The sequence below is a fragment of the Silurus meridionalis genome, chromosome 9 (assembly GCF_014805685.1).
Source record: "Silurus meridionalis isolate SWU-2019-XX chromosome 9, ASM1480568v1, whole genome shotgun sequence".
NCBI classification, from domain to species: Eukaryota; Metazoa; Chordata; class Actinopteri; order Siluriformes; family Siluridae; genus Silurus; species Silurus meridionalis.
This window is the reverse complement of record NC_060892.1, coordinates 15993864-16065952: the sequence shown is the minus strand read 5'-3', so window position 1 is coordinate 16065952 and position 72089 is coordinate 15993864. Positions and strand designations below refer to the sequence as shown.

General features: G+C 37.2%; 2 protein-coding genes across 3 annotated transcripts in view; one reads left to right on the top strand and one right to left on the bottom strand.

The window, feature by feature from the left end:
* crispld2 (cysteine-rich secretory protein LCCL domain containing 2) overlaps nucleotides 1–94 on the top strand; it is an 18842-nt gene extending 18748 nt beyond the window's left edge. The window contains exon 15 of the mRNA XM_046858376.1: nucleotides 1–94. This exon is cut by the window's left edge and continues 1961 nt beyond it. The gene's annotated coding sequence lies outside the window, so the exon portion shown is untranslated.
* A 42382-nt stretch (nucleotides 95–42476) lies between these two features.
* Nucleotides 42477–53546, bottom strand: hnf4b (hepatic nuclear factor 4, beta). 2 transcript variants are annotated; one of them, XM_046856765.1, is made up of 11 exons: nucleotides 53477–53546; nucleotides 52982–53284; nucleotides 50613–50790; nucleotides 50011–50105; nucleotides 47964–48067; nucleotides 47336–47488; nucleotides 46920–47007; nucleotides 46690–46842; nucleotides 44764–45000; nucleotides 44448–44567; nucleotides 42477–43904 (listed from the first exon to the last, which is right to left on the bottom strand). In XM_046856765.1, the coding sequence occupies exons 2-11, from the start codon at nucleotides 53094–53096 to the stop codon at nucleotides 43777–43779; spliced, it is 1371 nt and encodes a 456-aa protein (XP_046712721.1). In that variant the 5' UTR covers nucleotides 53097–53284; nucleotides 53477–53546; the 3' UTR covers nucleotides 42477–43776. The 2 variants fall into 2 exon arrangements, with proteins under 2 accessions (XP_046712721.1, XP_046712720.1); XM_046856764.1 differs by lacking the exon at nucleotides 53477–53546 and having other exon boundaries at nucleotides 52982–53322.
* Nucleotides 53547–72089: the final 18543 nt, after the last annotated feature.

The following is a 72089-nucleotide window of genomic DNA, read 5'->3' as shown; positions in this document are numbered from 1 at the left end:
CTCCAGATTATTTTTTTTCACTTGGCATCACTTGCCGCAAATAGTGAAAGCTATTTTTGCACAAAATAATAAAAAAAAATACAATAAAGTTTAACGATAGTCTTGGTCGATTTTTTTGCAACAACACCATGCCACAATGAAACTCACAACAAGCTTGTTCAAATTCAGATTTTATCGGTCACATACATAATTACACAGAGTACACAGCTCTGTTACATAAAATAATATGTAACCAAATTTTATATGGCAAAAATTAAACGTTAGAGAATAAAACATGAAGAATAAATAAAGAATAAAAATAAAATATAGAGCAGAAGAATTTTCTATACATTACGCAATATAACAACTGAACCTTTTTCGGAAGAACGACGGGTCTACATCGCCCCTGTGGCAGCCATTTAAAACATAGATAACTCCTCTTTCAAATGGTCACTGACTCATATCATGACGATGTATTAAAGCAGACAAATAATACTATATGCAGGATTGGGGTATCCTAAACCCAAGTATGGAAAACACTGTACATTCAGGACCACCCAAGCAAAGATGGCTAACCTTGAACACCACTCATAATCCAAGAATACACTTTTTTTCTTGCTGTGGATATAGCATGGAACAGTGCATATTAAAACAAATGTCCACATTGGCCTGAGTCACAACAGCAGTACTGCAATAAAAATGAGGCCTCTTAACAACAGAATTCTGAATGAAAAGACATGTGAACGGAGTACAGTAATGGTTTTGATATCAAATTTATTTAAAAAAAATAATAATGTGAGATTAGTGCTGCAAAATAATTACTACACTCTTCAGAGTTATTCAAAAACTACCGTGTTTCCACATATCTGTAATCAAGAGCAAAGTGATATTAACTTGGCTGAGTGGATATTTCATTTGGCATTAAAGATGTAGATTTTACAGAGACAGCACGTGTTTGCAATCTTAAAAATTAATGTCTGTAGATAAGAATTCAACAGAATAATTACTGAAATGTCAGTATAAAAGTATCACTTGCAAGATATTACAGACTGATGATCTGCAAAAAAAACCCTAAAATACATTTTTCAAAATCCAGTCTGGATCTTTGGAGGAATTTTGCTGATTTACTGACTGTCCCAGGAAACTATTATATTATAATATTCCAATGCAAAATATACGGTCTGTCTTGGAAAATTTTAATAAACAAACATGTTGGATGAAAGAACTTTGGAGCCAAAGAAATTGCAATAAATTTAAAAAGAAATGGTTAGATGTAAAAAGTGCAATCTACCAGAGTTCTAGAAACCAAATGTTCCAAAGGCATTTAGGTCACATTAATAAAATGTTTAGGTTATGGAAATTTTTTATCTATGTATGGCCCATTGACGCAGCTCTTGTTCCCTCAGGAAACTAGTGATGTTCCCTTTCAGGAACTTGAGCTGCGTCGAAAACGCTTTGGGAACATGTGTCTAATCACTCCATACTGAGCAGTACCTGCCTAATATGTCTGAGCAAAAGCTCCTGATAATGAATGCATACTTTCAGAAAATCCCATAACAAAAAGTTCTGATCCAGCTGCAATTGCACCCTAAAAATCTTTGAAAGCACATAAAAAAATTCCATTCTACATCAAGAAATGGAGCAAAAAATTTAATTATGTGACAAATCAGCATCTACTGAATTACATTTTTCACAAAGAGGTGAGGCATTCTGTAAAATTCTAAAAACTGTAGTTTCTTTATAGAATATTGTAGTCTGTGGATGACTTTAAACTGAATGAGGCAGCGATTAATATTCTTTAAACTTGTCTACCAAATCTCCTCATACATTGCCACTCCTAGTTCTTTCTCCTATTCTTCCTTAAGAAAACTTGTTGAAGGAGAAGCAAAGGATTGTAGCAGATCATAGATTATAAGTACTACTTCCTTTACACAGATCAAGACACTTATCAATAATTGAAAGTGATATATTATCCAATGAAGGTGTATGAGCAAGTACATAATCAAATAATCTGAAAACAGTTGACTCTAGAGGAATTAAAAAAAGTGTTTATTTTTTTAATCTGTTTTCAGCTTTAAAGTATATTTTGAATTATGATACTGTTATTGAAGTTAGAATGATGCAGTGTTACAGGGAACAGAATCACTGCTCCCAAATTGTATGGATAACACTGGTCACAGACTATTTGGAGAGAAATTGGTGGATTATCCTGATCATGCAACCACACTAAAATTAGAATTATGTAAGACGCCCAGTAATAAAGACATAAATCTGGAAGTGTAAAGCCTCCCTCCTGTTTAGGTTTACAAAGATGTGCCTTTTTGATACTGTGATTTTTATATCCTCACAAGAACGTGAGAATTATCTAATCTAATTGTTAAAATAAGGATTCAGGTAGAAAGATTGTAACTTTATTGAATACATACAATATCTGAGGTAAGAATATCATTTGAATTGCATTCATTCAATTTAAACAGAGAAATTGGGAGTGCTCTCCAAAATTGTATATTAGCATGCAATTTTGTAATTAGGTTTTGATTTAGAATTAGTTGGCCTCTAAGAGCAAAGAATATTTACTGGTAACTACAGTTCGATATGCACCTTTTAAAGGATAAAAAAATTAGGTTGTTTTCAATTTGAAGATAGAATGCTCTAGGATATCAGCCATGTTATGAAGTTCAACAAGAAAAGTGGCAAGGGATAACTGGCTAAATATAGATAGGTGAGCCCATTTGTAACAGCAACTGAAGGATCTGGTATCAGAAGGTATTAGAAATGTTAATAGTTTGTCTGATCACATGGCATAAGTCTTTCTTAGTATCAGCTACGAACTCGTTTTTCTATGTTTTAATAAAAACTGTTTAGGTTCTTGAAGGTCATTCTGGATGAGGTGGATTGACAACTAATTAAAACCGGCATGTTTACCATTTTTATTTCACTCCCAGACAGTATTTGCTAATTGTCAAGGTATGTAGTGTTCAAGATGAACACTACATACCTTGATGATTTAACCTGTGCTGTCCTGACAGCAGTTTGTACATGACAAGATGTTATAGACAATTTCACAATGCAAGTGATAAATGTGAGAAGACCTTGAGAGTTAGTTGAGAGGTTTGAGACTATCTACAAAGATAGTCTAAAATGTTGTAGAAAGGATTTAGGGGACAAAAGAAGGGGTGTGGGTGCTGAGATTGCTGAATGAAGGTAGTTGCACAATCATTTATGGATAAAAACATGGTTTTCTTGTTAATCTCTCAAAAATCTTCAGCCTTTAGGGAGGAAAAGATGACAGGGGTGTGCTAAAAAATAAAGCTTTTTCACCATAAGGCACTTTATGTTAGATTGTTATTAATTAACGTGTATCCATGCTGTTAGTAATTTACAGAGCACACTGTTGGCTTGTTATATGATGAAGTTGACAGTGAAAATCAAAGCCCCTCTGGGCATGTTAGCTGTCATGCCAGCATTATGTCCATGAGTTAATGAGGCCACACTGCTGTGAACACTTCATAAAACAAATTCTCACGTGTGTGTTTGTCTTCAGAATGGAAGAACTGCTGTGACATTTGCTCATCCGGCTCAAACATGAAAACATGCAGCTGTGTTTACATCAGCCGAAATAAATTCATTTCCATAGCAGATTAGAAAATGGTTCTTTACAAGAGCCCCCATATACCTCAAATTATTGAAAATCTCAGTTTTAATTAAAATCTCAGTTAGTTTCAAAAAGGAACACATTACCATAACCACAGCAGTTGTGTTATTTATGCCTTAGCATTACAAGTAGCTAACATTACATCATGCACACTGCAGGATAATGCACACCAAATGTCTTTATTGGGAAGGAGAAGTACATTTACATTTACATTTGCGGTATTTAGCAGAAGTACAAGTGCTTTGAGTCTCTAGCAATGAATACATCTACACTGGTATGCTAGATTACAAACTTAAGATAACTAAAACTCTTGATTTTTACAAAGCAAACTTGGAAAATGCTAATTTAATTGTTTCAGGAAGAGGTAGGTCTTCAACCGTCTTTTAAAGACAGACAGGGACTCTGTTGTTCGGACTTCTAGGGGAAGTTCATTCCACCACCTTGGTGCCAGAACAGAGAAGAGCCTTGAAGGATACGTACATCTTCCCCTGAGAGAAGGCGGTAACAGTCGAGCAGTGCTGGAGGATTTTAGACAGCGTGGTGCAGTGCGAGGTGTGTCACTGAAGGTAAGATGGTGTTGGTCCATTTTTCACCTTGTAAGCAAGCATCAGTGTTTGAATTTGATTTGTGCAGCTACTGGAAGCCAGTGAAGGGAGTGCAGCAGTGAGGTGGTGTTGGAGAACTTGGGCAGAATGAACACAAGTCATGAAGCTGCATTTTGGATTATTTGCAGTGGACAAATAGCGGTCAGAGGAAGACCGGCCAGCAGTAAAATGACAAGAGACTGAACAAGCACCAGGGCAGCCTGTGTGGACAGATATGGTCAAATCCTTCAGATATTGTAGAGAAGAATTCGACAAGAATAGTTACCCCAAGGTTGCAAGCAGTGACTGAAGGGGAGAGCAGAAAGTCATGAAGAGTTAAGAAAACCCATTTGAGGCTATAACTTTAACAATAGAGTGGTTATAGAGGGAGAAAAGGAGGGGACCAAGTACCGAGCCTTGTGGGACACAAGTGGTGAGTCTCCGTGGGGCAGATATAGACCCCCTCCATGTTACCTGGTGTAAGCAACCTTCCAGGTGAAAAGGAAACCATTCCCATGCTGTTCCGCAGATACTGAGGCTCTTAAGAGAGTCTTGTGGTTGACTGTGTTGAATGCTGCTAAAAGATAAAAAAGGATGAGGACAGATGACAGCTTGGCTGATCGAGCAGCATGCAGTTCCTCGGAAACAGTCAAAAGGGCCGTTTCTGTGAAATGTGCTGCTTTGAAGCCAGACTGGTTTCGATCACGGAGGTTGTTTTTTGAGAGGTAGACAGACAGGTGGTTAAAAACAGTGCGTTCCAGAGATTTAGAAAGAAAGGAGAGAAGTGATACCGGTCTGTAGTTGTGGATGTCTGATGGACCAGAGCAGGTTTATTCAAGATGGTAATGACCCTTGCTTGCTTGAAGGTAGTTGGCACATAGCCAGATGTAAGGAACCCATTGATAATTGTGGAGATGAAGGGCAGGAGATCTTGTGAGATGATCTGAAGCATAATTAAAGGGATTGGATCAAGAGGGCAGGTGGTGGGATTGCAGAAATGGATGAGTTGCAGTATCTCATTTCCTGTTATGGTTTGGAAGATTGACAATGAAGGAGTAGAGGATTACTGGCTGTGTTGTGTAGTCATTGTTGGGGAGGAAGTGAAGGTCTGGCAGATTTCCTTAATCTCATATCATCGAAGGAGGCAAAGTCATCAGCAGTCAGGGAGGATGGAGCAGGTGGAGTAGGGGGGTTGAGTAATGAAGAGAAGATGTTGTGGAGTTTACGAGGATCTAGTGCAGAGGCCTTGAGATTTTCCTAGAAGGCAGTCTTAGCTGAAGTCACATCCAAAGAAAATGTGGTCAGGAGTGCACGGTACGATTGTCTGCATCAAGTTGTGAATTTTTCCACTTCCTCTCTGCTGATCTGACTTATAGCCGATTTCTGACAGCCAGGGTGTGGGACAAGAAGTCTTCTTGGGTTTTGTAGTCATGGGGCAGAGGAGGTCCATGGTTGAGGAAAGAAAGGAGAGGAAGGAGTTAGTGGCAAAGTCCAAGAGTAGAGAGGAAAAAAAGTCAGTGTCGGGAGAGATGAAAGAGTACTTTTTTGTAGAGAATATTTGCAAATAGTTTACACATAACTCTATTAGAGATTCATGAATAAAGCCTTATCTAATAAATAGTACTGCATCATAATGAAATTGCTCATTGTAGTGTTACACATATTTTCTTCAAATCCTTACAATGTTATGAAATATAGTATTCTTGGGAATGGTGGCCCAGTGATTTAATACTTCAGTGTACTGAACAGAAAGGGAAACGTGTAATCCCACCAGCACTAAGCTGCCTTGTCTGTGTTACTGAGCAAGATTATTAACCCTCACGGAGGTATACTCTCAATAATAAGCCTCCTTGTATTAAAAACATCAGCCAAATGAACAAAATGTATGCACAATACGATTAAGCAGACATATATTTCACATACCAATAACAAACCAGGTATTCTGCAAATGCAAATTTGTCATTTACAAGTATTGGCAGGCAATGCATTTCACACCTAGGCCCTCAGTTGTTTCTTACCTGAATCAATCCTGACAATAGCAACATTATGACACTATAGCTATGGAAACCATCGATATTACACTGAAACAAGTATGACAGTGCTCAGGGTTGAGCAAAGATACATCAAAATGTATATTAAAATAAAATAATAAATACCTTAACTTTATGTGTATCAAAATAAACTACAAAAAACAGCAGCCACACCATGTATCAAAATAAACTACCGTATTTTTCGGACTATAAGCAATGAAGCGGCTTATTTGTGGATTTTTCCTGGGTTTTTCCCGGTTTCACAAACTTCAACCAAAAAAACTGAGCGACATAACATTAGACCAATTAAATTTCCGAACAGAAACGAAAAAACGCACCTCACCTGTGTTCTGAGCTGCACAGCTTCAGGAGAAAAAACTTCCACACGCGCACGACGATGACAAAAGATAAACTCCCCAGAGAAATACAGTGGTACCTTGACCTACGAGTTTAATTCGTTCCGTAAACGAGCTCGTATCTCAATTTGCTCGCACATCAAATAAGTTTTCCATATTGGAAATACTTAAAATGGCATTAACCCATTCCAACCCTCAAAATGACACCCCGATTTTGTCTTATGTTATTAAATTGGAAAATTCATTTCTAAATAACAAATCTTGTATAAAAAACATAATAGAAAAAGTACGTAAAGATATAATAAGGTTTTATCCAGTGTATTTTCCTTGGAGATAAGATGACTTGAGCTAACGAAAACGCCAGTGGGGTGTGTGTGTGTGTGTGTGTGGAGCATGGGTAGAGGGGATAAGCAGAGGCGGAGGGAAGACTAGTTTTTTACTATCACTCCTGTACACTACGTATCCCTAAACTTTACAATTTAAAATTTTTTTTCTTTGCTTATCTTAATTTTCGTCACAGTCTTCGCTTTCTGGCTTTGCTTCGCCATCTAGCAGCGGCGTCTCGAGCTCGTACCTCAATTCTTTGCTTGTGTAACAAAGCAAAAAAATCGACAGAGTGACCGCTCGTACCTCGGAAAACTCGTACATTAATGTACACGTAGGTCAAGGTACCAATGTATTTGTGAAAGGAAGGAGGAAGACAGTGAACAATGACTTACTTGGTTGGTTACTGTTTGGATACAAGCCGTTGTAGCGCGTTGAGTCTGGCTGAAGGGAGAGCTCGGTAACTCCAGTTGCAACAGAAATCATATAAGCACAGACAGGTTTCCAAAACTCGTGCTTTTTTATTTTTCTTGGCAACAGCGTTATGGGTTAGTCAAAGAAACTTAGAAATGAGCATCAGAAAATAATAAGGACATAATCCTCAGTCTTGAACACACGCAGTAATACTGGAAGAATGCAGTGGCATGCTATTCCCAAAATACCGCTATGCTCCTAATAGAAGCGCAACATATTGCATTTAGTGTCTTTCGTTAAAGCCTGTGTAAAGTTCATTAGTTTTAGTGTAGACACCTGCGGCTTACAGACAGGTGTGGCTTATTTATGTTAAAAATAAAAATCTTTGTCAAATTCAGTGGGTGCGGCTTATATATGGGTGTGCTTTATAGTCCGGAAATTACGGTACTGTATTTTTCTATTTTTAAAATGCTAAAAATACTTTTTACATGGGAGCATGAAATCATTTCTATCAACTGGCCTATTTGATCTATCCTTCACCCTTACACTGACTAATTTAACAAAATGCTCTCTATATAAATTCAGTTGAATTGACAAAATTTGACAAGAACAATATATTTTAAAACATTATCGTTTATGAATAGGGTTTTGTTCTTAAACTAATAATCTGTTACAAGACCCAATAGTTTTATTTGATGACCCCTTATTTCAATCCAACCCTCAAACCTAATCCAAACACAATCTGTTTCTTCATTTTGGACCACGCTCAGTAAATCTAAATCCATGACACTCAATGAGGAAAAAAAAATGACTCATTCATTGTATCATATAGTGGAAAAAAGGTTTGCTCTCTACCATCATTTCTGTCTTAACCTCAAAACCATTTTTTTGCAAAAGAAACCAGACAAACATTTTTTGGCTTGAAATATTATTTCATAACTGTGTTATACAGGAAAATGGATATCGTTCAAGATAAAACTGTTGTGAAACAGAAGCCAATATCCTGAACTGTAAAGAAGAACAAAGCCACACGTGTGTTGTGTTGTGCAGAAGACATTTAGTGAGTTATGTTTGGATTTTCTTCTGGGAGGGAGTTCGTATTTTGTATGCATTTTGGCTGAACATGTGTTGGGAAGGTAAAACCATAATGCTAATACAAAAATAAAATCCAGGATGCAGTAATAAATTTAGATGATGAATTAACATAAGGCCATTTGAATTTTGAGTTATTTAGTGAGCAGGATTTGCTGTGGATAAACTGTGTGTATGAAGGAACTAAAAGAGAAAAGTTTGTAGGAGGCCATAGAAAGGTTGAGTGAAATAGTGTGAGGGTTAATAAAAGATCAGATCCTCCTCCACTCTTCTTTAAAAAGAATAAAATGAGTCAGAGAACTACATGGGAACCTTCAGGACCATCCAGATATCGTTCAATGTATCCTTGAACTTTCCTTGAAATCAGATGCAGATTCTGGATTGATAAATGGATAGATGGGCAGAAAGATGAATAGATAAAATAATAGATAGATAGATAGATAGATAGATAGATAGATAGATAGATAGATAGATAGATAGATAGATCGATCGATCGATCGATCGATCCAGATAGGTCTGTGGCCTGGGTGTTGGGAACCACTGTTCATCAACATAGCTATGGACAAATATGGATGCTTTATGCAAATGTATGTTTATTAGTGAAACCAATCTCAACATAGAGCTCTTTTATATTTATTCATTTATATTTTTAATAAAAATGGTAAGACAGAAATACGCGTCGCCTTAATCATACGTTCATAAAATTTGTGCCGTTAAAATTAATTTGTGTTAATGAGTTATTAACAAATTAGATTTGACACCCCTAATTACTATATATAAATTACATTAGAGATTGAATATGTTGTATTTTTAAACTTTATTACTCACCAACAGGGAGCAAAAAGGCTAACAATGTTCTTCCTCTTAAACACCTAAAAAACTTACATAATTTCAAAGTTTTTATGGTATGCCACATCTCAGTGTAACACATGCAGAAATCCTGCCCTCTTCAGCATTAGCTTACAGACACAGAGTGTACGATTGACAAGCAAAAGTGATTAATTCCATTAATTCTACTTTAGGAACATGGCCAGTTTTGCTCTTCAGACTCCCACATACTGATGCGTCACCATCAGGATTCAAACTTGTGATCATCTGGAAATCAGGTAAGACTCAGATACAGACATCCCATGATGACACACACCCCGGGCAGATAGGACATTAGATGGCTCCGGTAAGACCAAAAGGCGGTGGATTTTACTCACTCAAACTTAAAGGCAATGCTCCCAAAATTTAATCAGCACGTTTCATGTCACACCAGAGGGAACAAAACATTAGACCATGTATACCCAAACATGGCTGGAGCTTACATTGCGACCCCCCTCCCCCACCTGGGACAGTCAGGTCACCTTTCTTTGTTTCTCACCCCAAATATGCACCCCTCATCAATCAGGTGAATCCATCAGTAAGAACCATCAAGGTGTGGCCCGCAGAGGCAGATTTCACACTTCAGGAAAGGTTTTTACACACAGACTGGAGTACATTTGCTTCTCAGGCCACCAGTGACACTCACACAGACATCGACTGCTACACCTCCTCTGTACTGGATTACATCAGTTCCACCATAGACAGTGTTACTACTGAGAAACAGATCAGCACATACCCAAATCAGAAGCCATGGATGAACAAGGAGGTGCACCTCCTGCTGAAGGCACGCACTACTGCCTTCAGGTCAGGTGACGCTCAGGCCTACAGCACATCCAGAGCTAACCTGAAGAGGGGCATCAAAGAGGCCAAGCACTGCTACAAGCAAAAGATAGAGGAGCATTTTTCCAACTCTGACCCTCGACGCATGTGGCAAGGCATCCAGGCCACCAGTGATTACAAATCCTCTCACTCCATCTGCCACTGATGTCCTCTTCTTGAATGAGCTTAATGACTTTTATGCTCGCTTTGAGAGAGACAACAAAGAAACTGCCACCAAGCTTAAACTCTCAGCTGATCACTCTCCAATCACACTCTCCTCCACAGATGTCTGCAATGCACTGAGCGCACACAAAGCCGCTGGACCAGACAACATCCCTGGACGCGTACTCAGGGCATGTGCTGAGCAGCTCGCTGGGGTCTTTACTGACATCTTCAACCTGTCTCTTGCCCAAGCAGCTGTTCCCACTTGCTTTAAATGCACCTCTATTGTGCCAGTGCCAAAACACTCCAACCCAACGTGCCTGAACGGCTACCGCCCTGTAGCACTGACACCCATTGTCATGAAGTGCTTTGAGTGGCTGGTCCACATTAGACTCTCACCAATTTGCCTACCACAGCAAAAGGAGAACAGAAGATGCAGTTTCCATGGCACTGCACTCTGTGCTCACACACTTGGACAATAAGAATACTTATGTACGTATGCTGTTTGTTGACTTCAGGCCTGTGAATGGATCTAACTCCATTATCAAGTTTGCAGATGACACTACCGTGATCGGTCTCATCACCAACAATGACGAGACTGCCTACAGGGAGGAGATCCAGCACCTAGCCACATGGTGCAATAACAATAACCTGCTCCTTAACACCTCCAAGACAAAGGAGCTCATTGTGGACTTCAGGTAGGAGACAAGAGGCACACATGACACCACCCACATCAATGGGATGGCTGTTGAGCGCGTCTCCAGTTTCAAGTTCCTGGGGATCCACATCTCGGTGGACCTGTCCTGGGGTATCAACACCTCCAGCCTGGTCAAGAAGGCTCACCAGGGCCTCTTTTTCCTGAGGACACTTAAGAAAAATCAGCTCTCCTCGGATATCCTGGTGAACTTCTACCGCTGTGCAATAGAAAGCATCCTGACCAGCTGTGTCACAGTCTGGTATGGAAGCTGCTCTGTTGCAGAGCGCAAGGCACTGCAGCGGGTGGTGAAAACTGCACAGCGCATCACAGGGACTCCACTCCCAGCCATGGAGGACATCCAAAAGAAACACTGTCTGTGTCGACCTCGCAGCATTCTTAAGGACTCCTCTCATCCTGCCCATAGACTGTTCTCTCTGCTGCCCTCCGACAGGCGTTTCAGATGCCTCCGGACCAGGACCAGCCGACTAAAGAACAGCTTTTTTCCTAGAGCTGTCTCTTTACTGAACTCTGCCCCTCGCTGATACACTAACACATTTCCCCCCACACCTCACACTTCGTTATATTGCTAATGTCTGTCTACACAAAAACTTATGCTCACTTGGACACTTGCTTAATTCTCACCTCTCACTTTGTTATTGGACGGACTGTTTACACAAAATTATGCTCATTTGCACACTGCTCCTCTGTGTATTGCTGCTCACCATTACCTAACTACCATTATATATATACCCATTTTCTGTTTATAGTAATAGCAATATATTATGTTCACCGTTCACATCCTTCTGTAAATCTCTGTGTATAGTAATAGGCATCTGTATATCATGTTCACAGTACATATATATTCATCTGTATATTATTGTTCATAGTACATATATATTCATCTGTATATTATTGTTCATAGTACATATATATTCATCTTTCTTTCGGCTTCTCCCATCGTGGTCGCCACAGCGGATCATCTGCAAGTTTGATTTGGCACATGTTTTTACGCTGGATGCCCTTCCTAACGCAACCCTCCCCATTTATCCGGGCTTGGGACCGACACTAAGAGTGGCTGGGGTTGGTGTACATATATATTCATATTCATCTGTAAATTATATTCACAGTACATATATATTCATCTGTAATTATATTCATAGTACATATATATTCATCTGTATATTATGTTCATAATACATATATATTCATCTGTATACTATATTCATAGTACATATACATTTGTAAATTACTGTTTATAGTCCTATATTACCATTCTATTTAACTTATGTAAATCATGTAAAAACTGTATATCCTGCACTTGCTGATATTGCACTCTGGTTAGACCCAAACTGCATTTCGTTGCCTTTTACTTGTGTAATGACAATAAAGTTGAATCTAATCTAATCTAATCTAATCTAATCTAATCTAATCTAATCTAACATGTTTTAGAGTTTTTACTAGCAGTTAGAATGACATGGCTTGCTTCTCATAGTATCCCACAGTACAGAAAGCAGAAGTTAAAATCCTGTAAAGGAGTTGCATAAGTTCCTTTTAGCACAGTAATTAATGTATAGAGAGTGATCATTTCCCCTTGTGTTGAGCAGTTAAACGTAGTTAAACTTAGTTTTTTTCATCCTTGGTGACACACTTTCTTGCTTAGAACAAATTGGAGATGACATGAGAATAGAGACCCTTAACAGTGGACATACTCTGATTCAGAACTTGACTTTCTTTTCAGGGGCTTGGAATTTTGTTTGCCTTAAAGGCATCATGTTAAAAAAGAAAAAAAAAGATTTTATTGCCTTTTGGTAGTCAGCCAGCGATGATAGTGATGATAGTGACTATGTATAGCTATTTGGAGGATTACAAAAAAAACTTGAAGGATGTGAAGTACTGTAGCATCATACATAAATATGGGCATAAAAAATTGCCAAACCCACAAACTTAGGCAATATAAGAAAGAATTAAACAAATAGATATATTAATTAGTATCAGATATATTTTTTTTCAGATATTTTTTTTTCTTTTTTTTTCTTTATATATTTAAGGTTTTAAATAAACTTTTAAACAGCTTTTTTACAGAAAGAACATTCGACATTCATCGTTCTGTTTAACATGGATGGCTTTAAATGGTTGATGAGTCAATGAAAAATGCTTCCTGGTTAGTTTGTGTTTTATGTAACGCTAAATATTCTACAATGTGCATTTGTTTCATTCTTGCTCATTTTGTGACTAGTGATTTGCTGTTAAGCTTAGTATTTTGCACATTTGGGCTATCCATTGTTTCAAACCCTTGTTTACAATCTGTACAACTGATTTAACTAATATCGTCCAGGTGAACTTCAGATACAGATGAGAGCCTTATTCTCTTTGTAGAAATAAAAAGTAGTTTTAAACCACCTGTTTAATACTCTGTAGGATCACCTTGTGTGAGCAAAACAGCTCACATTGTGATGGACTCCACAAGACATCTGATGGTATGCTCTGGTATCTGGCACCAAAACATTAGCAATAGATCATTTAAATATATTCAGTTTGAGGTGGAAATGCTTGATTGGATTAGGATGTTCCTAAAACCATTCTTGATAAATGTTTTGTTTTATGGATGTGCATGCTGCAGTATCCTGTTGAAAGCAGCCACTGTCATTAATGAATAATGTTGCTATGAAGGGGTGTACTTGGTCTGCAACAGTGTTTAGATAGGGAGTATGTATCAGAGTAACATCCACATAAATGCAAGGATACCAGCAGTTTCCCAGCAGAACATTGAGATTGCCAAAGTTGCTTAGATCCTTACACTACACTGGCCTAGCATTCCTATTTCCAACACATCAACTTTATCAGTCAGTGATTTTTAAATTATGGTGGAACTCTGTACATATTTAAACTTTAGGAACTCGAGCTGCGTTGGGAACAATTTGGGAACGCAACTGCGTTGTCCATGCTCTGAATATGGCTCTCGAGAGCCGATTGCCATATGTGGCTGCTTTGCTCCCGGGGGGCGCTCTTTGAGGAGGGCGCCCAACTCCTTTCAGTTCCGGTCCCACTCTCGCTGAGGCAGAGCGGTGCTCCAGTTCCTGGTGTTTGCTCATGGATCTCGCAGAAGGTTCGGAGATGGGCTTCCCCCTTTCTCCTTCCTCCTTTGCTTGGTCCAGCTCTTGTTCGGCTTCACAGGCATGGCTCTCGGCGATGTCTTTTCCCCCGATCATAAAAAATGAGCTGGATATAGCTTGGCCAGCCGGTAAGCATAAAGCCCCTCCCTAAAAAAAACAAAAACGGGAAAGCTTAATGAGCCTCTTTTGTTCTTGGCATCACAGCCTGCGTGTCGGGGCTTGCCATTTTTGTCCGGTTTATTCCAACAACCTGGGGCTTAGGGATCATGGCTATGGTGTCATGCCACGGGTTTAAGAGATGCTATCTCTCCCTGGGTATGGCATCCTCCCTTAAACCCCCGACATTACCCACCAAGCCTCTGCGCACTACCTCAGCGCTGGTGGGTAAGTTTTACACCTCAGCAGGTTAGGCCGCTTGATGTCTGCACACCATGTCGGTGCTACAGGCATACCAAGCCGACCTGCTGCGGGAGCTGGATACGGGAGACCCTTTGGTAGTCGATTTGGTAGTCGACAAGTTCCAGGAGTCCAAGAGACAAGCGGTATCTTCCACGCCACTCTCATGCCAGCACTTTGCACCGCCAAGTGCAGAGACGGTGCATCGCAAAACGCTCTCCCCCTATGCGGGATCCCGCGCCTCGCCCTGGTTCAAAGCCCCATGAGGTGACAGATCTGGAGACTGTCATCTCCAGGAAGAGGGCTTTGGCCAAAAGGTCCTGACCTGACCTGTGGAGTAATGACCGGAGAGCGTTCTTTCGGTATTAGTTTCCCTCCGGCCCCTTTAGTTACCTGGTTTGTTAACTTTGCTACAAAATGTTTTTCAGGGCACAGCCAGCTCCAACAAGCTCCCTCCTTGGGTTCCACTTGGCATCGGTGCGGACCAGGAGGTCACTTTTCTAGAGCCACATCTGGACACTGCCCAGACTCTAGACACACTGGAGGTCAGTCTCAAGAGACTGATACCCTTAAGGGAAAACCTGGCAGCCTGGATGGCTTTGCCAGACGTGTCTCAGTGGGTCCTGCACATGCGATTTAGTTCGGGTCTCACCCGCTCCGGTTCAATGGGCTCTCCCCCACTCTGGTGAGAAGTGAGCAGGCTCTGGTCCTGGAACGAGAAGTAGACACTCTCCTGAGGAAGAAGGCCACCGAGGTGGTCCCTCAGTCAGACAGAGAGTCTGGGTTCTACAGCTGGTACTTCATAGTTCCCAAAAAGGACGGTAGGTTGCGTCCTATCCAAGAGCTATGTCAGCTTAACCGCTCTTTGATGAGGCTCCGGTTCAAAATGCTGAGCCTCAAGCAGGTTGTGTCTCAGATCAGATCTGTGGATTGGTTTGTTACGGTAGATCTAAAGGATGGGTACTTTCAAGTACCCATCCTCCCTTCTCACAGGAAGTTCCTGAGGTTTGCCTTTGGGGTCAAAGTGTACCAATATCGGGTCCTTCTGTTCGGCCTTGCCTTGTCACCCCGCACCTTAATGTAGTGTGTCGATGTGGCTCTGGCTCCCCTGAGACTTTAGGGCATCTGTATCCTCAATTATATTGACAATTGGTTAATATTAGCTCGAGCAGAGCAGTTAGTGGTCCAGCATCAAGTTGTTGTTCTCCCTCACAGGAAGGAGCTGGGGTTTCGGCTGAATGCTGGGAAGAGTGTGCTTTCTCCATCACGGAGAACCACCTATCCCGGCGTCATGTGGGATTCGATGACTATGTGCGTGCAGCTTTCTTCTGCCCGCATTGCGTCCATCCTTCAGGATGTCAGAGAAGGGCAGTCAATCACTGTCAGGCAGTTCCAGAGACTGCTCGGGCTCAAGGCAGCAGCGTCCAATGTCATTCCACTTGGCCTCCTGTACATGAGACCCCTTCAGTGGTGGCTGAGGGCACCGGGGTTCTCTCTGAAGGGCAATCCCCTCCGCACGATCAAGGTTACATGGCGATGTCTACTTGCCTTAGATGCGTGGGGAGATCCCGGGATTCTACCCCAAGCTATTCTTGCTGGCTATCTGCTCTCTGAGGATAGTAGGTGATTTACAGACCCTTTCTGTGGAGTTTACTCCAGACATGACCATTGCCTTTCTGCACCCTAGAGCGGGTTACGTCCCCAAGGTGCCCTCGGACTCCAGGCATACAATCCTCCTCCATTCCAGACCCCAGACCAGGAGAGATTGAACCGGCTGTGCCTGGTCTGAGCACTGGATTGCTATGTCTGCTGGATTAGTCCCTGGAGGAAGTCGGAACAATTGTTTATCTGCTACGGCCCTCTGAGGAGAGGCCTTCCTGCTCATAAGCAGATGGACTATTTACGCTATAGCATCTTTTTATGGACCCGGAGTGTGGCAGCCTCCAAGGCTTGGTCCTCCGGAGTGTCCCTCCAAGACCTTTTTACAACTTTGACCTCTGTGCCACTCCTGGAACCTCTGTCCTTCGACCTAGCTGTACTCATTCACACAAGTCAGGGACTGGTCGGTGAGATGTTTTTGGACTCTCGTTCCCAAAGTGTTCCGACACAGCTCGAGTTCCTGTAAGGGAATGTCTCTAGGTACGTATGTAACCCTAGTTCCCTAAGGGAATGAGATGCTGTGTTTCTATGACACACCTCCGTCCTCCCTTCAGCACTTCCTTCTCGGTTACAAAAGCTGAAGCTTGGCCATTTATACTTCCTGGTTGTGACGTCACCCTGCCAGTGACAGCCTGCCTTCAATTCTGACTGATTAGACTCATGGATAACGCAGTCGCGTACCCAAAACGTTCCGACACAGCGTCTCGTTCCCTCAGGGAACTAGGATTAACCTAGAGACGTTTTCATTGTCATTTTGTAATCAAGCAATATCATTTCACTAATCAAACTTCTTTAAATATCTCTAGTCTCTGATTTTAAGTAATTCATTTACATAAATGAAGTGGTTTGCAACCTTTTTGTAACCAGTAAGCCCTTTAACTGTGAACATCCGAGTTGACTTTGGTGCTTGGTCCCCTAAATATAGAAACTCTGATCATGTTGGTTAAAATTTTTCAACACTGCAACATTTTAAAATTTTTTATCACAGACCCCTGGCCAAACTCCATAGCATGCGTAGCACAACAATTCTTAAACTCTAAAATGCATAAATAAAAAGCAATGCAAAAATTACCATTGACAGAAAAATGTTATAACATAATAACTATGTCATTGAGCCAGGACTAACCCTGTAAAGTACAGCAGATTAAACATGGAAAAATAAAAGAGAATATGTGAAATGAGAAATGAGAATATTGAAGAGAAATCCGGGTCTCCGATGCAGGCCAGACCATCTGCATCTATGAAAATGTTGGTTCATGATGACTCATTAATCACATTTGCATTTGGGTGACTGCATAAACGGTCATCAGATCATAATTCAAAATTCTGGTATTTTCCACATCTGTAAAGTTGTTTTGCTTCTTGCAAAGGTTTTTAGAAAGTGCTTTATCACAATCATGCCCATTACACTTTGCTGTTTTTCTGCACTCCTTTTTTAAATGTTTATGCATTACACATTCAGCAAATAAACTGACCTAGCTTGAGAAACTTCACTGTTAAAGAAATTACGTTTCATGAACCCGGTGACTCATGGGAAATGTCTTACTTTATCACAGGAAGGTTCTCACTGCTTTTATGGCTGATGAAGATCATCAAAGTACGAAATGTCTAACACTCATTTCCCATATTACTCAGCTTTTGTAAAGTTGCCTCAAAGTTGTCGTCACTCAGAACCTTCACGAACACACACGTCAGTCAGTGTGTAATATTTTCATATATTCTCTGATGTGAATGATGGTTTGTGTGCAGCCCTGATTAGTCCTGCTTGGGTGGTGCGGTGTGTCCTCATAGTGCTGCCCTGGGAAAGCTTTCGTTCCCAGACCACTGAGCTCAGAGAGAGAAAAAGTTTTTTGAGTCCCATAACTGGGAGTACAGTCTAGTCCAGAAATTTTGGCACCTTTTCAAGAGAAAGGGAATGTGTATTGAAATCTTCCACAACACCAAATCTAAACTTTTTCATTCTCTCAAGCACAAGCTGTATTTATTTAAAATGAAAAGAGAAGTAGGGATGTTTTCACAGAGAACTTTAAAGATGCACTATGTTGTGAGGTGCCCAATCTGCATACTGATGGATTAACTGGAACCCCAACTGCATTCCAGCCCTTCACACCTGACATCAATGCTTAACCTAACTAATACTTTTGTACCTTAATAAATAGAAATCCACACAGCCACACAACAAAATCTAGTGGAAAGTTTTCCCTGAAGTGTACAGGTCATTATAACATTAAAGAGGGGACTTAAACTGGAATCGGACGTTCAACATGCACTTACACAGCAGGTGTGACAGTCAAGCATCCACAAATATTTGACTATATACTACATAATGTGCAATGAAAATAAAAGGCAGAAGAAAAAGACACAGGACATAAGGAATATAATGCTTTAAAATGAACAGTGAAAGGTCAAAAAGTTTGGTAGTGAATAAACTGAAAAAAAACACAATAAATATTTTTTTTAAAAACATTTTAGATCTACAAAACAATTTAGTTCTAAAAGCAGCTCCTAAACATGGGGTAGTCCATTTGAGTCCTATGTCAATTAATCCAGTTTCACTAAAGTCCCTTGCATTAAGTATTGATGCTGACTTCTTATGCATCCTTATTCAAGTTTTTCAGATTTTTAAAAATATGTTTGCATGTAGTTTTTATTTTTCTTGTGTAGCATTGCTTTAAATAGAACAACATCCTCTAAACAATGGATTTTCCTGCTTGGAAAAAAATCCTCCCCATATCACTCCCTGCTTGTGTTGTTGAATTAAAATGTTATTTTCACAAAGGCTGATAGTAAATTGTGACTGCAGATTCTTGACTCTAAAGATAATTTAGAGATGGATCTCTGGATAAACCAGTAGACCACATGGCTCTGCATAGAGATTGGAAATGTCATGTAGGAATTTTATAATTTTTTAGACATGATGTATGAGACTGTCTCATGTCATGTCAGTTTCACTTGCATCCATGTTGTGGAAAGCTTTCTTCATGATGTTTTTCAATAAAGAATAATAATAATTCCTAGCTAAATATGCTTTTGATCAAAGAAATCTGCCTGTTGGTCGATAAGACCTTTTATATAACCAGATTTCTAAGAATTTGTTCAAAGAACATACAAATTTAAAAGCCAAATATCCATTCAGAAAGGACCCCTTAAGGACAGTGTTATCAACATTTTATTTATTGTCTATCAGAAATCAATCAGTGCTTTTTTTTTTTTAATCAGACCTAGGAAAGTGGATACATGAGATGAAACCAGTTTCCAACTGTCTCCACTTAAAACCCATAAATTACATTTCTTGCTCGTGGTTTCTCTTGACGTCTGGACCTGCTGTGGTGTTTACTGTGGCAACTGTTTGCTCTTTGAGGTTAGACTTGTAGTGGCATACCCTTGTTGAACATTTATTTTGTTCAAGAGAAACAGTCACGACACAAGTTCTGATCTGTTGCTATGGACCCATGACGTACATTGGCAGAAAGGAAACCAGGCTATCCACTTGCTGCCAAAAACCTGTTCCTGGAACAGATGCTTAAAGCAAAAAGAGCATAAAAAGATGCAGTGCAAAATGTGCAGTCTGATATACAGTGCTCACTGTCCTTTAATACAATCAAGAAAAAATATTTAAAGCCTACGTTTATTGTTTTTTTGCAAGCATATTAAGAACACAAGGACTCCTACTGAAAAAGATCTTGTCCCTTTGCTCAGGGTGGTTGTGTATCATTTTCCCCATGTTGAAACATCATAATCTGCACACATTTAAGATAATAAAATCAGTTTTATATATATATATATATATATATATATATATATATATATATATATATATATATATATATATATATATATATATATAAAACTGATTTTATCTATATATACACACACACACTTTATTTTGTGCTTAGTTGTGTTATTCAGCATCACTTAAAAAATAAGTCGTTATGTTACATTTCTTCCTGTTGTTTTTAAGATTAAAGGCGCAATTACTTTCCAAAATAGCATGCAGTAATAATAATGTAATGTTAGCATTCTGCCACTTGGAATTTTAAGATGTAGAATAGTAAATACCTTTTTGTATTAAATAAACAGACGTTTATTTTTGCATGGTAGTCTTACATTTTTTTTTTTTTGTTTGTTTGTAATGTCCAAGAACAGCTTCACATTTAAATGATTTTGTCTTTAATTAGATAAAAATATGGCTATTAAATATACTATTTGTGTAAAATTGATGATTAAGTTAGAGGTTTGTTTATTTTTAGACAGAAATTTGTGGGGAAAAAAATGGAAAGGGGACAAAGTCAGGCACAGCAGCATTACATTGGAGGTTTCTTCAAAAAGTAACCATGTCAGAGATGGGTAGATGCAGTACAGTGCATTATTCTGTTCAGTGTTTTTTATTTATAAAAGAGAGATGCGTTGTCCAAGCACTTGTGCGGTGCCATTTTTATGTCGTCCCCCTTGTTGGGGCACATGACTTTTTCCATGGGCTCCCCAGCTCCGGGGTGGACTATTGTGCCCCCTGGCTGCCTGTCCAGAACTCCCAGGAGTAGCGTGACAGAAGGGAAGGCATACAGGTGCAGCTTTGGCCATGCCTGTACATGGCATCCAGCCCTAGAGGGGCTGGGGGAATAAGGGAGAACCAGAGAAGACAGTGTGGCGTTTCTTGACTTTCAAACAGGTCCACTTGAGCTGTGTAAAATTTCTCCCAGATCTGCTCCACCACTTGGGGGTGGAGTTGCCATTCCCCGGGCCTCAGCTCTTGCCTCAAAGAGGGCGTCTGCTCCCTTGTTTAGAGCATGTACAGAAGGCGAGAGCACAGACCCCCCTGATGGTTGACATAACAGACCACAGAGGTGTTGTCTGAATGGACCAACACATGATGGCCTCTGAGGTCTAGAAGGAAGTGCTTCAGAGCTAGCAGCACGGGCAGCATCTCTAGGCAATTGATGCCCACAGCAGATAGGGCACTCCCCGAAGACCTTGGGTGAAGCGGCCACCCATGACCGCTCCCTAGCCTTTGAGGGAAGCATCCATTGTTAGTGTTATGTGACAACCGGGAACTTTCAGCACGGGGCCCTGGGACAGGAACCCGGGATCTTTTCACATATCGAACAAGCGTAGGGCTCGCCACGTGACATTGATTGTACGGAGTGGATTGCCCCTCTGAAAGAACACTCGGGTCCTGAGCCATTACTGAAGGGGTCTCATGTACAGGACGCCAAGTGGAACCACATTGGACACTGCTGCCATCAGGCCCAGCAGTCTCTGGAACAGCTTGACAATAATTGACTGTCACCTAACGTTAATGACGGATACCTCCCTCATGGGTTGGGGGGGCGATCATGAGTGGCACAAATCAAATCAAATCAAGAGCCACAGATGCCTCTGCTGGGTGGCTCCTTCTTTAATTTTTTTTGCTAAATTATTTGCAGTACATTAAAGAAAAATAATATTTGCTTTTGCATTTGATGTTTATTTTTTATATTTTGCTTTGGATGAGTTAAGATAACTTGGGATAAGGTATATATTTTTTCTGTTATAGATTGCTTGGAATGAGTGGGGTTTTTTTTTATTTTTATTTTTTTTTTACATTGCTCAGAAGATGTTTGTCTTTTATAAATCTTTTGGATTAAGTTGCTTTTTATGTTACTTAGGATAATCTTATCTTAATCTCCTTGGGATATGTTGAGGTTTTTGTTGGACTGTCTGAATAGTTTTTCATATGTTTCTTGAAATATCAAGATAAGTTTTTTTTTAAATAAGTTGACAGGGATAGTTACTTGAGATAAATAATTTATAATGAATACAATTACTTGGGATACTCTAGAATTTTTGATAAATTCCCTTTTATAAGATGTTTTTTTAATGGTTTTCTTTTTTCTTTGTTATTAGTTGATTAGTTGGTTTTGGCAAGCTTAATGATCTGCTAGCATGATTAGTATGTCTCTGTTTTCGGATCCATGTACGTAGCAGAGTTTGTCACTTTCTACAAATATTTCCATTTGCTCAGGAGCTTCATCAAATGTGGACAACTTTTTGAACCTCTTTAAATGTTATGCAGGTGGAACGATTAGAAATTCTGTTACAAGAGTTTATAGAGTTGCAAATCACTTGAACCTGCTGGGACATTGCCTGACTTTTTCCTGTTGATCTTTTTGCCTTTAAGACTTGGACACTGCTCACACTCCACATAACTTATTAATGTTAAAAAACTTAAAGGACTCCCTGTGTCTGAGCTGTGGCTCTTTTACCACATGATGGCTGTGTTTATGTCTGAAAGCAAATGGCTCAGCCTCTGTTTTTAGCCTCACCTGAGGTGAGATGTCAGGCACCATAACTTAATATTTACAATTTATTTGCTTTAATTCCATTTTATAGAAACAACATGGACATGTCAGGTGTGACTGTGTAAATATGTCCATGTACATGGCAGCATAACTGTGCCAACAGTTCTGAAGTTTGCTGCCCATCAGTTAACATTTAATTCAGTGGGGAAAAAATTACAGGGTCTTTGAAAAAAAAAAACCTTGAATGTTGTTTGAAAAGGATGAAAATTTTATTAATAGAAAAACAGAACAATATTTTTGGTTAAATGTTAAAACCAGGATTTTTGGCAACTTTCAAATCTCTAAAGGTCAATCCAGATATATCAATCAATGCTAAATTAAATAAATCATGAATTTAATGTAAATTGCATTATTTTGGCTTAAAGATTTAGAACTGTTACATTTTCACAAAAGGCTAGTGCCTAGGGGGAGTGCACGAACAATAATGATTTAATGTTGTGGGTTTGTTTGGACTGAAAAGATAAGTAGGTAGAGCAGGAGTTTGTAGGTATTGTTATTGCATTTTAATGATCAAAACACATACAAAGAGACAATAAAGAACGACTGACAAAGACAGATATGACATAGAAAACAGTACTCCATGAGTGACACAAAAAAACTAGATTCAAAGAAGTAGAACATGGACAGTGCTGAAGAAACAACAAAAAAGAGACTGTTCTAGCCTGAATTCACTGAAAGCAAATCGTCTCTAAGTTACGGATGTAACGCTAGTTCCCTGAGGGAATGAGATGCTGCATCGAAATGCTTTGGAAATGCCCCGTGTTGTCCATGCTCTGAATCACATCTAAAATCCGGCCAATAGGCAAGTTGTGACGTCATCGGCGGGCAACGTTGCGCAAACCAAGAAGCTACAAAACGGCGGAGCGGTGGTAGCGGCATTAGCTTCTGAGAAAGGTGAAGGTAAGCACCTACAGGGATGCAGGGAGTATGGCCCGAGACGCAGCGTCTCGTTCCATCAGGGATCTAGGGTTACATCCGTCACCCAGAGATGTTACCTTTCAGGAACTCGCGCTGCGTCGAAACGCTTTGGGAACAAGTATATCGCACCATACTGACCAGTCCCTGCCTAGAGTGTCTGGGCAACACCAGCGTGCAGGACAGAGGAGCCAGGAGTGGCTCTGAAGTCGAGATCATAAAACCTGACAAAGGTCAACGGGGTGGACCAACCTGCAGCGTCACATATGTCCCGCAGGGGCACCATACTCCGGGTCGAATGAGCCCTAACTCCGAATGGAGTAGGAAGACCAGAGGACTCGTAACCATTTTAAATCGCATCCACAATCCATCTACTGAGAGTCTGCTCTCAGAGGCCCATAGCAGACAAACAGTTGCTCCGACCTCCTCCAAGGACTTGTCCTGTGAAAGTACGAATCCAGTGCTCGCAATGGACACAGGCGATTCTGCTTCTCTTTATCTCAAACTAGAAAGGGAGGTGGGCAGAATGCCTGCAAGGGGTAAACTCCAGGAGCGAAGGCGCCACAGTACAGGGCCTGTAGGTCCCCGAATCTTTTAAGGGAGGATATAGCCAAAAGGAAGGCGATCTTATCTGACAGGTACCTAAGGGCCACCACGGCAAAAGGCTCAGACAGAACCGCCAGTACGATGGCCAAATTCCAGACAGGCACTCTGGATCGTAACCTGGGCCTCAGCCTCCAAGTGCTGTGCAGGAAACGTGTCACAAGAGGGTGTTTCCCTAGGAACTGCCTTGCTGGCGGTGTACAATAAGCCGTAATAGCGGACATGGCCAACTTTTTTGCAAACTGTCCATGTAAGAACTCCAGAACTGACCCAACTGGGCAATTGACTGGGTCCAACTGGGAACAGCTGCCATCTAGCAACTACCTCAGTAGAGAGACCAGCCTCTAGAAACCGCGCTCCCTCAGGGGCCATAGCCATAGCTTCCATAACTCTCGGCCAGCGAGAGGAGATTCATCCTGGGAGGAATTTCCCAAGGAGGTCCCTCAAGGAGGGACAGCAGGTCCACAAACCATGGTCTGCCCAGCCAATGGGGTGCCACCAGGGGGAGACGTACTCCCTCCTGGGAGATTCTATCTAGAACTCCTGGGAGCAGCATGATGGGATTGAAGGCATACAGATGGCTATGTCTGCACCATGGCATCCAGCCCCAGTGGGGCCGGGTGAGAAAGAGAGAACCGGAGGGGACAGTGCGAGGTCCAATTTAACCAGCCCGGGATGTGAATGGCTCTCATTGAGAGGAGTATCCCTTCGGACCACAGGAGGATCCGGCGCACCAGCCTGTACAGGGGGCGAGACCGAAGACCCTCCTGGTGGTTAATGTATGAGACCACCAACGTGTTGTCCACACGGACCAGCACGTGGTGACCTCTCAGGTCTCAGAGGAAGTGTTGGCGCACCATAAGCACAGCCATCATCCCCAGGCAGATTATGTGCTATGAACGATGTAGCTCGTCCTACCAACCTTAGGCCGAGCGGCCACTCATGACCACTTTTTACCCCATGAGGGTTGCATCTGTGGTTAGCGTTATGCGATGACAAGGTGCTCCCAAGATGGGGCCTTGAGACAGGAACGCATGTTCCCACCATATATCTAAGGTATGAAGAGATCGCTTCGAAACCCTGATAGTACAGAGTGGGCTGCCCCCTTGGGAGAACCCTCTGTCTCTGACCCACCAATGAAGGGGTCTCATATGGAGGAGGCCAAGTGAGAGCACGTTGGACGCTACCACCATGAGACCCAGCAGCCTCTGGAACTGCCACACAGAAAGTGGTTGACCTTCTCTCACTTTCCCAACTGCTTTGAGAATGGCTGCGATCTGGGCGAGAGACAATTCTGCCCGCAACACGGTCAACGGAGCAACGGAGAAGCACACTCTTTCCTGCGTTCAGTCTTAACCCCAGCTCCTTCATGCTGGTCGAGAACGATATCTTGATGCTGGCATGGCAGCCACTCATGGCTGGCATCTGACCCTCCATAGTGGCTGGAGCAATGCCCTGCAGCCGTTGGAACCTCCGGAGAGGTGGCGGGTCTTCTCCATCCGCCGCAATCTCTCGGGCGGAAATTAAAGGAGACATCCGCTGGAGGGTGGCTGCACCCCAAAACACATCTTGTGGCAGGGCTAACAGCCCCAATCCCTCGGGGCTGGTCCCAGACCTACTCAGGGCGATGCCTCGCCACCAGCAGTGAATACTCGTCGAATACTTTAATTTTAAAATACTATAGTAAGACAAAAACCTATTACCCAGACGAGGAATAATCTTAAAAATTTAAATCATTAACTTTTTGATAATAATTACAGTTGCAATCAACATTTTTGAGGGCCAAGCAGCCACATTCTATGAAACACACATTCACAGACTCGCTAAATTGCTGCCGAATGAATAACAAGAAAGCAGAGCTATAATGCAAATGAATTCAAGATTTCAATTTAGTAAAAAAAAAAAATGTAAAGTGTAGGGAAAAATAAACTGGCATAGTCAGTGAACTTTTTTTTTTTTTATATTTCGGAGTAGTACCTAAAAACATTGCCGAGATACTATACACCCACACAGCCTTTTTTTTTTGTTTGTTTGTTTGTTTGTTTGTTTTTTTTTTACATTTTTTTTGTCACCATATTAGAGGAGATCAGTTTTTTTAAACTCAAGGCCTCAAAATGAAGCATAGCAAGCTTTTTAGCAGTATTAAAAGTTCTCAAAAAAAGCGCCTCACTTCCTGTTTGGTTGCATTGCTGTCCGATTCATTGGCCTGTTATCGCAATTGTTTTAGAGCCTTCAAAATTATTTTGCTAAATTTGACAATTACATAAAATCTATAGGAGAAGAAGAAAAAACCCTGATGTCTTAGGTTTTGTTGAACTCATCTTGACCCAGTTTTTTTAAATAAAAGGTTCAAAAGTAATGACTATAAACTTCCCAACTTGCCAATTTTGGGCAGGTTTTATGGGCTTTGTGATAGACACCCTAGGACAAAGGAAGAAAAACAGCAGAAAAAAAAGTAGATGATGGTGATGAGGACCTTGTACTGTAATGTTTTTGGAAATATTTTAACTAAAGGTTTTTCTGATTTTTTTTTATCATTTTACAAATAATGAATTGTTTTTGCTCATTTGCTCCTTGCTTATTTGCTTCTATTTCTGCATTATTATTGCAGCATAGTCCTTTAAAATTACACCACTTTAAAGTAGTGGAAAAGTACTGTCCTGAATGGAGCCCCACTTTCATTTTTGCGGCTTTGTCCCCCAGGGGTCTCTGTATATGATCAGGTGTGCACAAGGTCTCTGTCTGACTCCACCATCATGGTGCTGCCAAAACCCTGTTCCCCCATGTGATCCCTCAGCCCAATCCATCTCTGGCTCCTGGAGCCAGTACACACACATGTGTCAGTGTGTGTGTGTGTTCATAAAGGCAAGTCTAAGAATCCTGGGATTGAAAACGCCTGGAAAAAGGTGTTGAGTGGTGTAGATCAGATGGTAGATTTGTGAGATTTTAATTGTTTGTTGTCCTTTAAAGTGAAATAAAAGTAAATGAATTTCTTGACATACATGTTCAATTCTCATTAAAATAGTAGATCTATTGTTCGAGGATATAGACAACGCAAAGAGAATGCACATTGTCTATTATTTGCTTATGCTTTTTATTTGTATAATTATTTTTATAAACTTTTGTGCTCTATCTATTCTTAAGATTTTTACCTCTTTATTGTTAAAAACAAATTTCAATTAAATAATACAATGTGATTGGACTCCTAATTTACCCTAAACCACATGATTAAATACATTCTGATAGATGTTATAATGTTTCAGATTATTGCAAAGTTACAATGTAATGAAAAATATCACCAGGTAGAAGTCTCAAAAATGAGATTTTCTGGTTAATTGATGTAATCAGATGTAGAATCTAGTGGTTAGACACTTTCAAAAAAGTGCGCATAAAATACAAAAGAATGCCAAAAGGGCCATAAATTGCTCAAAATACATCTTTTCCTTTTCATGGTAATGAAAACGACAACTGTATAAAGCATAAAAATGTGTGATGTAAGCCTGTGCTGCCTTTTCCCCTGAATACACATCCAGGCAAGATGGTTGCAGCATGTATCCTACATCTCTTGTACACATTTAACATTTCTTGTAACATCTACGTTGGCTGTGCTGCCTCTGTTTCTTTCAGATAATTAATGAAGTCACCTTGTACAGTATGCTGCCGTCATGTGTGTTACTGATGTGAAATCAGAGAAGGTAACATGTAAAAAATAGTTTAATATCAAACTATAACAATGTGATTTGTATTTACTATTTAGAGTATAATCACAATTAAAATAATTGCTTATTATGCAAAGTTTAGTGTAAATAGGTTTTAAATAAGAATTGAACATGCCTGAAATTGATACATGAAGCATTTCAAACAGATGTTGTCCTCAACAAAAATCTGAACAACAATAATTACAATGATGTGTAAAGATCTTTTAAAAATCACTGAAGCTGATGACAAGTCAGAATCAGAATCAGGTTTAATGGCCAAGTGTGTTGACACACAAAAGGAATTTGGTTGTAGATGTTGGTGACTCTCGAAAGTATAAATAACACATTTAACTCATTTAGCTTAGACTATACAAAAGAATACAGACTATACAGGCAATATTATAAATTTAGACAATAAGGATAAAATAAGAACACAATATACAGAGTATAATGACAGATTGGTAATGTACATAAAGTACATAACAAAAGTAGCTCCTTAATTAGTTTGTCATATCCACTTCTAATAAATAGAAGAAATTTAGGATTCTGACTAAGTGAATATGAAAGGGAATAAGTTTGAGGGTGAAGACACGTTCCAACGCACCAAACACAGCTGCTTTTGTGTCCTTACACAACCCTACTCTGTTTAAAATTGTATGTCATGACCAAAAAATCCTCTAGACAAACACCACTGGCTGGATGACAACCAAATTCCGATTGTCATCCTGGAATTGAGTACGAGGAGGATGGCCTGAAACTGGTGTAAGAACACATAGCAGAAGTAAACACAATGGTCTGTATACTCTGCACTTCATGCAATCATTGGTCATGAATTGCGAAATTGTGAATTCTGACCAGAGATAACGAACAATGGACCAGAGACATCTGATCAGGTCGCTAAAATTCCTTTCATTTTTAATTAAAATGAAAAATGACTACAATTAACAGAACTCATATTTTTTAAAACAGCAATTAATCACCATTTTAGCAAGTAAAAACAATATTTATGATTTCTAAATGATGAATTTTTAACAGCATATCATATACCAAAGCAATTGGTAATTGATTTGTCAGGAAGTACTAACAAAGGCCACTTCCTGTATGACTGCTTAGAAAACTTGTGCTAGTAATTGACAGGTTATTAGGCTGGATGTACAGAAAAAGTGAAGAAAGTAGCACTTTGGGTTTTAAAAAGATTTGAGATGTAACTTCATAGCTAATATATATATATAACAACTTACATTAAAATAATGCCCTACATAGCTCTGTCTATCTTAAACAATGGCAAGAAGAGAACAATGAATTTATAAATAATATTTATAATATTTATAATAATATTATAATTAAATAATTTGACTGGTGCTCTTTAATCTGTGTTGTTTTGTGTGTGTGCTTTTCTTCACCACCAGAGACACCAGGACTGATGCCAAATCCAACATGGTTTCTCTTGTCTCCCCGTTGGTCATCTGTTGCCTCCTTCCAGAGAGGGTTACTCACCACTCAGCACTATGACGTCATTACCACAAAACTAGTCTTTAATTTTTTGTGTTTGTGGGATATATATATATATATATATATATATATATATATATATATATATATATATATATATATATATATATTACACACACAACATTTTTTTTTATGTTTTTTTTTAGTTAAAGAATTAGACTGTCTGCTCAGCCATGTTATTAGATAATATTTTTAAATACAGCCACATAACATCACTGAGTGGTGTTATGTTTATATTTGGTTCTAATACAATGTACTGTAGTAATCAAAAAGCTATTATTTCATGTCTATCTTTCTCTTTCTCACCACCGACTTTTTAGCTTACAATGGAATTCCTTGGTACTACTAACAACTCATTCATCCTCAGACAGCTTTGCAGATGAACTACTTTCATTAAAAGTGAGGAACATTTAATTTAATTGAAATTAAAAACATAACATAAATCTGAACATATATGTTGAGATAAAATATTACGTACAGTTTAAGATGCTTCTGACAATCTTTAAGTTAATTAATCATTGTCATCAATTTTCAAATATTTTTTTAAGAATAATCTTCAATAATGTTTGTTTACTAATTGTTGTTTTTGACCATTTTTGTCATATGTACAGTGGGGCAAATAAGTATTTGATACGCTGCTGATTTTTCAAGTTTTCCCACTTACAAACATCTGTAATTTTCATTATATGTACACCTTAACTGTGAGAGACAGAATCTAAAATATAAATAAAATACAGAAAATCACATTGTATGATTTTTTAAGTGTGTTACTAATGGTAACTGTTGAGACTGTGATCCCAGCTCTCTTCAGGTCATTGACCAGGTCCTATTGTGTAGTTCTAAGCTGATCCCTCACCTTTCTCAGGATCATTGGTACTCCTCGAGACGAGGTCTTGCATGGAGCCCTAGTCCAAGGGAGATTGACAGTCATCTTGAATTTCTTCCATTTTCTAATAATTGTGCCAACAGTTGTTGCCTTTTCACCAAGCTGTTTGCCTATTGACCTGTAGCCCATCCCAATTGACCTGTAGCCCATCTACAATTTTGTTCCTAGTGTCCTTAGACAGCTCTTTGGTCTTGACCAAAGTGGAAAGGTTGGAGTCTGATTGATTGAATGTGTGGACAGGTATTTTTTATACAGGTATCAAGTTCAAACAGGTGCAATTAATACAGGTAATGAGTTGAGGATAGAAGGGCTTCTTAAAGACAAACTAACAGGTCTGTGAGAGACAGAATTTTTGCTGTTTAGTAGGTGATCAAATACTTTACTCTATTTCATACAATATAATAGGAATTGCTCCGTTCTTTATAAGTGGAAAAACTTGAAATATCTTAGTTTGAGTTGCTCAAATTGATTAACTTTCAAAAAGAAGATGCATATATTTGGCCAAGAAGTCATGAACGAACAAAAAGTTCAACTGTTGCTCAGTGGACACATTTTCTTATACCTTATCCATTTTATCAGACTTGAGGGAGTAAATGGATTTTGTGATAAATGATAAACAGAGACGAGTGAGTAACTGTCTGAAAGTGCAAAGTTTCTTAAAGTGAACAATTTTCTTTCCTCAGAGTAATGTTACTAAGTAATGGTCTGCGGTTAAATTTACCGAAATCTTACCAGACAGAAACTTGACAGAAACCATGATCTTAACACAATGATATACATTGCTTAGCCATAATGTTAAAACTACCTGCATAAAATGGTAGGAGGGCTGAACTCCACATGACTTCTATCTGACAACAAGGCATTAACAACAGATAGCAATTTAAGTTGTGAGATGGGGTCCCCACGGATAAGTCCCCACAGTTGCTCAACTGTATTGAGATCAACGGAATTTGGAGGCAGAGACAACACCCTGAGCCATGTTTCTGAAACCATTCCTCAACAAGTTTTTTGCAGTGTGCATGTGCAGGGAGTGTTATCCTGCTAAAAGAGGCTGTGGTCAGTAGGAAACATCATTACAATGAAGAGGTGTACTTGGTTTACAACAGTGTTTTGGTAGGTGATACGTGCCAAAGTAACATGCATACGTTTGTTCATCACACAATGCATCACACTTTTTTTCTCGACCCGCTTTCTTTTCATAGTGAATCCTAGTGCTATCTCTTACTTAGTTAAATGATGCACACGCACCTGACTGTCCACATTATCTCAAAGAAAATGTGAGTCATCATACCAGGCAGAGCTGGCAAAAGTACACACATCCTTCACATAAGTAGAAGTACAGATACTCATGTTTTAAAATTCTTCTTCTTCTTTTGGCTGATCCCATTAGAGATCTTTCAAAACAACTACCTGCATGTCTTCCCTCACCACATCCATAAATTTCCTCCTTGGTCTTCCTCTTTTCCTTCTTCCTTGTGGCTCCATCCTCAGCATTCTCCTACCGATGTACCCCATGTCCCTCCTCTGCACATGTCCAAATCATCTCAGTCACGCCTCCCTCACCTCGTCTCCAAAACGTCCTACATGTGCTGTCCCACTAATAAACTCGTTTCAAATCCTGTCCATCCTCGTCACTCCCACTGAAAACCTCAACATCTTCAGCTCTGCTAACTCCAGCTCCATTCCTGTCTTTTACTAATGCCACTGTCTCTAAACTATAAAACATACCACAATCCTATAAACTTTTCCTTTTACTCTTGCAGATACCTTCCTATCACAAATCAATCCTGCCACTTTTCTCCACCCACTCCACCCTGCCTGCACTCTTTTCTTCACTTCTCTAACACACTCTGCATTACTTTGCACTGTTGATTTCAGGTATAAATCCTTTTCTCCTTCCTTAGTGTCCAACTTCTCAAACCTCTCCTCATATGCCGTTTCCTTGGCTTTCGCCACATCCCTCTTTACCTGCTGCGGCATCTCCTTGTACTCCTGCCTACTGTACTCCTCACTCTGTCGATCCCAATTCTGTTTTGCCAACCTCTTTCTCCTTATGCTTTCCTGCACTTCCATATTCCACCACGTCTCTTTGTCTATCTTACTTTCTATTTCCAGATGTCACACCAAGTACCTTTCTAGCTGTCTCCCTCTCACTTCTGCAGTAATTGCCCAAGCGTTCAGCACCTCTTCACCACCACCGAGCCCCTGTCTGCCCTCTTCACTGAATCTCACACTACAGTCGTCCTCCTTCAGTTTCCTCCATCTTATTCTTCTTTCAGTCCTCACACTCCTCCTCTTCTTCTTCACCTCCAAAACCATCCTACAGACCACTATCCGATGCTGTCTAGCTACACTGTCTCCCACCAACACCTTACAGTCTCCAATCTCCTTCAGGTTGCATCTAATGAATAGAACATAGCCCACCTTTGTTCCTTGAACCTTCTCCACTCTTATATGTCACCCTGTGCTCTACCACCATCTGCCCTTCCACATTCCTCTCCTTAAGGCCATACCCACCCATCACCTCCTCATCACCTCTGTTCCCTTTACCAACATGCCCATTAAAGTCCGCCCCAATCAACAATCTTTCATTCCTAGGTACATCTTCTACCACCTCATCTAACTCACTCCATTCCTTCTCCTCCATCTTACAACCTACTTGTGATGCACAGGCACTGATGACATTTATCATCACCCCTTTAACTTCCAGATTCATGTTTATCACCCTATCAGAAACTCTCTTCACCTCCCCTACACTCTTACTAAACTCTTCCTTCAGAATCACCCCTACACCATTTCTCTTTCCATCCACACCATGATAGAACAGTTTAAACACCTCTCCAATGTTCCTGGCCTTACTCCCTTACTTACTTACCTTTCTCCTCTCCATCATATCAGCACCCTCTCTCCCTTTACCAGTCATAGTACCAACATTTTAAGTACCCACCCTAACCTCCACTCTCCTACACTTCTCCTTTCCCTTTTGTCTCTGTAGACATCTTCCTCCTCTAATTTTTCTTCTCAAAACTCATTTTTTTTTAATACTCTGGTAAAAGTTGAAGTTCTTACTATACTTTTACTCAAGTTAAAGTAAAGTACTCTGACATGTACTTAAGTAAAAAGTAGCCATTACTACTACCTTTTTTAGTGTTACACTGGTAACTGGTCATATTAATATCAGGCCTGTCAATCGTTTCAAATATTTAATCACAACTTAATCGCACATTTCTATTTGTTCTAAGTGTACTATATATTAATACTTTATGTTTTTAATACTCTAAGCATCATGGACATGCAGAAATATGGATGTTTTATGCAAATGTATGTTTATTATTAGTGAAACCAAACTCAACTTAGAGCATGAAGAAAAAAAAAATTGTAAATGTTTTAAAGTAATTATGGCAGTGTAAATTATCATCAGGACACCAAGCGAAACTTTTGCTATGTTTCCACATGGTTGGTTAATGAGGTGGAACCAGAAAAAACTGTACCTGTCCTAACTTTTATACCAATTACATAATCTATATTTGTTTTTCAATGTGAACTGGTTTGTGTAAAAGACATTTTAAACTTTCTATACATATTTTTATTATTTCTGTGAGGCAAAAATTCTCTTAGATTCAGGTTGTTTTATTAATGTGTTTGTGAAAGGGAGATGACAGCAACGGCAGAGAGCGCCCCCTGTTTGTTTTCTTTATTTTACAAAAGCACATCATTTTGATACAATGAGTGTATACAAATAAAGGTAGACGCTTTACAGATTCGAATGATGTATTGCTCTCTTCTGTATGATCAGAAAAGACAGTAATTAAAATTCTTTTGAAGGAAATATGCCACAAAAAAAACAGAGGGTAATTTCTGTGAATCATGACGGATTTTGGTGTTTGATTTAGACTTGGCGCATCAGTAAAACAAATGTTTACTGATTACAAATATTTTTTTGTTTATTTTATTTTAACATATTATTTAATTTTTATTTCTGAAAAAAGAAAGGACTTTGTGAATAAATGTATGTTGCGTTGAAGGTTTTAATTTTGCCTCTTTTATGTTTATTTATTTATTTATTTATTTATTTATATTTTTTTTTATAAAAATGGTCAAACAGAAATGCGCACTGCATTGATAGTGCGTAAATAAAATTTTACTGCCGTTAAAATGTCTAGTCAAGTCAAGTCAAGTTTATTTTTATAGCACTTTTCACAACAGACATTGTCTCAAAGCGCCTTTACAGAATTTAAGCGTTAAGGTGAACGATGTGTGTTTATTCCTGATAAGCAAGCCATGGTGAACATGGCAAGGAAAAACTCCCTTAGATGTTATTTGGAAGAAACATTGAGGGGAACCAGACTCAAAAGGGGAACCATCCTCATTTGGGTGATATCAAGAGTGTGATTATAGTCTATAGTATAAAGAACACTAGAGAGTGAGAACTAACATGAGCACCTGGAATGTAAGAATATGAGTAATCTCCTTTCTACAGTCTTATACAGTCTTTTGAGGTTATGGAACCAGAAGCTACTAAGCAACTCATAAAATAGCTCAACATTTGAGATAATCATAGATCCAACATCAGCTACTCCTTGCTCCTTGTCTATAAACACTCAAAGAGGTCCAATGTCCAAACACTACATGAGGTGGAATCCAAATGGCAATGGTACGTCTCTAGATGGTTCGGGATGTTTGTGGGGTCGGCATCTACTTCTTTAAAGGTTGACTGAATCTGGCGTAATCTCAGGATGGGTAAAGAGAGAGAGCAGCAGTGGAGAGGAATTAGCATAGCTGCTGTTCATATTATTAACAAGCACAAGTTGATAATGTGCATTTTATCAGTGGTACTGGAGCACAAGGTTATGATACGTGATATGTGTTATGTGTAGGCCTTGCTAAAAAGATTTAGGTTTTTAATCTGCACTTAAACTGGGAGAGTGTGTCTGAGCTCTGAACCTTTAGTAGACTTCGCTATTTTAGGAGCTACTAGAAGTCCAGAGTTTTGAAATCTCAGGAGCATGACGGATTGTAGTATGTTAGAAGACTGGATAGATACATGGGGGACAAACTATTTAGTGTTTTGTAGTAGTAGCAGTAGCAGTAGCAGTAGTTTGTAGTCGATTCGAAACTTAACAGGTAGTCAGTGTAGGGATGATAAGATTGGGGTTCTTTGGTAATATTTTTTCGACCAGATCAACCACCTAGTAATGCATTACAATAGTCCAGTCTGGAGGTCATGAATGCATGGACGAGCTTCTCTGCATCAGATAAAGACAACATGTTTCTTAGCTTAGCAATATTTCTACGGTGGAAGAAGACCAAAGCTTCTTTTTGTAATATGGTTGATTTTCAAAAGACAGGTTACTGTCTAAAATAACTCCCAGGTCTTTTACTGTTGAACTAGTAGTTACAGTACTCTACATCCTTCTGAATGCAGGTTAAAATGCTGGAGCTTCTTTTCTGGTTTTAGGGCAGATAAGCAAAATCTCTATCTTATCAGAATGTAAAAATAGAAAGTTATGTGTCATCCAAAGTTTTAATTCTTTGACACACTCAGTTATCTGAGACAATTGAGCTGTATCGTCTGGTTTTGATGATATATAGCTGGGTATCATCAGCATAACAGTGGAAGCTAATCTCATGCCTTCTAATAATTGTCCTAAGGGAAGCATGTATATTGTAAAAAGCAGGGGTCCTAGAACTGAACCTTGTGGCTCGCCATAATTTACTTAACCTGGATAGCTCTCCATTTAAGTCTACAAAATGGTAATGATCAGACAGGTAGGATTTAAACCAGCTTAATGCCTGTCTCTAAATGCTGATGTAATTTTATAAGCGATCCAGGAGAAGATAATGATCTATAGTGTCGAATGCAGCACTAAGATATAGCAAAACAGAGAGATGTATCCTTGGTCTGGAAGCTAAAAAAAGGTCATTAGTGATTTTAACCAGAGCTGTTTCTGTCATATGATGGGGCCTAAAACCTGACTGAAACTCTTCAAAGATATTAATCTCTTGTAAGTAGGAACATAACTGGGCAGACACAATCTTTTCTAAAATCTTAGACATAAATTGAATATTTGAAATGGGTCTGTAATTTGATAGTGTGTTTGGATACAAATTAGGTTTCTTAATGAGGAGCTTAATAATTGCAACCTCTGATATCAAGCCACCTTCTTGTGTTTTTTCATGGTCCAGTTCTGATGGATATATGCCCATTGTAGGAGGATTTGGTGGTGGACAGGGATCAGCATAGGAACTGGTTTCTGTGAAACATTTTGGTTTGCAGAATAAAAAAATGTGCTTCTGTGATTTCTTTAAATGTGATAATATCATGTCCTGATGTTAAAATTCTATAACAACACTGTCGAACGTGATACTTGAGATAATAACAAATTAAACATTTTTAAAGATGTTAAAAAATGTTTGCATACATTTTATGCATTTTAAGTTTAATTTAATGTGGAAAATCTGTGAAACAGCTTATAGCAGCTATAAACAGTGGCTCACTCTTTTTCTCCTTAAAAAGACAAATCGTCTTTTTACTAAGTACCACAAAGCATAAAAGCAAAGTACATGTTGCATGTTACCTCCCCACACCTCCCTTTGCCTCCCCTTGTTGCACCTTGTCATTCTGTTCGGAGCCAAATCTCAGTCAGCACTAATTTTGTTACCTGAAACTTAAATGCATGTCGAAACTTTGAGCTTTCTTAGCTCAAAAGGAATGCTTTACACGTCCTGGTTCTGAGGCACAGCTGTGGGTCAGTGAGGGCAAAGAAAGGCCTGAAAGACCTGGTCTGTGCTACCTGTGGCTGTGCGGTTTCCCCTTCAACAACCCCTGCCCCCACTTCACTCCACACCCCCGGAGGGTCTGAGCATGGAAAAGCCCAGCGCACCCAGGCTGAAGAGAGGGGAGAAAGATTCAGTGACAGGTAGGCAGATGTGGAGCTTCTGATCTGTGCTTCGGTCAGAATGTTGAAAAATGGCCTTTCAGCCTTTCAGGAAGCTCTGTTCAGTAATGTAGAAATGGATGATACTTTCCTGGAACTAAACTAGGGATGATTCTAAGAAATACACAAAATAAATTATTTCTGCAGGACATAAAGCAAAAAACTCGCTAAACGATTCATTGTTTTGGGTGTATTTGTTGGAGCTTGGAGAAAGATAAAATTTCCAAAGAGAACACACACACACACACACACACACACACACACACACACACACACACACACACAGTTATATTTCTTTCGCAACTAATTATTCATGTGTGATTGGAATAATGGAAACTTTATCATTTACAGTAACTCCATTATCAGATAAAAAAAATGGATAGAATTTTCAACAAGGTCATAAATATTATAAACTTGAACTCTTACTTTGACTTTATCTTAAATCTTACATTAATTCTGTCATTTTACATCTACCTCTAACTTGAACTCTAACTTTAATATTAAGTCTAAGTTTAAGTTAAATCTACTTCTAACTCTAACACAGCGTTCAACTTTAATTCACACGTAAGTTTAACATTATTTTTAATAGTCACTCTAAACCTAACACAATCTTTAAGGTTAACTATAACTTTAACTGAAACATTTGTCTTACTTTAATTTGAACTGTAACTTTAAGTTGATGTCTAAGGCAACGTTAGAGTTAATATTTCTATTTATCGCTATCCTACTCTCTTTAACTCTGCCTTATAACTCTACCACCTTTAACTATAATTTGAATCTTAAACTTTAGCTCCATCTTTAACATTACAAGCCCAGTTTAAAAATAGTTGGGACACTGTGTACAATACTTAATAAAATCAGAATGCAATGATTTGCAAATCTAATAAACCAATATTTTATTCACAATAAAACATAGAAAACATCAAAGCTTCGAACTAAGGAAATGTACCATTTTAGGGAAAGATATAAGGTTGTTTTTAATTTAATAAAAACAACAGGTCTTAATATTTTGGGAGAGAGCCATGTTTACCACTGTGTAACATCACATGTTCTGTTGTATAAATCTGGAAATCTTTTGGGAGAGAAATGTTGTTCCATATGTATCTGATTTAGGATTCTAAACAGTTCTGTGTGTCCTCATTTGTATTTTTCATTTCATGATGTGACAAATGTTTTCAAATAGTAAAAGGTCTAAACTGCAGGCAGGCCAGTTCAACGCCTGGACTCACCTGTACTACAAAGTAATACTATTGTAATAGATGCAGTATGCAGCTTAGTCTTGCTCAAATATGCAATATGCAAACTATACATCTTAATTGACACACATCACTGTCATATTTAATATTATGGTAAAATTTGAAGAAATGACACTTGAACCTACTTCAGCAGACATTGAGAATGTGATGTGGTGTTTGGCGCTCTCTGCTGTTTATCTTCTCTAACTGACTTAGCAATACAGCCAGGATATTTAACAAATCCAAATGCAATTAGTTGGTTATTTGGCAGTGGTGGATGAAGTACACAAAGCATGGACTTTAGTAAAAGTGCTCCCTTTAAACTTTCACTTGGGTAAAAGTACAAAAGTATGTGCCTTTAAATGTAATTAAATATCCAAGTACCATGATTTATTATGGCTATAATGTCCTATTATAATTTTTTATCACAAGACTTAATCAACTCAGTTTATGTGAAAAAACTCTAATGTTACTCTTAGCACACCAATCTATTAATAGAATGATATTAATGAGTTAAACACTGATCAAAAAAATGGGGTAAATAAGGCCATGGATTCTGTGGCAAGTTAGAGTAAGGAGGTTCTTCCATCATTTATTACTCTCAAAATGTTTTGCTTGATGTTGAACTGATGTTAAACTGTATGTTAATGCTAAGTAGATACCACCAACCAGGTGGTTCTACATTGAGTGATGCCCTGAGTGAACCACGCCATGACTCAACATCTCCGCCATTGATTAGTTTCATCTTTGAAAAGCTCCTCTCTGCTTCAGCTACTATCACTGGATAAGTAAGAACATATTCTCAGAGCAGTTTACAAATTTGGATACATTTCTGAGCTCCATTGCTCATATTCTTGACATGACAAGAATCAGTCAGAGGGGGCCTATTGTAAAAGTCATGTGCCACAACACAAGTCTGATGACATAAAAATGGCACTGCAAAAGTGAGTGAACAACGCATCTCTCTTTTTATAAATAAAAACTATTGTACAGACAATAATTGTTCTTAAATGCACTGTACTGCATCTACCTGTCTCTGACATGATTTCTTCTTGAATATATTGCTGCCTGACTTTGTCCCCTTTCCATTTTTTCCACATAATTCTGTCTAAAAATAAACAAACCTCTAACTTAATCAATTTTTCACAAATAGTATATTCAATAGCCATATTTTCATCTGTAAAAATCATTTAAATGTGAAGCTGTTCTTGGACATTGCAAACAAAAATAAAAGAAATATAAGACATACCACACAAAAACGTTTGTTTATTCAATACAAACAGGTATTTACTATTCTATATCTTAAAATTCCAAGTGTCAGAATGCTAACATTTTAAAAGCCCACATTGTAACATTAACCATGTTACTGCAGAGTATATGGGAAAGTAATTGTGCCTTTAATCTTTGAAACAACAGGAAGAAATGTAAAATAATGATTTCTATTTTAAGACGTGGCTGAATAACACAAGTAACCACAACATCTAAGGAGCTTTCAACATACATTAAAGTATATATATATATATATATATATATATATATATATATATATATATATATATATATATATATATATATATATATATATATATATATATATATATATATATATATATATATATATTTTACTCAAGTTAAGTAAAGAAGTTTGGGCTCTGACATGTATTTAAGTAAAGTTAAGTAAAAAGTAGCCGTTAATCGTGATTATTTTAATCAGGTCATACTGGAGAAACTGAAAATTTTCAGAGAATATATTTGTTTTCAATGTGATTGGTTTACTTAAAAAAAGGCATTTCGAGCTTTCCATACATATATGTATTCTCTGTGAGGCGAGTATTAACTTAGATTCCGGTTGTTTTATTTATGACTGTGAAGAAAGATGACAGAGAAGGCAGAAAGCGCCCAATGTCTGTTTTCTTTATTTTACAAAAGCACAGCATTTTGTTGTTATTATGAGTGTATACAAATAAAAGTATACACTTAACAGATTTGAATGATGTATTGCTCTCCTCTGTATGATCAAAAAAGACTCAATTCTTTTGAAGGAAAAATGCCACAAAATGCGACAGTGCGTTTGTCAACCCCAGATGGTTATTTGTGTGCACCATGGTGGATTTTGTTCCAACCCCAGCCTCTCCTTCCTGAGTGTATGAGTGAGGGAACTTCTCTCGGCAGTGGGTGCACAATCGAGTCCCGACCAGGTTTATTGACCGTGACATGATATAAAATGAGTGCAAATGAGTGGTTATAAATAAATAAATAAATAAATAAATAAACCAGTAGATTTGTTTTTCATGGACGCTCCGTGCCGACCCTCGGATAGACAAGTAGTCTATTAGAAGTATTTTAGATGAATTCGAAAAATGTATGGTTTGGGAGATTGTGCATGAGAAGAATCTGTAAGTCCTTAATCAACCAGTTCTTTAAACATCTTATGTCTCTTATTCTTTATGTGTTAATTAAATAGAGTATTGAATTATGGATATTTAAGAGAATTATTACAGGCATGGGCTGTGGAAATAACTGAGATATATAAAAATGTATCTTTAACTGAAGATTGCCTTTAGTTATGGAAGACATGATAGTACTGATGTAAAGCTTATTAAAGTGAAATAGGTACTCCATAACTGAATAATATATTGTGAACATGGAACAATCAGGATAGGTGTCTGGACTTATAACAATATGAATGTAATTGTAACAGTATAAATGTAATCTGATGCGAAACACGTGCAATCAAGATCAGTATCAGTATCAGGTTAACAGTATGCAAAGGGTATATGACACGAAACACTTGTGATCAGGCCAGGTATCTGAAGTTAACAGTATGAAGGTTATTTCCACGACGCTGAGTGTTTTGTGACAGATTACATAAAGTTGTAACAGCATGACTTTAATTTAACACAAAACTCCTGCAGTCCTGGACATGAATCTGTAGTAAAAAGCTTTTCTTCTCAAAACTGTACATGATCGTTACAGATTAATCAAATAGGCCACACCTGCCCAATATCTGTTACGCTGTTCTGAAATCCCTGGAATTACGTGCTAGCCCATGCTAGCCTATGCTTAAATCCACCACTGCTTACTTTGTTACTGTCCACCACTGTTATTTAGATACTAAATATAAAATGCAAACAATTTCTTCTTTACCTAAGATGCAGCAGATAAGGCTGCTACAATTTTAGCTGTTAGCTTTTATTAGACAATTTAGCTTTAAATCTCTTAAAACAAAAGGCACCAAAAATGGATCAGCTGATTGATGTGACACACACCTTTGCTTCATATAAGCTCTACATCATGCATTTTTTGCTTTTCTACTATACTCAATACAGTTCCTTGATAGAAGCTTAACAATTTTTAATAAGGAACTGCTACAAAACAGCAGCACCATTCCCAGAGAGATTACAGAAATGCACACCATCCTATTTTTGATAACATTTATTCCTATCCAGCACTTAGATAGATAATAAAGATACAATATGTGAGAAAAAAAAAAGAGTGTGGACCCTGAACCTTTCATTCTGCCAAATCACCAACACAACAAACAGCACAATCATTTACTGCTGTGTGTTTATCACTGGGTAATATTTCACCAGCTATTGCATTTTATTACATTCACAGATTCAATCACTTATCGCCAAGTAAAAAAAAAGTGATATAGATAGAGAGAGATGGACAAAAAGAAAGAAATAGGCAGAAACTGAAAGGCTGACAGACTAAGACAGAATGAGAGACTATAAAGTGTGTGTGTGTGTGTGTGTGTGTGTGTGTGTGTGTGTGTGTGTTTGTGCATGCATGAGAGAGAGAGAGAGGGAGAGAGACAGACAGACAGACAAACAGACACAACAGAGCAAGATATAATACAAATAGGCAGACATAGACAGTGAAAGATAAAGAAAGCTTAAGATTGGTAGATACAGACAGAGAGACAGGCATATACAGGCAAAAAGACAGTTAGCTACAAACAGATACAGAAAGAGAAAGAATGACAGGGAGATATTTACAGAGATACAGAAGAACAGTCAGAAACAAATGCAAAAGGCAGACAGAGAAAAAGAAAAACAGGTAGACAGAGAGAGAGAGAGAGATAGAGAGAGAGAGAGAGAGAGAGAGAGGGGGTTCGGGTGGGTGGACGACAGACATAAAGATAGGCAGACAGAATCAAAAAGAGAGGCAGACAGATACAGACCAGAAGGTTCCCCCAATGTAAGCAGACAAACAACTTTATTCAACAAGTAAAATGGAATAATTACAGCACATGTGTAAGTCTATATATACACATAATATAATGCCAAATGAAGTGTCTTATTTATAAAAACACAGATGATATTAAGGTATTCAAAGTGTTCCCAAATCACTATTCACAAAATTAGTGTCTGAAACAGAGAGTTAAAGTTAAAATGCAAAATCTAATCACAACTAAAAAACTGAACTTATATTGTGATATAGATTGTATGATATTATAAACTAAACATGTGACGTTAGAAATGATGGCACAAAAAAAGGAATCTGCTCTTAAAGGAATAATCCTGAAAAAAAATAAGATCTTGTGATGTAAATTGTGTACTTGTGTGCTGTTTAAAAAAAATTATTTGCTGTTTTAACAGTAACTCTGTCAGTGATTTCTTTAATTGCAAGCATGATGGACATGCTTTATTCCATTAAAACCATCTTGTTTTGTAATTGTGTAAATTCAATTTTATTACTGTTCCATGCAGCTCATTTGCTAATTCAGAACAAAATTATACTTTGGAAAAGCCATTTAGGTCCATCAGCTCCCTCTGCTGGCGATGATTTATATCTATGCACACTTTGTTATATGATCGAAAAAATCAGCTAAAATTTTATTATATTCTGACAATATAACTGAATAATTTACATGTGCTATATGTCCAGTACCACAAGATCAGATAAGTATCAAAATCTAACGCTAACAAAAGTGTAATTTTATGAAACATAGGAAATGAAATCATGTCTAGACATCCAGCAATGTGAAATTCAAATGTGTTATTGATAACCTTGTGTGCCCTCTGATAAATAAAATACTCTCTGTTTAGTTTGTGACAAGCAAAATCAGTTCATGTTTCCTTTAGGCAAATTTTCTCACATTATTAACAACAAAATGTGCCATTCTCAGGAGCATGGTGTCTATGGTTTCGGTAAAAAACATTTTAGGAACATGAGTTTAAATGCATTTATGAAAAATGACATTCCTTTGGTTGGCAAATAAGATTTGGTGATGTTTTTTGGTTACGGTCTGTGCTCCTTAAATGCTATTGCTAGGCATGAATGCTAACAACTAATTCGAAATAAGTGTTTTTAATGGTTTTGGTATAAGAGAGAATGTAAAGCTAAAGATTCATCTTATTATACCTGGACATTAGCAAACATTAACAGTGTGTATGTGTATCTGAATAAGACAGCATTATGCAGTGCGTATGAGTGTTTGTATGTATACACGATGTGCTTGTGCGCATGTTTGTGCATATGTGTGTGTTTGTGTGTGCTCAGAGACATGTGTGGACTGCAGACTTGGTGAGACAGCTGTCCATGTCCAGTGTCATTTCTGCAGAAGGTGTGTGTGCGTAGAGCTGAGCACCAGACTGGACAGCAAGCAGAGGAACTCCAGCTAGAGCTGCCAAACAGGTAGAGATACAGGATTTATCTTTGAACATTGTCCTTGCTGTCACTCAGCCAAAATAAATAATTAAATTTGAACAAAATCCAAACACATACAGTAGAAACTAATGAGAGACAGAAATGTTAGCTGTAATGGTACAGATGTTAACATCCTGGATGTTAACATCCCATTATTATCCGCTAAAGAACTCTGAAAGAACCAATGTATTATGGTGTACAAAGTCTCCATGCTAAACTACTGTCAGGTTCATGGGCTAAGAAGAAAATTATTAATAATTTGGAGTTTGTGTGATTTTGAAGGGTTCTGTTAGATTTTTTTAATGTTTCATAGGAAACATTTTTTAATGTTTCATTTGGGTTAAAAAAAATTATATCTATCTATTTAGATTTCAGAAACTATTTATTTAGTTACCCAACTATCACAATTAACATAAATGACCCATATTCTTTTTTCATGAGTCTAATCAATATGCCACACTTAAGCTAGGTTCGGTTGATTTTAGTTTGACTTTCAGCTTTACTTTTAAAAGAGACTCACAGGATGGTACAGGGAGGATGACCGAGGTAAAGTTTGGCAGTGCCACTTGTTCCAGGTGTAGGTTCCGTGACAGAACCGGGTCAACAGGGGGGCTGAAACTGAGCACTTCTGGGTTTGAGCCTGTAAAAGATCAATGAGAAGAAACAGAAATCCATCAATTTTCTATATATTCATTTCCACTAGGCACTCAGAAGAGAAATCAAGATTTTGCAGGCTTTAACATATGGGTTACATTTCTAGGAGTTGGTCTTAAAACAATAATTTTATCAATTTGACCATTTTAAACTTGCTCCAGATGTGCACTGGCAGCTGGTACCTGTGGCTGACTCTCCGAGTAGCATCTCCTGCAGTAGGTTGTCCATGCTGGCTTCTCCCAACAGGCGGGCAAGCTGGAGCTGTTCTACCATGTGCCAGGCAGTGCTTTGCAGTGGTGGCAGCAGCAGCAGCAGTTCTCCAAACCGTCCACGCTGCTCACACGTTGCTTCGTCCAACAACACATGGGCCTGAAAACGCAGCCTGCGCACCATCTGAGCACACTCCAGCCCAGGGCAGTCTGAAAGAAAAAAAAAATAAAAATGTTTTATAGGAGCAATGATGCAGAAGGTCAGACTTATTTTTTATGCAAGATTTGTGCATACAAAAAAGACATTGACAGCATGCAGTTTTCCCTCAGCTCTTAGACACAAAGAAGAAGAAACTTGTTATAAAACTTAAGATGGTAAGATAATTCCAGAACTCCAGTGAAAATATGGTTCATCTAGGGTGTTGCAGTATTAGACAAAGTGAATTTCCTTTTATGTATTCTTTGCACAGTACTGTATAATCAGAGTATACAGACGGTTTACGGGTCGGCGCTATCTTGGGTTATGTGTTTTGTCTTGTGTTGTCTGTCTGCACTGTTTTTCGTCTGCACTGTTTGCACTAGGTTGCACTCGATGCACTTTATGTAGCTTTGTGTTGTGTTGTAGCTCTATGTTGTTTAGTGTAGCACCAGGGTTCTGGAGGAACGTTGTTTCGTTTTACTGTGTGCCACTGTGTATAGTAGAAAAGACAATAAAAGTAACTTGACTTGACTTGTAACATTTGTATTTTTAAATTTTCACATTTTGTTATTCTGCATTACACCATGGTGCTTTGCAAGAATATGATGCTTGATGAACAAGCATCATATGATCATAATGATTTTATAGATAAGATTTAACAGGGAGTTTCTATTTTCATGTACTGTACATTTTCTTACCAGAATATCATCTTCCATCTCCCTCTCTCTGTAACTTTATAACCTATTACTGTAGCAAGAAGCCAGAAAACAAAACCCTAATGTTTCCAGTAAAACGTTATAAAGCACCATAACTATTACAAACCTGAGATGCCACCCAAAAAAAAATTCCTCCTAAGTTTCCTAACAAAAACCCCACTGTACTAATGATTATATATTTCACTATGTCAAGCCATGCATTTTTTTAATTCAGTTCATTATTAGTTATAGGTTTTGTGTATTTGCTATCCAACTTACAGTGCACTTGCTGTTACTGTAGAAAAAAAAAATTATTAGATTGAGCAATTAAATTTATATCTGATGTTCATATTACAGCCAGAAAAATTCAGTCTTGCTCAGGTACAACTTTGAGTAAAGAAACCAGATCAATGTTTACAAACAAGTTTCTATCAGACAAAACTTTGTGTCTCTATTGTGAATCAGACTTTCTACACATTTAATGCCAATCCAGGTTGCTCCTGCTAAGTGGTCCAATATTTTTTTCAACTGCCCTTAATTTTTCATCCAATTTAAATCTGCCAAACCTCAAACAACAAACAACAAAAAAAAAGATAAAAAGATACAAATATTATTAAAATATATTAAGTGGAATTATAACCACATTATAATAACTTAATGACTGATATTCAGACTTATCTTTTGACCTTAAATTCCATAAATATCTTTTGAATATTTTTAAGACTAAAACCCTGGAAAACCTGACCATGATGGGATTTTTTGTGTATTGAAATGTAGTGAAATGTTTTTGGGTATGCATTTCCCTCAGACAGAACCTGACAGTCCTCAGTTATTTTGGCTCAGATATTATAATCAGTCCCTCCATCCAGGTGGTAATAAATTCCAGAAGTTTCCAAAGTTATTAATAGTTTTCCAATGAAACCATAATGTGAAAATCAGAGCGAGACAGTTTTGGAAAAGGATTGTGGTGAGGTGAGATACTGTGTGAATGTTAGTGAGACTGACCCGGGGCGAAAAAGACGATGGCCCTGAGACAGGCGAACTCCGTGTCGGTTATGTCCAGGTCTCTCAGAGGCCTGACCAGCTCTTCCAAGACACGTGCTGCCACTTTGGACATCTCCAGCTCTGGACCATTCACAGGGATGATGAAGTCATTTCCTGATAGAAGAGATCATGAGTGATGCCAGTCCTCACATGAAAACACCTTTAAGGTAAAATCCACAGCTGTGCATTACCTAGCAGGATGACATCATTATAAGGAAGCGAACGACGAGCCAAACCCAGGATGAGGTGCTCAGCTGAGTGAGCTCGCAACAAGCTGACCTGCACATAAACACAACACAGATGGTGTATTTTATTTACATTTACATATTAAAGACAAAACACGAAAAATAATGTAAAAATAATTAGTGACAGGATGGTGTTATGAAGTGGCTATACTGTTACCACTTCAAAATGTATTATTTTCCTATAACACCAGGTTACAAAGTGTTTTATTCCTCCTACACCACATCAAATCTCCATCAATGCAAGTTTACAAATGTAATGAAACATGCATCACATTAATTAGAGACATTTTGCTAATATGTTGCCTTTACAAATGTACAGGTTTTATCAATCATCTGGTAAAAATGACACAAACATGCCCTACCCTGTCGTCCACCGGCAGCTCGCAGAACTCTGGGATGCGTTTTGCCCATTCCACCAGGAGAAGGAGCTGCTGCTTAATGGATTCGCAAACATCTGCTGGGCGAGCGATTTTCTTTGCAATTACTTCCTTCATGGGTGGAGTCAGAACAGAGAACTGCATGAAGAACCAAAACAGTAAGCTTAACGTAGCTGAAGAGCAGTACAGTGCTTTAGACAGACAATATTAAAAGGTTAATTTCCACATATAAAGTTAAATAAGTTCATTCCAGTGGTTCTTAGATTAAGAACCACTGGATTGGTCTTCCAATCTTAGATTGCAAGACCTTGGTGGAAAAATATCCCACACCTCATAATTCAATCATCCAATTAGCTCATTTGTGTCATCACGTGGAAGCCTGATTGTTATTATACACATAAACCCACTGGTTTTGAGCTTGTGATCAAGTAGTGTCCTCAGGCAGTTCTGCTGATCACTGAAGGGACTAAAACTGCATCACTGATCTTCTTTACTTTGAGGATTGCCTTAATGGTGCCCTTGCTCTGACCCTTTACAGAATATCCTTATTTTTTGCCTAAATAACTTTAACATTCTTGTCAATTATTAGATTTTTTGTGCTTATGATGCCCACCTGATGTGTGCTCTCTTCTGCCTTCAGTAGGATGCTGATGGTCAAAGTCCCGACTCCCTGAGCTTCTCGACGGCAGCTGATCCTGTCTCGTTCATTCTGTACAGCTAAGGCAAAAACAAAACAAAACATATTATTCAGTGTTTACAATTTTTTTTCCCACTTGTTTACCCAGGTACACCAAAACACTGCTTTACTTAACCCCAAAATAATCACAATTATACCATAAAAGAAAGTCTTACCACTTTATAGACCCTATTTTCATTTGCAGCAGCACAGCATCCCTGCTTCATAGTAAAGTATAATTTTTTGGAATTTTTTTTCATGGTAACTTTTTTTGCCCCACACGTCCTATATAAACATTTTAACTGGAGGAGGAGTGGACCAGACATTTAAAATGGTAAAGTATAAATTTAGATATTGCTTTGATTTACAGAAGTTTCTGTTGCAATTGGTAAAAGCTTAAAGTGGATCAAAGAGTTGGTTAAGTCCATACGTCTGAAACATCTCAGCCAAAAAAATAACAAACATCTAAATTTTCTGATACTTAGATGTTTCTAGTTTTGTGCAGTTTTTGAGACACAGTCTGGCTAGCTGTTTTGATAATTATAATAATATTATCCTCAAAACACAGTTGAAGTTACTTTAAATGTTAGACTTTACTGTGTCTCAACTGCATATTATGAAGTTATTCTAAAAACCTCACTAGCTAGTAGCCTATATAGAGCAAGGTGTCTTTTTTCTTTTTTTTTGTAATCTAAACTAAAATCTATGTTCACTAGCTGCTGATGGGCTTTAATCAGCATCTCATTTGTAATGAAATCATTGTAGTGCATCGCCTCTCATGGATTATTCATTATTATACAACACACTAGTTTGGTTTATGACCCACTTTACATGCTTGTAAAGTTTGGCTTATGATCAAATGTACATTCTGTCTGAATGAAAAAAAAAGAAAAGATAAATTAATCATAATCAATCATAATGCTGTGGATCATAGTTATAGTAAATAAATACCAAATATCTTTTTCATGTACCAAGCCATGTCTGGTTTTTTTTCAGATAATTCCTAGCAAATATTTGACTATACACCGGTGTGTTAATTATTGACATTAAGGAAAAGCCATTCATGGCACTCCTTCTTGCCATGATTAGTTTATCCCTCTCATTTATCAGTAACTACAAAAGGAGATAAGACTTGGTTTAGATTCTCCTACCTTAGATCACAGCCATGTTGGAAAAAAGTCATTCATGTGCCTTTTGTACATTTAATTAAAATAATATATTATAACGTACATCTACAATTACATTCACACAAAGAGGCCGTCCTCTTCTTCAGTCATTTATCATGAAACTTCCAGTCCAAGAAGTCATCAATTAATAAATTATAAATTGAAGTATCATCAAATAAGTAAGCCTTTATCAAAAAGGTGTTGATATTTTAAAGTAGAAATAAACCAATAGATATTAATTTGATGTTACCTGTTACATGTTTATGATTGTAATTAAATGTTATATTAATCATTATTCATGAATTATTCATTAAGTACACAGTCTAGTGTATAGTGGAGTATATTGCTCATGGATTTATTATAAACTTAAAAATATTTACAGTACTATTATTCATTTGCAACATTTTGCCAAATGCCATATTATTTGAAATCTGTCAGGTACTGCACTAAAATCATTACATGTTTTAAATAGAACAATGAAGATAAAAATCAAAAATCAAAAATCAAAATTATAAAAATTGAACTGTATATTGTCAAATCTTTATTTGGAAGCGCTTTTAAAACAAATCTACATAATTCACACAATGATACACAATCTAATCATTTCGTCTTTTGAAAATTAAAACAAAAATAATAATGAATTAATAAATTCACTGTTTATACATATATACTTAAAACACTTTTTAATCTTTTTTGTAACTTGTAATAATTAAGAGACATTTGTAAAACTCAAAACTAATGCTATAATTAAGACTTATTTCCTTGCCTTCTTTGTCAAACACAAACTTTTGCAAAAAATCATATAATTGGCATCTTACCTTCTTTCCTCATGCCTGCTCTGAAGCATTTCCGTAGTCTGCAGTATCGACATTGATTCCTCTTGTCCTTGTCCACAACACACTGCCTGCTAAACCTACACACACACACACACACACACACACACACACACACACACGCTCTTAACTAAATAAAAAAAAGTCTAAAATCTTACCATTCCACCACTACAAGAATTTCTAGAGACTACGGCTAAAATGCTCTATAAATTGTCCATTCTGATTAGTCAGAAGTTGTTCATTTTCCACTCCAGCAGCTCTGACAGTAGCACAGCTTCAAATCTCAAGTGTATAGTCATGAGTCTGGAAAGAGTCTCTAGTATCATTGCTGTGTCACAATCAGAGGTAAAGATGTAACTAAGTTTTCCAGAGTTTAGGCTTTTTGGTTTCTTGGTTCTGCAAAAAGCTAAGTTTTTTTGCAAGTTGCTGTTGTACAGTACTGTATATAAGGAAATAGCTTATCCACTCTTTAGGACTTGCAGTTATTGATTATTTTCTTATAGCTGCATGATACTATTTGTTTCTGGATTCTTGTGTACAGAGCAAAGATGTTTTACTGTTTTATTGTATGGTGCTCTTGCTCTCACCTGCATGTATAAGCGTGGTTCTTGCGCACACTCCGCCTAAAGAAGCCTTTGCAGCCATCGCAGCTGGATGCCCCATAGTGTTTCCCGGTGGCTTTATCTGCACAAATGGAGCACAGCATGGCAGCAGCTTGGGGCATCCCAGCTGTGGCTACATGGGACGACTCGGACCTGAATGGCTCTGTGACATTAAACAAGTTTAAAGATATTAAGATCCATAATGAGAAAAGAAAAGAGACATGGCTTAATCTAAACTCAATAAATTTCAAGGTCAGTTGTTGAATGTCTGTACTGAGAAACCTGCATGTTTTTGCCTCCACAAGTTTTCAAATGTCTTTGTAAATGGAAATCTAAAGCTTTATAATATTAACTAAATGTTCAGATACATTTTTTTCATTCAAGATAAAAACAATTCCAGAGGAGTTACGAGGCTCTGAATGTGTATGGATATGAAAAAACCTTAGTGGTAGACAGTAAGGAAGTACTATTTTGTTTATGTACATCTTCCAAGTATCTTTTACAAATTGGTTAAGCTCTACCCATGTTTTGTTCTGAGAAATTCTGCCTCTCTGAGATACACTAGTTATACCCAATTATCTTATTGATCTATTGTCAATTATCCTAATTAATTGCTAAATATTCCTTCAACTGTTTAATTTTTAAAAATATTTACTTTTTACAGACTTTTGTTCCAACTTTTTATTAAAAAGTATTGCAGCTATCAAAATTACCTTATTTGTTTCTCAGTTTAAACATTTGATATAAATTCTATGTTCTATTGTGAAAAAAATATGGTTCCCCAACTTGCATGTAAATTCCAAGTGTATAGAGTTACTTTAGTTTCACATATAAACAACTAAATGTTTTTTGTGCTATATTTCAAAGACATTTGGTTTAGCTAATAGCATCTTGCATCTGGTTTAGCTAAGAGCATCTGTTTAATCATTTATTCATATAAACTATCACTTCAGAGTGAATCTGAAGTCAGGAATTCTGGGAACAATGGGAACAAGATAAAGAAATATCCTATAATGCACACCAGTGTCACTAGACTGCCTAATGGCACATTTTTAAAAGGTGCAGGGAACTTTACTCCAATCAGAAACCTAAAGCTCAGGATCAAACCAGGACTCTGGAGCTTCATTCACTGTTTTCAATAAGTAGATCTATCTTAGGACCACTTAGTCTGAAATTGGAATACATCCTGGATGAGATACCAGTGTCTCACAGGACACCACACACATTCACCTGAAGGAGTAGTTTAGAGTTACCAAGTCACCTCCTGCCATGGCGAATTGGGTTGAGGGAAAACACATCAGGACCCAAAAACAGTGGGAACATGAAAAACTTCTAGACAGTAACTCAAGCGCAGGTTTAAAATCAGAAACCCTGAGTTTTGTTTATTATCACTTGATCACCTTATCTAAGAGCAAAATAAAATTATTCCAAGCTTGTGCCTAAAGCTATGGTAAAGCCATGAAGCACATACCAGGAACCAGTAAAGGAAACAGTACCTCTTGGACATAGATACACTATTATTGTTTTGCTAATATATATATATATATATATATATATATATATATATATATATATATATATATATATATATATATATATATATATATTCTTCATTCTTATTAACTGGGTACAGAGGCTGGTGTAAATTTTAAAGCTATTTTAGTGTGGTGTGTAATATTGTGTGTAGTTAAGTGTGCAGTTTCCTCTGTATTATGGTAATTTATAGTTTGTAGTTTACTTTGGTGTACTATGGTGTGTAGTTGAGTTTGCGGTTTGTTGTGTACAGTAGTTTGGTTTGTAGTGTGGTGTACAATATAATGTGTAGTGTATAGTGATGTGTATTGTGGTGTGTACTATAGTATGTAGTTGAGTGTGCTGTTTGGTGTGTTGTATGGTGCGTAGTATGGTGTGTAGTTTGGTGTTTAGTTTAGTCTGGTGTGTGATGTGATGAATGCTATAGCGTGTACTCCAGTGTGCAGTTTGATGTGTAGTAAAGTGATTGTTATGGTGTGCAGTTTGGTGTGTAGCCTAGTGTAGTTTAGTGTGTTTAAAGTTGCTATATTTTAAATAAACGGGACTAACTTGTTTTGCAGATGTTCCACAACAACAAATATTATTGTAGCTATAAATGGACAAAAACAAACGTGTGATAATTTGAAGTGAGTAAGTGAAATAAGAGGAATAAAAGAATTTAGTTATGAAGAAAATTATTAACCTTATTATGCTTATAGTAATTCCACTCCATCAGAAAAATATTCCTATATATTGGATCAATCAAACCAGTGTTTCACTCTTTTTGATTTTTGATCACTTTAACCCACAACAAAGTGTGTTTGTGGTCATGTTACACAAACCTGTGTCCACTGGGAGAACTCTTAGGCTGTCAAACTCCAGCATGGTGTAGCTCGGGTCTAAGGCCACTGTGTAATCCGTGGTGCCCAAGTCCAGTTCTCCTTCAGAGATCTTCATAGTACTGTAATTCCAAGTCAGACTGGATGGATGACTTCAAATTCTTTACTTCTTTACACAGGAGATTAAAGCTCAAAGCAGAAAAGCCATCAATCATTCAGTAGGCGTTGACTTTCACCAGCATGGCCTACTTCTTCACTCTTTGGAGATTTGCTTTCAGTGTTCTTTGACTTCTTATGAAACTGCTCCTTCCACAGTCATGTAAAGAAAGAAGAAGCAGAGATTGCATTTGCTCTTGTCACTGAGTTTGCTCTTATCAGATGACAGGGAATCATAAAGGGGAGGGCATTGAAAAGTAAACACGACTCGCTCAGGAAAACTGTCACATGGCCAGCCATGTTTCACCACATAAAAATAAATTAAATATGTTCAATACTTACATGTACACAATTCTTGGTGACACATTGTAAGTTTTGCTGGTGTTGGAGTCACAACTACAAACCACAAGTTTTTTGACATTTGTAAAGGTGCAGTTCCTCTTATTGCCTTTAGAGGCACTGTTAGCGAGATTACACACCAATTACCCCAGGATTGCCAGTTGTGATATTTTCCTGCAGAGCGGGGATCCTTTATAAATGCTCCAACAGACCATTTTAGTAATTATTTTTGAAAATGATAGGAGTGTTATACATTTTTATGTGCACAAATTAAAGGAGTTTTATAAAAAAGATTTACACAAATAAAATAATGGTATGAAAATTACAACAACATTTAATGTATTTCCTTGTAAAACAATTCTATGAAACAACGAAACCTGGGTATGGTGACCAGGCAACCTTTTTTTTTTTTTTTTTTTTTTTTTCTAGGAAGCAGCAGGGGCTTTCCAATCACCTTTGCCCTGTGTTTGCTATTAGCAATATTGATTCTTGGTAAAAAACAAAACAAAAAAACATGATGTACCTTTTCTTGATTACACAACACAAATGTTTATACACTACAGTTCTCAATATAGCATTTCTCTGATATTTACATACATAAATACATAAAAATAAAGTTATATTTCTTTATATTTTATTACTAACATTTTTGTTTTAAGGTTTATAAAAAAGTGAGACATAAATTTGAAACCACATGATTTTTCTAAATGATAACAAATTGCATGTCAGGCCACATGTGAGCAATTTTAGAGGGAATATCCATCATGCTTTGGTGTAATAGAGTGGTCTGAGTGAGAGAGAGAGAGTGGCAACTCCTTTTGTGAATGTCACATCGGGCCTTGGGTCAGGACCCCACACTTTAACATCCTCACCCACCCACTTTACTCCACCCCCTTTACTCAAATCCTTGGTGCATGGGTTACACTTTCAATGATTGATGGCTCATAAAAATCTGTCCGTCACAGCTCATAGCTTAGCGTGTGCCAGAGTCTCCCATCAAATTACTGTGTACCTGCTCACACACACACACACACACACACACACACACACACACACATATATATATATATATATATATATATATATATATATATATATATATATATATATATATATATATATATATATATATAGAGAGAGAGAGAGAGAGAGAGAGAGAGAGAGAGAGAGAGAGCTGTCAAAATCAACATGACGCGATGTTGACGCTAATTCACTTTAACAGAAGTAATTTTATTAACACGCAATTAATGCAGTGAGCATTTCTGTTTTTACATTTTATTACAAATGTAAAGAAAATAAATATCAAAGAGGCAAATTTAAAACCTTCAACCCAACACAGATTTATTCGCAACATCATCTCTTTACTCAGATATAAAAAAACTAAATAAACTACACCGAAAAATAATTTTTATTCACAAAACCTTTGTTTGCAACAAGTATCAGATCAAGCACCAAAATCTACAGTGGTGCAAACATCCGGCAATTAAACCCGTCCGTGGAAACATAGCAAAAGTTCTGTTTGGTGTTTTTACTATTTACCTAATTTAAAACAACATAATTACATTAAAACATTAAAAAAATATTTTGTCTTCATGTTCTATGTTGAATATAGTTTCACTAATAATAAACATACGTTTGCATAAAGCATTAATGTTTGTCCCTGCCAATATTGATTAAAGTATTAAAAACTTTAAAAGCTAGTTTTTATACATGGCCACTAGGGGGAGACATAATACAGCATATACACTGTTTCTTTCACCCTTTTCTAACTTTTTCCGAGTACAACACACTATATCAAAGGACGTGTCCTGAAGCAGACACAATAAAACGTGTAAATCGTGATTGACACAAAGGTTTGAGGAGTCAGGACTCTGCAAGAGTGTTTCGGTGTGATTTTTTTTCTAATAAAACACCTGTAACATCTGGCTCAAAGAAAAAAGACCTCTGTGAGGTCAAAGAACCTGTCAGGGAAGCTAAATTTACTCATTACAGGTGCAGTGGAGGTGAAGCTACCTGTCTCTCTATCTGTCTGTCTGATGTGGGAATCGATGGCTGAAGGTCGAGTGGATTTTTCAGAGGCGAAGATCAGAAAAGCAAAACTGAGGACAGTCTCAGAGTTAAATTGAAATTCATGAATAAACACAAGTTTTCAAGTTGCTTGCATTTGTTCTGTTGTGATTGTTCTGAGGTTATGTAATGGTTTTAATTATATTGTTATTAAAGAACTTATATCAAACATGTGCATTCAAGTTTAGAATTGGCATTTTAACTAAGTCAATTAATAAAAATAAAATTATCTGTTAAATAAAATTATCAGCCCATAGAATGAAAATGAGCTACTAATAAAATAAGACTAGTCAATACTATTTAAAAATTGAATTTTTTTAATTGTAGTCTTATATTTTTACATTTTAGATACATTTTCTAATATTGTTGATATTTCTACATGTAAGATGGCAATGAGTAAATTCCTATTGATTGCTAATGATGGCATCACTCCCGATACAAATACTATACCAAGGATTTACTGGAAGTCAAAGAGAAGAAATGAGAAGAGAAGAGAAGAGAAGAGAAGAGAAGAGAAGAGAAGAGAAGAGAAGAGAAGAGAAGAGAAGAGGGGAGAAATGAAGAGAAGAGAAGAGGGATAAGAAGCGAAGAGATAACTGCTCAGTCACTGATAAGAACAACTGACACCAAAGTTTTGAGATGTTGCACTCAATCCACTACCAGCAAATTCATATCAGATCAACACAAGGGAAAATCCATGGATCTATGTTTGGTCTGAAATTCCATCGCCAACAGCAGTCAGTTCAACCAATTGGCACAAAGAGGGATTAAATTATAGATTGGTTGTGTCTCTTGGCAACATGTTTGTGCTGACTTTGTTCCTATGAGCTTGTTGCAATGATTGTTTTAAAATGACTGAGACAGAGAAATCATTTGAAATAGACCACTGTGGTTGCAAAAAGAAGAATGCAGATGATAGAAAATATTGCATTTCAATCTTGGAATGATCTACCATGGTAATGTATATACCATTAGCTCACATCACCTTGAGCAAATCCTCAAAGAAATTAAACTCTTTTACCTGTTCCTGCCAAATAATTACCTAAAGGGCACTTACAGTATTCAGTAGGAGGTTCCACAACATATTAAGTTACAATTTACACAATTTATGGTCATAACTTTGGTGTCTCATGGTCATAACATTACACAACACAACACAACAACACAACACAACACAACACAACACAACACAACACAACACAACACAACACAACACAACATAATTGGTGCCCATGAGATTCAGAGTTTGTCATATTGATGTATTAACATATGGTCTTAAAATAATGTAGTCTCATGACCTTGACATATTATCTCCTAGTATCAGTATCTTAATTGTGGCCTCAAGTTAACCTCCTGGACCTAACATAAAATATATAGCCAATTTACTGTGTAAAACTGACTATCACATCCATATGCTGTTGAACATCCCAATCCAGATTTAGTCCAGCTCTAATCCTCAGTATATTAACTTTATGAATCTTATTGTGTTCATTACTCTTATATTATATATATTATATACCTCATATTTGCAAATTGCTTAAATGATGCAAACTAAGATGCACATGCAAAATGCCATGTCCCTGTTTATAGGTTCTTCAGATTGTTTTAGCAAAGCTTAGAATCTTTTAAAAGGACCTCTAGGAACCTCTTTGCACTTTTGTCCTTTTTTGCATTTTTGTCCTTTTTGCTCTTTTTTTGCAACCCTGGTTTTAAAGCACCAGAGTGAACATTAGATGCAAAATACGGTGATTTTTGTGATACTGTAATGTACCATAACACTGTGATAATTGTAAACACTCATACGATGCTCATTTTCTCATGATGCAAGTTTGCTCGGCAGGCACTGCTGCTGCGGATGAGACTCGAATGTAGATCTGGCATGAATCACAGGAGATGAAGAGAAGAAAACTCATTTGCTCATTTCACCCGCAGCAAGGCTTGCTATAGTTACAGGTAATAAGGTGGTAGATAGTATCATTATATCAAAAGGATATGAGGGGTGAAAGTATTACAGAATCATTCTACACTCTGTATCGTTCTGTATCACTCCTTCTGTAAAGGCCTAATGGAGAAATCCAGGCTTGAGAATGCAGGGTGGGGAAACGAAGGACAGAAAATCGCTTCATATCATTCAAGGACACAGGTCTTTTTCCTTTTCACAACAAAATTTATGGATTTTATCATTATAAGCTTTGACTTTAAACCTTTATAGTAGGTTTAGATGACCACAGGACCACAAGACCACCAGAGGGTGTCTAATTGAGATGTTTTGTGCATGTGATGATGCTTTTTTCAACAGATGAAAAACATTCACCAAAAAAAAAAAAAAACTGCCCTTCATTAGAAAAAAAAGAAACTGACTTTGTAGGATTATTCCAAAAGAGGAGAGGAATTAAAAAAACAGCAAAGAATGGTTATAAAAGCATGGCAGCCTTATGATTTAGTGGCGCAATAAAGAATGGAAAGGTGGCCATTCATCATGGAAGCGAGCTCACCAGGAGAGGAGTCTGTCACACACACATATATACACACACACAGACACACACACAGACACACACACACACACAGACACACACACACATGAAAAAATTAACCCCTAAAACTGACTCGGACCAAACATTTTTCATACTCACCCACAGATGCTGAGGTGCATCCTGGGAGCACAGTGTGTGATCTATAAACATTCTGAATTATATAATAAAAAAATGTAATCAACATTAAAAACAAAACATGATAAACTGACACACCATCATGAGAGTTTAGCAAGATTGCTTTACTCAAATTTTTTTACGTCTGATTCAAATTTTTTTACATTTATGGCTTTAGCATGATACTGATGCTTGAAGTAAATTTTTATTTAATGTTTTGCAGAAAATAATACAAATCATCTGACAACCTGTAAATGAGAAAAAATCTGATCTTTTGAGTCACTCACACTCTTAATTACCTATTTAAAAAGCTTTTCATTGAATGATTTAAATATTTTTTAAATAAATTCTATCAATTTTGTTGTGGTAATTGCATGGAATACCCAAACCATAGAATCCTGAAAACAGTATCAACAATTACAACAACAAAAGCAAATAAACAAACTATACAGAAGAAATTATATAAATGTATTAGTCATTATCATTTAGCATTTATCATCATCATCATCATCATCATCATCATCATTATCATCATCATCATCAAGTAGTTGGATTTCAAACAGTGTAAATAAAAAAATATCTTATGTGAAACCTTGTCAGGTACTTTCACTATGCTCTATGTAAAACCTTAAACTTTTACGTAGAACTTTACCTCAGATACTTTCCTTATTACAGATGGCTTCAGTTAGAACCCTTTTTTAGAACCTTTATCTCCACAAAAATGCTTTAACAGAAGTACATTTAGGTAGAGAAATCACTTTTACATAAAAAAAAAGAATTATTCGATTTTTGAATTGTGTTAATTTGGCTAATTAAGAAAACAGAAGAGTAAAACAGCATTTTTAGAATGCTTTATCATGTTCTGTTTTAATTCAAATGTCATTTTAAAACGTGTATTTTATTTTAACTTGACTCTTCACCCATTCCACACAAAAAGAGTTGGTGTATTGTGTACAGGAGCATCAGTTCAGAAAAAAGAAAAAACCTCCTCAAGAAAGTTGATTGAAAGTGAAAGTTTCAGCCACATGTTCTCTGGGATCTGTGTGATCTTTAGGAGCAGCGTGACCGGGCCGGAGAGAGTTTGAATGGATTGTTTGATTGCGCCCATATGTAATACACAAGCTCTCTTAAAAAAGTTAAAAGGTCACAGTGTCACAGCCTGACGCTTAGTACTGGTGTGCATGTACTGTTCATTAACTCTTATAAACCTCAGTTCAGTACGTGAGGGAGGAACAGAGCGATGTCAGAGTCAGTTCATGAAAAGTTCCCATGAAGAACCCAGCCGAGTTCAGTTCCCTTGCTGTTTTCTCTTTCAGTCCTTACAGGATGCGTTTTCATGCCACTCAGCATTATTAAACTGTGTACTGTTAACTGTAAACTGTGACCTCATGATCAAAGGGAATGCTTTGTCATGAAAAATGTGCTTCTGATTCTTACGTAATGTAAAAAGAGGTACAATAAAAACAAACAAACAAACAGGTCAAGTCTAATCTAAAGTAGGTGATCAATCTTGTTCCTCTGTAAGTTTCTTTATCAGAGAGTATAAATAAAATTCACAAATGTTTTATTTACTTTCTGACTTTATAAAAAGAATTTACTTTTTGTATGTATATATATATATATATATATATATATATATATATATATATATATATATATATATATATATATATATATATATATATATATATAATTTATCACATCATTTAATAATCCAACCTTTCCTTTGCCTGTCCATCCATCTGTCTGTTTCTGTCAAAGTCCCTCCGTCCCTCTTATTTACTTAAACATTTTTTGTATTTAAGTATTTGAGGATCACCCCAGCAAATCACTCCATCATCTGACTCACACAGAACATGGCATTTTGCAATTTTATAAAACCTGACATTAAACCTGCTATTTGCTGGGAGTAATTGTTGTTTTACATTGTTTTTGTTTTTTTTTGTTAAAAAAATAAATGTACTGTAGTTCAGATCCTAGCACTAGAATTCAGGAGAAAGTATACAAGACTTTTTTTTTAGAAAAGCGATGTGAAGAAATCCATAACTGCTAATAAAAGGAAAAACATGTGCAGAAAGAAAGAAAGAAAGAAAGAAAGAAAGAAAGAAAGAAAGAAGGAAAAGCATTTTGGATTCAAGGACCCCTGTGAAACAGCATTTTAATTAAAACCACTTGTTCCTGTACTTGTATTTAATGTTTCCCATTAGTCATGTTTGAGGGATTACAGACAGCTCGAATGAAAGTTGAGGATTGAATGGAAAACACAGATGTGTGAACAATGTGCATTGTTTTATTGCCATCATGCTCGATTAGTAATTATGAAAAACTCAATGCATCAAACAAGGTTTTCCTAATTTTTTTCGCAATTAAAGGCGACACCCAGAGTCACTCTGCCTTATGGATTTACCCAGAGCTGGCATTGGAGAGTTCAAAAGTTCTGTTTTTTAAACAAGGAAAATGTGTTTTCTTTCCACTCTGGTTTGATTACATGTGTAATTTTTTAATGATTCTTTTTGCCTTTCATGCTCCATGCATGATTAGCAAAGTCATTTCTGAAAATGAGTTTTGGTGACATTGAGATTACAAAGAAAGTGCTAAAGTAATCTATTTCAAACAAGTCACAGCATCACACAAAAATACAAATGATAAATGAACCAGTTTTGTTGGGGAAGTTTTTTTTTGTGTTATGAGTTATATGATTATGTTTCAAACACCTCTTCTCAATACTCTTCTCAACAAGTTTGGTTGACCTTTTACCTTTGTCCAGTCCTCTTAAGACAGCAGAGGTAAGGCTTCATGAACACTTTTACCCCTCCCTTGTTACTGTTTGCCCACAGCTGGAGCTCCATATCCACACATGGCAAACTTGGCAGAAGATCAGTTGGTTTAAGAAGCATGACTCTATGTTAATTAGGCTGCTCATACGTATACACTCACCGCTGTCTTTAATTACAGTATGTACCCGGACTTTGACCTCGCAGTTGTGGTTTCTCTTTTCTTTGGTGGTATCCCTCAGAGATCCATAAAGATCCATGTGAAGATCCACATGAAGTGGTGCAGCAGCATGTGTACAGAAGAAAAGGATGTGTAACTACAGGTACAGGGTTAAAAGAGTTATGGGTTTTGTTTCTTTGCTTTGATGCGATTCATTTAAGCGTCTATAATCCTGTGCGTATGTAACTACACCTTCAAACCTACACATCTTTCACTTCCTGTAGTCTCACAGGCCCTTTGTTTAACCTCTACTACATCAAATACATAGTATATAGAAATATATACATCCATATCCAAAGAAACATTAAAACTGGAACATTGATAAGATTCATTTGAAATTGTACAGTTTTGCGAAAACAATTTGCAATCAACAGGTATTAATCTGAAATCTGAACTTGTGTTAATAAAAACAGAAAGGTAAATAAAATATCATAAACAAACAAATAAAACAAACAAACAAATGTTTTTTGCATCTCATGCATGATAAAAAAATCTAATTATATTATTAGCAATCAATCAATTAAACTAACAATCAAAGGTGAGTAAGTAGATAAGGTTGTTTTTTCCATTTTTTTCTATATTAGTGCTTTGGCAGATTTTAATCTAAAAATCAGTTCCCTAAGATTTAAAAAATGTTGCACAAACAAACAAACAAACAAACAAAAAAACCCAAACAATTAATCAAACAAACAAATATAAAATATTAATTTCCAGATTTACACATTTTTTAAAATAGAACTGGAATTTTTCCCTCTGTGAATCACCTAGGTTCCTTCAATTATTATAAAAGAACTTTTACAGGTATCTGTTTACTACAGGGGGCACAGTGGCATTGACATTTTTTAACGAGTTGACTGTTTGTGTTACTGCAGCATTACAAATTATAATTTGTGAAAAGGTAAAGAAAATGTATAGAAAAAAGGTGGAAGAGCAAAGAATAAAGCGCAGGAACTGATTAAATCGAATGAGGAGGAGGAAGATGAGGAGAAGGAATAGGAGAGGGAGAGAAAAATGATTCTGTGCTGTGGGCTTGGAAAAAGGTATGAAAGTAATTATTTTTGCTCTTGGAGGTTTAGGCATATTTATGGGGCATTACTGAAGCAGTGGGCTATTTAATGTTATTTGCAGAAAGCACACATTGTTCGCATCAAGTGCACAAGAAATTGAGGGCACAGCTGTGAGAGAGAGAGAGAGAGAGAGAGAGAGAGAGAGAGAGAGAGAGAGCGAGAGAGAGAGAGAGAGAGGGGAAGAAAGAAAGAGAGGAAGAGAGAAAAAGAGAGAGATCAGAGACTGAGCTACATCTCTCCATTATATATCAGAGAGTATGAGTTGTTCACTACCGCTTCAGACGGAATGATTGTTACTGCACTGTTTTCATGTGCTGCACCAGAAAAATGTGATCATATGTTTAATCAGATCAAGGTATTTATGCTGAACTTGTGAGAATGATACTTTGGTTATAAATTATTTATAATTTATTAATCATGTAATATTAAATTTATTCATTTAAATTTGATACTAGATGTTTATAATATATATAGATATTTAATAGATCCAGTTAGGAAAAAAATTAAGCATTTAAAAAATAAAAAAAACTTTTCAATTCTGTACAATTCTAAACAAATATTTTTTGCTCTACTCATTAAAAGTTATTTAAAAAACCAACAAACTTAACGTAGTTTCATAATCTAAACCTTAACTTATAACATTATATAAAGTCATGAGTCATGAAAACACAAATATAACGTGTATACATTATATTTAAAGATTAAAATATACATGAATTGGATTGTGATTACCATTACTTTAATTAGTAACCTACACATAACTTATAGTTAGTTTATTTCCAAGAAGCAATTCTTATGCATCTCATTAGTACAAGTTTTTAAACTTAATTGTTTTAAAAGTTCCCTTTATCTGGATTACCCTGAATTAACCCTGGATTGTAAACTTCAAATGTTCCAATATTAAACGATATCTGAATGTGTGCCATTATTTTTTGGCTATATATCTGAGACATAGAGCATTTTATTGTGGAAATGTCCACCAATCAAACACGTTAGACATTAGATGTTGACATTATTTATAGCCATCTTGTTTTCTGACTTATCCAGGTTTGGATAAAAGATACTCTATATATATCTTTGTTTAAAGATTTATGATCACACTCTTGATGTCACCCAAATGAGGATGGGTTCCCCTTTTGTGTCTAGTTCCTCCCAAGGTTTCTTCCTCATAACATCTAAGGGAGTTTTTCCTTGCCACAGTCGCCATGGCTGCTGATCAGGAAAAAAATGCACACCATTCACTTTAACTTTAAAATTCTAAGAAGCTGCTTTGAGACAATGTCTGTTGTGAAAAGCGCTATATATATAAACTTGACTTCTAATTATAATCTTTATGATTATAATGTTAGTTATTGAAAATTTAAAACACTACAGATATGAAAACACTTTAAAATTTTTTCCTCTCACAACTTTTTCCCCTTATAAAACCATGAGATTTGTGTTTCTTTCTATTGTTCTCAGAAGTTAAAAAGTTAAATATGTGGAGCAGATTTTTTTTTATCCCTTTCTCTAAATCATATTGTGTTGGACTGCACAATAGCCGGTGTGGATGGCAGGGGTTTCAAAACCCAGGTCTTTCTGTCTTTCGACTCCAGTCCAGAACATAAGTGCTGACTCACGGGACCCACTTACATCTAATACGCGGTGTGCTTTCATCCCGTCTGAATGGTGAAATAAATAAAAAGAATGGAAAATGGCTGCTCTCCAGGCTATATCTCTATACCTTTGCTCCCTGGCTCTTTGTTAAAACCCTATCTCTGCTGCTCTACTGCCCCCAGCTACATTAAATCCCATTAAATTCACCTTCATTAAAGCAGCCCCGTGTCTCCTGCTCGCCACGGCCCCTAATGTGGGGCCTCTCAAGGACAGAGTGGTAATGAGGCTGGACTGAATTTAACCTTGAAGCATACAGGTTTTCATTTCCAAATCAATAACTTATGCCTCAGAACGCTTGCTCTAGATCCAGGCTATAATTTTCAGGCATTAATTGTGCAGATTACTTTTCTTCTACAAACATCATGAGGCCAAACCATCCCCCCTACCACCAATAAATGTAGGGGTGAGGGGGTGTTGGATTGTATTAACCTGTACATATTCCATTTTGCTTGCTTCTTTGTATTTATTTGAAATCCCTTTTTGTCCACCTTAGATGCATTGGGTGACTTACAGCATACGATTCAACGTCAGATAGACCTGACAGGACAGAAGATATGGGATAACATTTTACAATGTTAAAATGCCTTTTTAAATGTTTATTTTTCTTTTTTATGTAAGACCGACCGACCGACCGACCAACAAACCTTACAACCTACCTACTTATCTATCTACCAACCTACCTACCTATATACCAACCTACCTACCTACCTACCTACCTGCCTACCTACCTACCTACCGTTCTATTTGGAGTCTGTAATACCTCTATTATAATTCATATTTAGACTACAGACCACTAGGATTTATAGAAGTATGTACATAGTGTCAGAGGTGTGACTCATTTTCCTACAGTTCTGACTTTGACTTTAAGCATGTTGTACTCTTGAGTCATGTCATCTCAATATCAACAGAATTCTGTCCAGCACCACTATCTGTCATGCTGTAAAACAAGTGAAGGCAGAAGAAAGAACCTACAATAAATTTGATATTATTGTTTTATTAAAAAAATTATCCCACATGCATGAGGGTTTTTTCACAAAAAAGGAAATGTCTGAGCATCATAATTAGAGACAGTAATATGGAGGGAATGATTTTAGTTCTTAAAGGCTAAAATAAAAAACATCAGGTAGTGTGAGTCTTTGTCAGGCGAAAGAATGTGCCGGAAAACCGAAGTGCAATCCACAAAGGTTTTTAATAAAAGAAATAAGGGCAAGGCAGAAAACGGTAAAACCCACAACGAAACTCCAGGTCCAACAATCCTGGTGAAAACTATGAGCAAACAAAAACACACAGAGTCCTATAAACAAAGTACCAGAAACAGAGTGTTAGGTAGTCCGACAGTGTTCTGAAGCCTAAGCTGTTGAACGGACAAAGAACTGGTGGGAGAACGGGATTCAAATAGAGTGCAATCTGATAAGGGCCAGGTGTAGCTGATTAGTATGTGAGCGAGCTGCTAGGAGTGATAGGTGGAGGTGTGGCTGGTGGATCCCTGACAGTCTTTTAAACTTGTGAAAATATTAGTTAAATAGTTGAAAATCTTTACTTATATACATTGTGTTGTTTGTGACAATGGTAAGTGGAAAGCAAAACTCATTATAATGAAAATAAAAATAAAAAATAATTACATTTTGAGGTTGATAGAACTCAAATTAATTTCATGAATTTCATCCTGGCAACTCATCATGTTAATCAGCATTGTGTATGGCCCCATGTGTCTGTATGTACTCCCGACAACATCTGGGCATGCTCCTGGTGAGATGGTGTATGGTGTCCTTGGGGATCTCTTCCCAGATTGGCAAATGCTAGTCAAGCTGCATGGTGCTGGGCTGTGATCAAAGGTCCCACCAGAGTATATTGGGCTCTCATGCCAACCCCAAGGGTTTTTGACAGTTTGGTTAAAAATATGCACACATGCACACCAATAGCCTTCTAGAGGTCATTTTGTAGGGCTCTGGCAATGCGTCAACTGTTGCTTCTTACAAAAAGGAGCAGACACCAGTCCTGTACTGGGTTGTTGCCCTTCTGTAATGGCCCTATCTCCCAGTATTTTCCCCATTTTGCAAAAAACACAAAACCTTCCTGTGGTGGCACATATGGATGTGCCATTCTGGAGGACGACAACTTGTGCGACCTGCATACAGTATACTGCCTCATGCAGTACTGCAGTAGTGACAAGTATCTTAATAAAATACAACATAGAGAGAAATCCGTAAGGAGGAAAAAAGAAGGAGCAATTGTCTATGGCCACCACATGCAAAACCATTCCCTTTATAGATGCTGTCTTGCTTTGCATCTGCAGTGTACCTAACCCTGTCTCTTTAATTTACACCAAAGCAGGTGAAACTGATTTACAATCACATTAATATCCCTGACGTTTAACTGGCTAACACACACACACACACACACACACACACACACACACACACACACACACACACACACACACACACACACACACACACACACAAACACACACACAAACACACAATAATTTCATGACTGTGGTTTAGTACCTCATGTTGTGCAGACAATTACCAGTTGGAACATGATGAAATAAATTATAAACATAATGCTGGCAGAATGTGCTGGATCAAGTGCTATTCTCTGTCATGCTGATTAATGAGAAATACAGACTAAAGGTAAGTTCCAAATCACATACTCATGCAATTCGGTGCTATGTTGCAGTATGTATAGTGTAAGTAATATCCCCAGAAAAACAAAGTGTGGATGCTTCAAAGATTGCAGTTTTGCTTATGTAGTCAAACAGGTAATGGGTTGCAAGGCTACCAGGTTACAAGGGTCTGATTCTTGAATGCCAAATTAACCTGCAGTATACACCTACATCTGATAGTGACTGTGGTCATGTTGTGCATAAAGAGAAGCAAACTGTAAAAAGTAATATAATTTGGTTGACTCTTTTGTTTCTGCTCAAGCTAACAGCATTACATTTTGTGCATTAGTTAGCCATAGACTTGAGAAAAATTACTTACACTTTTACTTATTTGGAACAAAAAAAAAGGAAAATGTTGGTGTTCTACTTGAGATGATGCTGTCCTTCTAAACATTATATATTAGACATACACTCAAATAGACACCCGATAGTGCAGTGTGTACATGCATAGTGCATAGTATATCATTTGGGACACAACTATTGGGAACTATTCATGCAGCAGAATATTCTTGATATACTATAGAACTCCTATTAAGTGATCTATGCTCTCTATTTTCTTTTTTATATACGGTATCATCCCATAAGTGTTTAATTTTCAATTGTCTTGTTTCGATGTTGTTATATTACATTTAACAATAAAGGAAACTTACCTAAACACAAACACAAATCTGATTACTCCTAACTATCCCTGCATAATTATTAATGCTGTACCTTTCTAATTGTATAAACAAATAATTTATATTGAACTGTAAATTCTATATGAAGTAAAAATCACTGTGCATGTACATGCAGTCATGAAAAAAATAGAAATAAATATAAATTGGTCAGAAACACTTACAATCACTGCATATACACCAACTTTCACTTTTATATTTTGTTACAACTTTATGTACACATGTGTGGTTACATAAATATGAACTTAAAAAAATAAAGAAATAAATGATAATAAATCATATAAAAAATTATATATATATATATATATATATATATATATATATATATATATATATATATATATATATATATATATATATACATATTTAATAAATATCATATATAATAAATTAAAATTCAATTACATTTTATTTGTATAGCACTTTTAACAATGCCCACTGTCACAAAGCAGTTACAAATAAGTCCGTTAACTGAGTATATAAAATTGTATTAATTAATTTAAAAATGATTAATAATAATATTGCTGTTTACAATTTGCGTTACTATGTAGGTTTTTTTTTAAAAATTAAAATGCAAAATTACAAGTGTTTTAAAGCAATCCCTGCAAAGAAAGCAAGGTTTGCACTTCATATTTTCACTCCACATGACTCCTGCCATCACAGCATTTCTATAGGAGTTATTAATTTGTCCTGCGGTGATAATTTCTGCCCGACATGTTCATAATGTGAAATATTAGATCTCGTCCTGAGGAGTAGGGGGTAATCATGGCAGCTTAATTTTTTAATCAAATTCCCTCTTAAATGGGATTTTATTAAATTACACAGCGCACACTTTGGGAGTCAGGCACTGGCAGCCGTGGCACGGTGTAAAAAGAGGTTCTCAGGATAATTAAATAAAATTAATAAAAAGCCACAGCAGAGTGAGAAGAATTGGCAGGAGGAAAAAGCCAGCGGCCATATCTCTGCCCAAATTCCAGCTCTTCTGCTTCCCTGGGAATGCTGTGTTAAAGTAGAGAGGAATGAACATTTTAAATGAAGTGTGGGAGTTTCTGTCACTTATGGAGGACATTTTGTGTGATCAAATGTGTGATGTGTGACGCAGAGTGAAGTAATGAAGGTTGAATCTACTTTCGGATGATTAAAATGATGAAGCTGGACTAAGATAGTATCTGTGAAAGTCTTGCATGTATAACACAGAAATCAAGCTGTTGATTATTCATTTAATGTGTTAAAAGCAAAAAAAAAAAAAAAAAAAAAAAGGTTTTTTTTAATCAAAAACCGAAACTGACACAGAAAAATTTTTTTTTTAAAAAGATAGTGAGAGAGTGCAAAAGAGAGAAAGTAAGAGAGAAAGTGAGTGTGATTTTGTGTGTGTGTGTGTGTGTGTGTGTGTGTGTGTGTGTGTGTGTGTGTGTGTGTGTGTGTGTGTGTGTGTGTGTGTGTGCATGAGCAGTTAAACTAGGCATATGTTATTGGGAAGTAAACATGAAGTAGGTTAGTTAGAAGGTGAGTGTTCTATTGTCAAGAATGGATTTGGGTGAGGGCCAAGAGCAAAGGTTCTGGATTAACAAAATATACAGCCAGTATTTTATGTAAATTGACTCTCAATGTGATGTTTTTAGTAGAATATAACCAGCAGTGTGAAAAAGAAAGTAGACCCACTTTGAATTCTATGGTTTTAAGTCATCTGCTCCTTATTAGATCATATAATCAAGTAAATACATCTGAATATGAACAGCAACACATGACATATAACAGTGTCATTATTTATTTTTACAAAAATCAAGCCAAAATTGAGAGAACATTAACAACTAAGTACACTTTATGATGTAATAGCTTGTAGAACCACCATTATCAGCAATAAATTGAAATAACCATATTCTGTATGATAATGTTGTTTTAGTTCATTGAGGTTTATTGTTTATGCACAGCTTTCCTAAGGTCCTGATACAGTATTCCATTTGGGTTTGGGTCTGAACTTTGACTGGGTCACGACAAGCTTCATTCTGTTCTTTTTCATTTATTCTGTTGTACATTTATTGGTATGTATGGGATCAATGTCATTTTACATGACCCAATTTTTGCCATGCTTCAGCTGTTGGACAGATGGCCTCATATTTGATTCTAGAATACTTTGGTATACAGAGACATTCATGACCAACTCAATGACTGCAATTTGCGCAAGTCCTTTTCCTGCAAAACTTGGCCAAATCATTTTATACAGTTGGTATAAGGTGTTTTTACTTATATGCTGTATTTAGTTTTTGCCAAATGTGGCACTGTGCATTAAGACCAAACATATTCACTTTGTTCTCATTTGTCTAAATGTCCAAGTTGCTAACCTAAGCTATGCTGCCATGTTCATTTTAGAAAGTAGAGGCTTTCTCCTGGCAACCCTTCCTTTTTTTATCGTACTGTCATATCACATACTAAGTGAGGCCTGTAGAGTCTGATATTTAATTCTTGGATTTTTTTGCAATTTCTCTGAACATTGCTTGGTCTGACCTTGGAGTAAATCTGTCCACTCCTAGGAAAATTGGAAACTGCCTTAAATGTTTTCCACTTGTGACCAGTGTTCCTAACTGCAGAATGATGGTCATAAATGGTTTACAAATAGATTTATAACCCTTTTCAATTTGATGTGTAGCAACAGTTGCTTCTCTAAGATTATTGCTGATATTGTTTTTCCTTGGCATTGTGTTAACAAACATCTGAATGCTCTAGACCAGCAAACTGATGAAACTGGGCTTTTATAAAGTTGGTCACTTTTTAATGATCAATTAATCAAGCCTCTTAAATCCTAGGTAAACATTAAGTCTGATCTCTATTTTGGCTTTATTTTTGTGAAAAATAAAAAATGACATGGTATGCCATGTGTTGTGGTTTATCTGAGGTTATATTTACCTAATTTTTTTAGACCTGCTTAGGACCAGATGATTTATAATATAACCTGATATGTAAAACTATAAAATTCGAAGACTATTTACAATTAAAACAATTTGTTGGCTAATGACAAAGTACGTGGCTTGCGCACATTATGTCACATATCCATCCCTGATGAAAGCTGCTCTTGACAGAGATCCAGCACTGGACCATGACAGATGGTGCAATGTAGTGAACAGATTTGTGACATATTTTGCTTGACTGCATCTTGAATCTTCACAGACTCAGACACTGGAGATGTTAGATCAGATCCCCATTTAATAACAAAAAAAACATCATTGTAAAAGCCAGATTCCCTTAGAAAAAGAGAAATCCTTTCTATAGCCTCTTTGTCCAAAAGAGATTACTTGGCCCAAGAATTCTCTTTCACGTCTGATTTTGCTTATTGGCAACTGAGAAAAGCTAATAACTGTTCTCAAGTCTAACCTTCTCATGGGTTGCTAGTGAGACAGGATTTATGAGGTCCGTGGGGTCCTCTCATGGCCAAAGGGAAGGGGTAGGTAGTTGGCAGCTGGATGAAGCTTGGTCTGGTTGATGGCCCTAGCAATGGATAAGTTGCCAAAATGCTGCCAGCTGTTGCGTTACAGTCCAATACTTAGAGATGATGAAAGTAGCAGCGTTGCCCAAGTCTACTAACTGCCAGATCGACATGTTTAGCATAAATGATTTTTCTTTATTCTCAAAGTCATTTAGGTTTAATCACAGATGGCCATATTTACTGCCATTGAAAGGGTGATGAAATAGCTTGGTGGCACAAAGAGTTAAATGAATGATCCTTCACTGCCACAGGTGTTAATTTTGGTGTTATCTATTTGAAAAATTTAGCTTAGTAAGCCTGCAGCACCGCCAAAGAGTGGTGCACAAGCCTGGCCATCCACTGTATAAGTCTTACAACTAAACTTAATGTAACTTTTTATGGAATGACAGGAATGACCTTCCATTCCATGATGATGGCAACAATGGTGTGATCCCCATGATTTCAATTCATGAACAATCTCAAATACTGAATAATTTGTAGCAGCAGCTTTGCATCCTTCTCTCAATAAAAAAGATAAGCTAAAGCACTTTATTTCTGAAATTTCCACAGTGCATGCAATCAGAATTTCCCTCGCACCCCAAGATATGTATTTGCCCATAATGAAACAAGGAGATTTTGCACACTATCTAATGTCATTCTCGGTTTTGCTACCGATTATCATCTTACTAAAGGAGAAAAATCTGGGGATGTGATGACGCAGACGGCCTTTTTTGGTGCTGGTAACGTAGCGTGCATATATGTTATTCGTCATCAGTCAGCGGCAAGGTTGAAAATAGGCATTAGACACTTGTGACACCAGAGATATTCCCCTCAGCCTCAGCTACTGACACTGCATCGAGTAAACCTATGAAAAAGAAACACAAGCGTATTCTGGGGAGACGTGCAAAGTAATGGTATTCTCATTGTGTGTTACCATAGAAAACTCTCTCCTTAAAAAGGCTAATGTGCAGGACAATGGAACAGTGAATTGCATCAATGATTCAAATATAGTTTTCTAAGTTCACTACTTTCAATTATTAATTCTAAAGTCTATTTTAAAGGAAGTACTGTTCTAGAAATGTAAAGTACAGTGTCTATCAAAAGTATGGAAACACTTAAGTTTTAATATAGTTTTTCACCATGCAATTCTATGTGGATTGTGGCTAATTGGACCCAACTTCACCACACAACAAGACAATGCATTGATTAGAAAGCAAACAGTCGGCTGCCATGTTATCCATCATGAAATGGTCGCTTACTGGACCTAAATCCTATGAAATTGCTCTAGGATTAACTGGATTGCAAGGTCAGACAGAAATATCCAACTAGCGAAGAACATGCCAAAGTATTTCATTTGTCCAAATGCCAAAAATGTGTGAAGC

Excerpts from the sequence above, each read along its gene's own strand:
- hnf4b (XM_046856765.1), bottom strand. The coding sequence starts at position 53,096 with ATGAAGATCTCTGAAGGAGAACTGGACTTGGGCACCACGGATTACACA. Across the intron at positions 50,106-50,612 it reads AACCACGCTTATACATGCAG|GTTTAGCAGGCAGTGTGTTG; the intron begins GTGAGAGCAAGA and ends GTGTGTGTGTAG. Across the intron at positions 45,001-46,689 it reads CATCGTCTTTTTCGCCCCGG|ACTGCCCTGGGCTGGAGTGT; the intron begins GTCAGTCTCACT and ends TTTTTCTTTCAG.